This window comes from Anoplopoma fimbria, chromosome 18 (genome assembly GCF_027596085.1).
Source record: "Anoplopoma fimbria isolate UVic2021 breed Golden Eagle Sablefish chromosome 18, Afim_UVic_2022, whole genome shotgun sequence".
Taxonomy (NCBI): Eukaryota; Metazoa; Chordata; class Actinopteri; order Perciformes; family Anoplopomatidae; genus Anoplopoma; species Anoplopoma fimbria.
The window spans coordinates 2,678,303-2,743,052 of record NC_072466.1 but is presented as its reverse complement, the minus strand read 5'-3'; the positions used below and the strand labels follow the sequence as shown (position 1 = coordinate 2,743,052).

Here is a 64,750-nt window from a genome sequence, read left to right as displayed (position 1 = left end):
CACTGGAGTCGGCCAGAACGCCGACGGGTCAGGAGCCGACGGGGGAGCCGACGGGTCAGAGCCGGCCGGAACACCGACAGGTCAGGAGTCGGCCGGAACACCGACGGGTCAGGAGGTGGCAGGGGCGCCGATGCGTCAGGAGTCGGCAGGAACGCCGACGGGTCAGGAGTCGGCCGGAACGCCGACGGTACAGGAGCGCCAACGGGTCAGGAGTCGGCCGGGCGCCGACGGGTCAGGAGTCTGCCGGAACGCCGATGGGACAGGAGTCGGCCGGAACGCCGACTGCACTGGAGTCGGCCGGGCGCCGACAGGTCAGGAGTCGGCCGGGGCGCTGACGGAACAGGAGTCGGCCAGAACGCCGACGGGACAGGAGTCGGCCGGGGCGCCGACGGAACAGAGTCAGCCGGGACGCCGACGGAACAGGAGTCGGCCGGGACGCCGACTGCACTGGAGTCGGCCGGGGCGCTGACGGGAACAGGAGTCGGCCGGAACGCCGACGGGACAGGAGTCGGCCGGGACACCGACGGAACAGGAGTCGGCCGGGACGCCGACGGAACAGGAGTCGGCAGGGGCGCCGTGCGTCAGGAGTCGGCGGAACGCCACGGGTCAGGAGTCGGCCGGAACGCCGGGCGGACAGGAGTCGGCCGGAACGCCGACGGGACAGGAGTCGGCCGGGACGCCGACTGCACTGGAGTCGGCCAGAACGCCGACGGGTCAGGAGTCGGCCGGGAGCCGACGGGTCAGGAGTCGGCCGGAACACCGACGGGTCAGGAGTCGGCCGGAACACCGACGGGTCAGGAGTCGGCCGGAACACCGACGGGTCAGGAGTCGGCCGGAACGCCAACGGGTCAGGAGTCGGCCGGAACGCCGATGGGACAGGAGTCGGCCGGGAACGCCGACGGGACAGGAGTCGGCCGGAACGCCGACTGGGACACTGGAGTCGGCCGGGACGCCGACGGAACAGGAGCGGCCGGGACGCCGACGGAACAGGAAGTCGGCCACACTGGACGCCATGACAGGGAGGTGGCAGGGACGCCGATCCAGGAACAGGAGGTGGCAGGGGCGCCGATTGGGTCAGGAGTCGGCAGGAACGCCGACGGGTCAGGAGTCGGCCGGGCGCCGACGGTACAGGAGCGCCAACGGGTCAGGAGTCGGCCGGGGACCGACGGGTCAGGAGTCTGCCGGAACGCCGATGGGACAGGAGTCGGCCGGAACGCCGACTGCACTGGAGTCGGCCGGGGCGCCGACAGGTCAGGAGTCGGCCGGGGCGCTGACGGAACAGGAGTCGGCCAGAACGCCGACGGGACAGGAGTCGGCCGGGACGCCGACGGAACAGGAGTCGGCCGGGACGCCGAAATGGGTCTGCGAAATGGCTGTCGTGAGCTGCTGAACCTGGTTAAACAGGGCAGTCCAGGCCTGGTTGCTGCTCGCCAGGCGTGACGAACATCAGCGGTCTTGGTGACAACCTTGGTCTCGCGTCTCTGGAGCGCCTCTTCAATGGAACCGGGCTTGTGACGAGGTGTCGAACGCTGGGCCCTGTCGTGGCCAGATCGTACTGTCACGGTTGGTGTGTGGACCCAAGAGCAGTACGACGAGGAGACAGATAAAGTTCTGGAGCTTTATTTGAAGCTGAGAACACAGCAGACAGACAGGCAGGCAGGATATGACTCACAGTGGGAAACAGGTAAGGGATCAGGCAGACGGAAACCAGAGGAAGCGGAGGCTAATCTCGTGGTCGGGGACAGAAGGCTGAGACGTTGACCGGGGCACAGGCAAGGCAGGGAAGTCCAGACAGGCAGGGTCGGCAACGGGAAATCAGTCCACGGGAAATTGCTGGAAAGCGTAGCATGAAAACAACGAACGATCTGGCCGCGAGTGTGTGAATGAGTGGGGCATTTATACTGCAGGGTGGAGGTGCAGCAGAGTGAGCAGGTGAGAGGGATGGTGCTGATGAGGTGGGTGTGGCAGACAGGTGCACTGCATGAGGCTGATTAGGTGAGTGAGGGAGAGTGTGGTGAGAGAGAGGGGCTGAGCTGTGAGCTGGAAGTGGAACTGGGAGTGGCCGGAGTGAACTGAGAGAGAGTGACAGGCAGGTGAACAGAGTGAGCCAATTAGGTGAGTGAGACAGAGTGACAGGGAGTATGGAACTACTGGCAGTATGGAGGAAGAACTGTGACAATTATACACACTTGTTATAATTGCTATTATTGTGCAATCAAACTAACATTAAAGCAATATTTTATTCAAGGGACAACTGAGGAAACCCAGGCCCTCATTGTCTGTATGACTGGGTAAGGGATGGAGCCAGATTTGTGATTAATATCTTATTGACGAGGCAGTGTGTCACTCTGTGTCACTCTTTGTTTATGTTTTTTCCAGGGACTTTGTAACCACTTCTGACCTGGAAATAACTGCCAAACAGGCCAAAACGAAGTAGAACAACAACAAGTTTGCTGCAACAACCAGGGGCGGACTAATGGAGCGCTGCCCCGAGTGCAGCATCCATCTGATGCTGCACTCCGGTCTATTATGTATTATATTTATTGCTTATTTATGTGTTTTTACTATTTGATATTTATTAAACTGTTTTCTAAATATGAATTGTCTATCAATTGTTGAAGTCTACCAGAATAAAATTTCCCTCTGACCTGTTTGATCCGGTGCTTACTGTTATTAATGTAATATATTTATTTCATTGCTTGATAGGCAGTGTAAGAGCACACCTATCTTCCCAGGTTCTGAGTCAAAAAGTTACAGTAGCCTACATGATGACTGTATTATAGACATGAAATGTCCTGTTTCTGTTGGTCTGTCCTGGTTAATGACTAATGATGTGCGTGGCAGGTAGGCTACTTCTTGCATTGATGTATTGTGATGTTTGTGCACCTAACTGTACAAGGCCTGTCAGACTGAGTATCAGCCTCTTTATGTTGAGTACCAAGAAGACAAATGGCAGGTCTGTATGTGGAATGTATGCTAATCCATTCCAATATTAAACTTAAGTATCAAACCTCCCCTGAACTTGCCAGTTTATCAGGTAGGCCTAGATAAAGCTAATGTAGTCAAATATAACAGCCCTGTATATACATGTTAACTTCAGCAAGGTTATAATGTTACTTTTTTTTTTTTTAATGTAAATAGCTTTTCAGAGGTGTTGGTCCATCCCATGTATATGAAGGGTAGACTAAATATTAGAAACACCTCTCAGTATAACGTTACAGTTCAACAGCACCACAAACCAAGCTGACACAAAAAATAAATCACCACCTCTAAAACATTAAATAAAGACTTTATACAATATTAAACTGCATTAGTTTTTAACCTAGGTGTGCCAAGTAAACTGTCAAGTCTACATATAAATGATAGTAGACAGGTTAAAAAGCATAGGATGATTAGACAAACGTACAAAGCTAGAGAGACAGGCTAATATGGCCCGTCCTCCTCTTCAGCTTCTCTATAATGCACAGCAACGGCAACCAGCCTCTGATCCAATTTGATGTCCTAATAATTTTTTATATTATTATATTATATTTATTATATTATATTTATATATATTATATATATAATATATCATTTCGTTTTATTATATATTATAATATTATATAAATATATTATATATTATATATTATATATTATATATTATATATTATATATTATATATATATTATATATATTATATATTATATATTATATATTATATTATATCATTTCGTTTTATTATATATTATAATATTATATATTATATTTATTATATATATATTATATATATTATATATTATATCATTTTCATTTTATGTCAATATATATTACAGTGAAGATAACTGGAGTAGACAGGAGCCATGGCTCTGGTCAGTACGAGCTGAGTTGGTGACGTCATCAAGTTCGCTGCTGTTCCGATTGCAGTCGAACTATCGAACTAGCTGCTGAACTAGCAAGTTTGCAAGTCCAAACTTGACAATACTTGGTATTGAGAAAGAGCCCATGAATTAACAAAATAATAAAGATTGCTTTATTATTTTTGTATGTAAAAAAATGTCTTTCTTAAGCAGCAATACAAAATGTTCCAAAATCTTTTATAATCATTTGCAAGTGATTAGCTTTGATGTAGCCTATTCGTATTATTAGCAAACACTGCATGTCATCACTTACTTTAGCTGCAGTAGAGGAGGATGGATAGCTGCTCGACAAACAGTCAGAAAATGTGCATTTCTGCAGATTGACGTTCTGCTAGGTGCTGTAACTATAACATATAAGAGATTTAAACCCAATCCATGATGTCTCCCTAAACCTACCCAAGTCATTTGTGTCCGGTCTACCTCCGAGCACATCCACAGTAACATACTTTCAATATCACCACATGAAGTGTTTGAAGTTTTAGAGATCTGTTCATTATCGATTAGGCTGACACAAGAAGATTTCAATATTTACTCCAAAACTACTGGATATTAAAAGCTGATAAAAAAACATGTAAAATATCTTATTTGATTGGTTTGTTGGCCTAGAGGTCGCTGGGAGAAGAGGAGGAAGACTTCACAGTGCTGTAGGTCACCGCATCATCATCATCATCATCTTTAACCCGAACCTGGGAAACGAGAGGGAAAGGACGTGATTTAATACAACACGTTGTGATCGAACACAATCAAAGATAACAATGCAAAACATACACAGACTTGAATGTTTCTTGAGGACTGAAGTCGCCATGAGACATTTATGGTATTGACAACAAATATCCCCTTCAGGATGACTTGTGACAATGGTCCTTTAACTTTTCATCTGCTGCCATCTTCTGGTAAAAATGTTAAATTTAAATACTTCCAATCAGCCTCAGCTGTAATTTGTGTTTAACGCTTATTATCTCCACCAGGAGAATCATGTGATTGGTCGTGAGTGTGTGTGTGCCACGGTGAGTGAGTGAGTGTCTGTGTCTGTCCACGGTTAATCATTCTGTTGTTGTTTCTTCATTGACTAGCAACAGCACAGCAGTGTAACCAATCAGACAGCTTACCTGTGCTTTAGCATTGGTCTTCTTGGTGTAGCTGACGGAGGCGTAGGAAACACCATCCTCAGGATCAGCCTGCACAGAGAAGACAACATCATGGCTGCTCAGTGACGTGGGAAAACTAGCTTAGTTGCATGACTTGACTTCTCTTTTTCTCTGTGGTAAAGGAAACTGTGTATCTCATACTGCTGCATTTTAGAGAACAAACATGACACATATCTCACAGTGGTGGGTTAACTGTACAGTATAGAGTGTGATCTCACCATGTCATGACTGGTTTCTGGACCGGGCGGAGTCACAGCATGGTTTAAGCTCAGTCCCTGGAAAATACAGTTACATTAAATACAGTCTAGTAACAGTTTTCAATTCACATCAGTGGTTAATAATTATAGAATAAACGGTGTGCCATGCTGTAAATTTTGCATATTTACTCCTTTTATTTCTCTCAAGCTCAATTCTAAATTTGATATAGATTTTTGCACGGTAAGGATACAAGTTAGCTTTACCATGTTTTTCTGACCTTTGCTATTGAAACCAGAAGCCCGGACCCTAAACAATTTGTTCCACAGTGCATTGTGAACACGTTTTTCTGTGGAAGTCTGTTTAGGGACGGTAGTAGTCGGTAGTAGTTTTGCAGTGTTTTTTGTTCTGTTTTGTTTCAATTTAAAACGTTAACCGCCTGTCTAAAACAGCCAACGTAATCCAGGAGAAGATAGGTCATAACTGTATAAACATTTGATTATTAAGGTTCAAAACTCACAATTCTTTCATCCATCTGTGTTGTGTTCCCTGAAAAGATGAAGGAGAGTTCAGCTTCCACAAAAATGATGGAAAAAAGAATCCCAGTCTATGAAAACACATAACAATTTAGGAAATGTCTCACCTTTAGTTCTCTTCCATCTGATGACCGCCACAGTGATTATTAAGAGAGCTGCTAAACCGGCAAACACAATGATGAGCCACATCCACCATTCTGGAAGGAGGAAAAAAAATAATATTAATCAGTTTCTGTTGGTACAAATATAACATCTGTTAACTTTTATTGACTTTTACCTTGAATGTCATTCAAAATAGTGTCTTTAACCGAATAAATAATTAAAATGCATGTGATAAGACGTTGAAGCTTTAAGATAAAAAATAAAAACTTAACTTCTGTGTGCTACATATTCCTGATTGTGGTTTGAGAATAATCATCAACATCTTATGAAACCCTTTTAAAATGCGTGTTTTCTTTTATTATGTTTTGCAATTCCAAGTTCAATAGAGATTAAAAGATACCAACAGCCAGGTTTGAGACTCAGACATGTGGATAAGAGAAAGCCAACATTTGCAGCCATAAGGAGAGAGAGATGTAGGATGTTAAGTCACTACCTGGTTTTGTTGACATTTTTGCAGATGATGAATTGTTTTTCCCCACTGATGTGCTTCCTTTTGATTTTGTTGAATATGACATGAAATAGCAAAACACAAGAAATAGTGACAAAATACCTTCATGTTTACTATCTGAGGAGACTAAAAAAAAACAATAATGTAATCTTAAAACTTTAAATAAAAACATTCGTACCTGTTTTCTCACATGAGGACTGGGGACCGACATTACTCAGCAGGGTTTCTCCACTCTTTTTATCTGTCACGTTACACTTCAGAAACTCATAATTCTTTGATTTCTGATAATGATGAGGAGCCAAAAGTGTCACAGTGGCTGAACAGGCATGCTGTGATGTCTCCACATCACTCTTATCACCCTCATACAGCCACTCTACTGTGTGTTCACACTGATCGTATATCAACACAGAGCAGAACAAGGAGACTGTATCAGTGGTATTTGTTCCCTCCACTGGTGAAGATGTTCATAATGTGAGAGAAAGACAAGAAGAAAAACATTAACTTCATCACAGTAATCTAAATTATTGTAATGTTTCAGTATATGGACAGTTTGGACTGAAAACATTTTGATGTAAATACTCACTGTTAATCACAGAGAGAACCACCTGAGCATCTGGACCTTGTTTTTGTCCTGATATAAACTGTCTGCAGGTGTAAACACCAACATCGTCAGTTGTGACATTTCTTATAACCAGAGAACAGTTTGACGTCAAACTCAGTCTACTAGATTTAGCTTTGGAAATCACATTGTCTTTAACCTTCCCAAGATTAACCAGCTCCTTTGCTGTTTCACCAGGATAACGACTGTAAAGCCAAGTAGTACTTTTACATTTGTCCTGATTTTTTATCACATTGTTACAAGACAAAGTGACATTATCTCCAGCTCTTGTGGTGACAGAGGAGAGGGTTTGTCCACTTGCTGCTGTTAAAGATGAGAGAAAAATATAAAAAAAATTGAATATGTGATAAGAATATGACTTTTTAGTTTCTAGTTATGTGATGATGATATTTATAACAAACGATATAAAATGTCCTTTTAAGAAGAATCCACTTGACAAACACCTTAGTTGTTTCACTTAAATCAAGTTACTCAAATACTGTTAGTAACGTTCCTTTTAGTCATGTATGTGTTTTATGTTCTTACCTGTGAACTGAAGCAGCAGCAGTATCACAAATAAAGTCATTTTAATCCATCTGATTTCAACCATCGTGCCTCTCTTTCTCTGTCTCTTGTTCTCACGCCTTCAACTGTCAAAGCTTCTGACCGAGTGCTTCTCTTTAAGAGAGACACAGCATTTACTTCCTCTTATTAGCAAAGCGTCACTTCCTCACCATGACTTTGAATCTTTTCCTACATTCATGCAGACAGATCAGCTTTTCATCTCTCTTAACGTCTTGTACATATCTATTTATATATCAATATAGATATCTAAACAGCTTAAAAAAACAGACGACATGCGACAAGTTAATCGAGAGAAGCTCCAGGTCAAAATGTGAACTTCTCTCACGGAAGGAATCTTAAAATAATCAGCTGAGAACTGAGTCGTTGAAGTTGACGGTGACCATCTCTTCTCACCCACCCACCAAAACCACAGCACACTTCCTTTCTGTTGGGGTATTTTGGAGTCATAATCATCTGGTTTATATTCACAGTCTGTGTTCGTATATTGCTTTGAAATGGTTTCCTAATTTTCTGTGCACAGGGATAGTATTTGCATTTTAAGAACAAATTCTCAATGCATTTTAGAGTTCAGGAGTCCAGACTGAGGTTATCTTATTTTACTGTATGAAACATTAGATTTAACAGTTTTCAATCATTCAATATGCTCATACTGGGGACAAATGAGGAAATATTAGTGCTATGAGAATGAGTTGTTAAGTCATTGCAGCGTGTTGTTATTTTCTTAGAACTGAAGGGGAAGTGTTTTGGTGAGAATGTGGGTAACACCAGCAGAGCTCTGGAGGTTTGACACTGTAGTGATGACCAAATAAGTATAAGAACTCAGAGTGTTTGTTCCCACGAGTATATGATCATATTTATTTGTAGTTACAGTGTACATATGTCTCTATATGACATACATCATTAAAAAAGACATTCTGTGGAAAGAATGTCTATTTCTGTATACTTATTTTTAATATTAGTCATCGGAGCCACCGGGTCGCATTCTGGGGAAATCAGATGAAATCATACAGGTTGACCAGAAACTCCTTCAGCTCAGACTCCAGCAGGGCCTTCAGCACCAATCAGCCCACCGCAGACAGACCCGGCGTCTCCTCCTCCTCCTCCTCCTACAGGAGCAGAGCTTCTCCTCTCTGGGAGTCAACACCGACACCACGCTGCTGGAGACCAAGGCCGTTTTTCTGAACCCGCTGGAGGGAAGAGAGGCCCGGGAGAACCAGAACCAGGACTGAGAGGGGCAGACTGTCAGACTCTCCTGCAGTAAAATGAGAGGTTTTCTAAAGGGAGTCTGGTGCTCAGAAACACTACCATTTTAGTCCACAGGGACCGCCAGAATCAACTGAAAAACTTAAGATTCCTAGTTACTTTGATTGTTATTTAAAGGTGTAGTGGTGTGGCTCTTTATTTTGCACTACAAGAACGTGATAGTCTACAAAGGATTCTCATATCAACTTAATCTGCTCAGTTTGGTTTGTGGACAGTGCAGAGAGGTAGTGAGGAAACAGAAGAACATTCTTTCATGAGCGTCTCTGTTTTTGATCACAGTACTCCTTCCTAAACATAAGGGCATGGACAAATTTGATTTGATTGCTCTAACGGAAATATTTTTACCTTAACTACATTTAAAAAGTGTCCGTAGGCTAATTATGGATTTATGGTAATGTGGCTGTTTCAATTTAATTCCCAGTTCATGACCTTACCAATGTTTGTAACTTGTTTACTTTCATTATTAATAGATTTGTGGCATCTGAATAATGTTAAAAGATGTTTGCTAAATTGAGCTGGTGTGTAGAGTGTGAAAAGAGGAGGCCCGAGAATCGACCCTTGTGGATCTCCACATCTTTTTTTTGTGTTTTCTTCTGTTTTAAATGGACACAAAGTATTCTCTGTCTTGATAATGGATTTGAACCAAATTGGGAAAGTGCCAGAAATCTCACCCAGAAACAATCTTGATCCAGCAGGAACACAATAAAAAACAATGACAGGTTACGTCTTTGCTGGACAGTAACAACAGTGAGAAAACGCAAGGACAGCGTTACGTTCTGTATCCTTAATAATTTCTTTATGCAGAATTAAGAAGTAATATCTATATCACTTTCAACCGCAAAATGCATTGTACAGTTATACAAAACATGATGCATGAGTCGTTGTGAAGCACGATTTTTATTTGCAGACTATATCATTTTCAGACTCTAGTAAGGTTGAAAACTCATTCAAACCCTCAAAACATTGTGTGCAAAAACATTTTGGACAAACAGCAAACATTTTTACAGCGGTGTTATGAATTAAAATGAATGAATTTACATCTGTACACAAAAAGACAAAAAACTTGAGCAAAGCTTAACTTCAAAGGGGCTTAGTTCCAAAATCAGAGCATATCTATGACATCACTCCACCGTATCTGTGCATAGCAGAATGTTGTTGGATGCTATATAATAGCTATGAATGTCAAATAGAGAACATATTAAGAGCAATGAGAAACATCTTCATTTAAAGTTTAAATTGTTAAACTGGATGACAATTTAGACTTAACATTTTTATACACCTTAGAAAACATTAAAAAATGATATTAAAAGGTTTATTTACTTTTTTTTTTGTGAGTGGATGTTGAAGTTGTTCATCAGTGGAGTCGGACAGAAGCAGAAGGTTCTCCAACATTTTCATAGGTCACTGTACCCTCATCTTCATCTTCATCTTCATGATGCACCTGTGAAAAACAACACACTTGAGATTCTGATATAAATGAAACACATAAAGCTCCATTATTCCTGCAGCCACCTGGATTAAAAACTATACTCTGTTTACAAGACTGAGGCCTGTAACAAGGAGCAGGATTTGGGTTAAGCGTCGTCACTTCAAGGTTAATTCTGTGTTTTCAATTCCACGATGGAGGTTCACTTCTTACTGGATAGATCGCCATGGTTACTTCTGCAGAACACCTAACCTGCTCCGGAGCAGGTAATGTTCGAGATAAGAGATCAATTTGTATAAAAGCACCGCCTACTGACCATTCAATTTTGGTGGGTGAACCGTGAATTAATATTACACAAATACGAAGAAGTTAAAGTCATAATTTAGACTAAAAGCAACACATTTTAAACAGATGCACACATGCAAAAAGACAGGTGGCAATAAATCACCGACTGTTTCAATGTGTAAATGAACAGATTATTAATGTCACTGCTTCATCTAGAGAAAGACAGATCTGACTGTAAATACATATGTGTTTTCTGGTAAATGAATATGTTGCAGATGTATTCTGATAGCGTGTGTGACAATATTTTAGCCTATTTTTCAGCTGCAACTCCTATGGTGAAAAACGGATTTACAAATAAAAAATAAAATAAACTGTTTATATTCCCTCATCATATATTCATATCATATATTCACTCATGTGTGTCAGCTTCTGGAGCCGTGTGTTGCAGTGAGACATGTCGGAGTCGTCTCTTGCAGACAAAGACTGGATGCAGTGTTACTTTAATGTTTGCTGTGGATGATTACAAGTTTAAAAGGAAACCTCCTTACTGCTTATAATTATTTATTTTATTTTCACTCAAGTCTGTTTCACACCGTCGGGGTTCAAGCTGAAAGACTAAGAATACATCTTAGCAACACATTCACTTAACGGTATAAACACGTGTTATTATAGTCAGAACAGTCGTTCTCTAGATGTGATATTATAAATAGAATAATTTACGCATTCACACAGAAGTGATTTCTTGCCAGCTGTCCTTCCTGCATTTGGCAGTTTAAACTGTGTTGCTTTCAGTGTGAATTATGTGTTTACCTTCTACATTTTTCTATGATTTCATAGTTTTTTATGTATTTGTTAAATGCACCGCTCTGCTGATTTCCATTTTGTTATGTATTTGTTAAATGCACTTCTTGTGACCGCTTATCTGGACTGACAGATAACCTTTTTATGTTTTAAAATTCTTATTGTAAACAGTGAAAAAATACAGCATTTGATTATTTAGTTTTAAAACTCACAGCATTGTCCATCTGTGTTCTGTTCCCTGAAAAAGACAGAAAAAGAGTTGACTTAAGTTTCCACTGTGTAAATCTTTTTTATAAAAATGACATCTTTGAATGTTTTCACCTTTAGTTCTCTTCCACATGTAGACTGCCAGAACAATTAGCATGAGTGTTGCTAAACCCAAAATGATGAACCTCCACCAACCTGGAAATTATAATAAAGATATTAAAAACATTCCGACTGCAGATTTCTGTTGGATTTAAAATCCTGTTGCAAAGAGAAAAATATATATGCTTTTTCCAACGTTAATATCTCCTCCATCAGCCAAGTGTCGGTCTGACATTCATTCTTTAGGATTTTTAAAGAGACAGAGATGTAATATTTTGAGTAACTACCTTGTTTTGTTGGAGTGTCATTCTTTGCAGATGATGTATTGTTTCTCCCCACTGATGTGCTCCCTTTTGATTTTGTTGAAAAGGATATGAAATCACAAAACATACATCAGGATAAAATACATCCTGTTCAACACCTTAAAAGACTAAATAAGAAAGAATGATGTGATCTTAAAATGTAAAAATCATAAAATACAAAAAAAACACACCTGTTTTCTCACATGAGAACTGGGGGCCGACTTTACACAGCAGGGTTTCTCCACTCTTTTTATCTGTCACCTTACACTTCAGTAACTCATAATACTTTGATTTCTGATAAAGATGAGGAGCCAAAAGTGTCACAGTGGCTGAACAGTTACGCTGTGATGTCTCCACATCACTCTTATCACCCTCATACAGCCACTCTACTGTGTGTTCACACTGATCGTATGTCAACACAGAGCAGAACAAGGAGACTGTATCAGTGGTAATCGTTCCCTCCACTGGTGAAGATGTTCATAATGTGAGAGAAAGACAACAAGAGAAACATTAACTTCATCACAGTAATCTAAATTATTGTAATGTTTCAGTATATGGACAGTTTGGACTGAAAACATTTTGATGTAAATACTCACTGTTAATCACAGACAGAACCACCAGAGCATCTGGACCTTGTTGTTTGTCTGATATAAACTGTCTGCAGCTGTAACGACCAGCATCTTCAGTTGTGACATTTCTTATAACCAGAGAACAGTTTGCTGTCAAACTCAGTCTACTGGATTTAGCTTTGGAAATCACATTGTCTTTAACCTTCCCAAGATTAACCAGCTCCTGTGTTGTTACACCAGGATAACGACTGTGAATCCAAGTAGTACTTTTACATTTGTCCTGATTTTTTATCACATTGTTACAAGACAAAGTGACTTCATCTCCAGCTCTTGTGGTGACAGAGGAGAGGGTTGCTGTTAAAGATGAGAGAAAAATATAAAAAAAATTGAATATGTGATAAGAATATGACTTTTTAGTTTCTAGTTATGTGATGATGATATTTATAACAAACGATATAAAATGTCCTTTTAAGAAGAATCCACTTGACAAACACCTTAGTTGTTTCACTTAAATCAAGTTACTTAAATACTGTTAGTAACGTTCCTTTTAGTCATGTGTGTGTTTTATGTTCTTACCTGTGAACTGAAGCAGCAGCAGTATCACAAATAAAGTCATTTTAATCCATCTGATTTCAACCATCGTGCCTCTCTTTCTCTGTCTCTTGTTCTCACGCTCTCAACTGTCAAAGCTTCTGACCGAGTGCTTCTCTTTAAGAGAGACACAGCATTTACTTCCTCTTATTAGCAAAGCGTCACTTCCTCACGTGACTTTGAATCTTTTCCTACATTCATGCAGACAGATCAGCTTTTCATCTCTCTTAACGTCTTATAGATATCTATTTATATATCAGTATAGATATCTAAACAGCTTAAAAAAACAGACGACATGCGACAAGTTAATCGAGAGAAGCTTCAGGTCAAAATGTGAACTTCTCTCACGGAAGGAATCTTAAAATAATCAGCTGAGAACTGAGTCGTTGAAGTTGACGGTGACCGTCTCTTCTCACCCACCCACCAAAACCACAGCACACTTCCTTTCTGTTGGGGTATTTTGGAGTCATAATCATCTGGTTTATATTCACAGTCTGTGTTCGTATATTGCTTTGAAATGGTTTCCTAATTTTCTGTGCACAGGGATAGTATTTGCATTTTAAGACCTAATTCTCAATGCATTTTAGAGTTCAGGAGGTCAGACTGAGGTTATCTTATTTTACTGTATGAAACATTAGATTTAACAGTTTTCAATCATTCAATATGCTCATACTGGGGACAAATGAGGAAATATTAGTGCTATGAGAATGAGTTGTTAAGTCATTGCAGCGTGTTGTTATTTTCTTAGAACTGAAGGGGAAGTGTTTTGGTGAGAATGTGGGTAACACCAGCAGAGCTCTGGAGGTTTGACACTGTAGTGATGACCAAATAAGTATAAGAACTCAGAGTGTTTGTTCCCACGATATATGATCATATTTATTTATAGTTACTGTGTACAGATGTCTCTATATGACCTACACCAGTAAAAAAGACATTCTGTGGAAAGAATGTCTATTTCTGCATACTTATTTTTAATATTAGTCATCGGAGCCACCGGGTCGCATTCTGGGGAAATCAGATGAAATCATACAGGTTCACCAGAAACTCCTTCAGCTCAGACTCCAGCAGGGCCTTCAGCACCAATCAGCCCACCGCAGACAGACCCGGCGTCTCCTCCTCCTCCTCCTCCTCCTACAGGAGCAGAGCTTCTCCTCTCTGGGAGTCAACACCGACACCACGCTGCTGGAGACCAAGGCCGTTTTTCTGAACCCGCTGGAGGGAAGAGAGGCCCGGGAGAACCAGAACCAGGACTGAGAGGGGCAGACTGTCAGACTCTCCTGCAGTAAAATGAGAGGTTTTCTAAAGGGAGTCTGGTGCTCAGAAACACTACCATTTTAGTCCACAGGGACCGCCAGAATCAACTGAAAAACTTAAAATTCCTAGTCACTTTGATTGTTATTTAAAGGTGTAGTGGTGTGGCTCTTTATTTTGCACTACAAGAACGTGATAGTCTACAAAGGATTCTCATATCAACTTAATCTTCTCAGTTTGGTTTGTGGACAGTGCAGAGAGGTAGTGAGGAAACAGAAGAACATTCTTTCATGAGCGTCTCTGTTTCTGATCACAGTACTCCTTCCTAAACATAAGGGCATGGACAAATTTGATTTGATTGCTCTAACGGAAATATTTTTACCTTAACTACATTTAAAAAGTGTCCGTAGGCTAATTATGGATTTATGGTAATGTGGCTGTTTCAATTTAATTCCCAGTTCATGACCTTACCAATGTTTGTAACTTGTTTACTTTCATTATTAATAGATTTGTGGCATCTGAATAATGTTAAAAGATGTTTGCTAAATTGAGCTGGTGTGTAGAGTGTGAAAAGAGGAGGCCCAAGAATCGACCCTTGTGGATCTCCACATCTTTTTTTTGTGTTTTCTTCTGTTTTAAATGGACACAAAGTATTCTCTGTCTTGATAATGGATTTGAACCAAATTGGGAAAGTGCCAGAAATCTCACCCAGAAACAATCTTGATCCAGCAGGAACACAATAAAAAACAATGACAGGTTACGTCTTTGCTGGACAGTAACAACAGTGAGAAAACGCAAGGACAGCGTTACATTCTGTATTCTTAATAATTTCTTTATGCAGAATTAAGAAGTAATATCTATATCACTTTCAACCGCAAAATGCATTGTACAGTTATACAAAACATGATGCATGAGTCGTTGTGAAGCACGTTTTTTATTTGCAGACTATATCATTTTCAGACTCTAGTAAGGTTGAAAACTCATTCAAACCCTCAAAACATTGTGTGCAAAAACATTTTGGACAAACAGCAAACATTTTTACAGCGGTGTTATGAATTAAAATTAATGAATTTACATCTGTACACAAAAAGACAAAAAAAAAAAACTTGAGCAAAGCTTAACTTCAAAGGGGCTTAGTTCCAAAATCAGAGCATATCTATGACATCACTCCACCGTATCTGTGCATAGCAGAATGTTGTTGGATGCTATATAATAGCTATGAATGTCAAATAGAGAACATATTAAGAGCAATGAGAAACATCTTCATTTAAAGTTTAAATTGTTAAACTGGATGACAATTTCGACTTAACTTTTTTATACACCTTAGAAAACGTTAAAAAATGATATTAAAAGGTTTATTTACATTTTTTTTTTGTGAGTGGATGTTGAAGTTGTTCATCAGTGGAGTCGGACAGAAGCAGAAGGTTCTCCAACATTTTCATAGGTCACTGTACCCTCATCTTCATCTTCATCTTCATGATGCACCTGTGAAAAACAACACACTTGAGATTCTGATATAAATGAAACACATAAAGCTCCATTATTCCTGCAGCCACCTGGATTAAAAACTATACTCTGTTTACAAGACTGAGGCCTGTAACAAGGAGCAGGATTTGGGTTAAGCGTCGTCACTTCAAGGTTAATTCTGTGTTTTCAATTCCACGATGGAGGTTCACTTCTAGATCGCCATGGTTACTTCTGCAGAACACCTAACCTGCTCCGGAGCAGGTAATGTTCGAGATAAGAGATCAATTTGTATAAAAGCACCGCCTACTGACCATTCAATTTTGGTGGGTGAATTAATATTACACAAATACGAAGAAGTTAAAGTCATAATTTAGACTAAAAGCAACACATTTTAAACAGATGCACACATGCAAAAAGACAGGTGGCAATAAATCACCGACTGTTTCAATGTGTAAATGAACAGATTATTAATGTCACTGCTTCATCTAGAGAAAGACAGACCTGACTGTAAATACATATGTGTTTTCTGGTAAATGAAGATGTTGCAGATGTATTCTGATAGCGTGTGTGACAATATTTTAGCCTATTTTTCAGCTGCAACTCCTATGGTGAAAAACGGATTTACAAAAAAAAATAAAAATAAACTGTTTATATTCCCTCATCATATATTCATATCATATATTCACTTATGTGTGTCAGCTTCTGGAGCCGTGTGTTGCAGTGAGACATGTCGGAGTCGTCTCTTGCAGACAAAGACTGGATGCAGTGTTACTTTAATGTTTGCTGTGGATGATTACAAGTTTAAAAGGAAACCTCCTTACTGCTTATAATTATTTATTTTATTTTCACTCAAGTCTGTTTCACACCGTCGGGGTTCAAGCTGAAAGACTAAGAATACATCTTAGCAACACATTCACTTAACGGTATAAACACGTGTTATTATAGTCAGAACAGTCGTTCTCTAGATGTGATATTATAAATAGAATAATTTACACATTCACACAGAAGTGATTTCTTGCCAGCTGTCCTTCCTGCATTTGGCAGTTTAAACTGTGTTGCTTTCAGTGTGAATTATGTGTTTACCTTCTACATTTTTCTATGATTTCTTATTTTTTATGTATTTGTTAAATGCACTGCTCTGCTGACAGTTTTTTAGTTTTAAAACTCACAGCATTGTCGTCCATCTGTGTTCTGTTCCCTGAAAAAGACAGAAAAAGAGTTGACTTAAGTTTCCACTGTGTAAATCTTTTTTATAAAAATGACATCTTTGAATGTTTTCACCTTTAGTTCTCTTCCACATGTAGACTGCCAGAACAATTAGCATGAGTGTTGCTAAACCCAAAATGATGAACCTCCACCAACCTGGAAATTATAATAAAGATATTAAAAACATTCCGACTGCAGATTTCTGTTGGATTTAAAATCCTGTTGCAAAGAGAAAAATATATATGCTTTTTCCAACGTTAATATCTCCTCCATCAGCCAAGTGTCGGTCTGACATTCATTCTTTAGGATTTTTAAAGAGACAGAGATGTAATATTTTGAGTCACTACCTTGTTTTGTTGGAGTGTCATTCTTTGCAGATGATGTATTGTTTCTCCCCACTGATGTGCTCCCTTTTGATTTTGTTGAAAAGGATATGAAATCACAAAACATACATCAGGATCAAATACATCCTGTTCAACACCTTAAAAGACTAAATAAGAAAGAATGATGTGATCTTAAAATGTAAAAATCATAAAATACAAAAAAAACACACCTGTTTTCTCACATGAGAACTGGGGGCCGACTTTACTCAGCAGGGTTTCTCCACTCTTTTTATCTGTCACCTTACACTTCAGTAACTCATAATACTTTGATTTCTGATAAAGAGGAGGAGCCGAAAGTGTCACAGTGGCTGAACAGTTACGCTGTGATGTCTCCACATCACTCTTATCACCCTCATACAGCCACTCTACTGTGTGTTCACACTGATCGTATATCAACACAGAGCAGAACAAGGAGACTGTATCAGTGGTAATCGTTCCCTCCACTGGTGAAGATGTTCATAATGTGAGAGAAAGACAACAAGAGAAACATTAACTTCATCACAGTAATCTAAATTATTGTAATGTTTCAGTATATGGACAGTTTGGACTGAAAACATTTTGATGTAAATACTCACTGTTAATCACAGACAGAACCACCGGAGCATCTGGACCTTGTTGTTTGTCTGATATAAACTGTCTGCAGGTGTAACGACCAACATCTTCAGTTGTGACATTTCTTATAACCAGAGAACAGTTTGACGTCAAACTCAGTCTACTGGATTTAGCTTTGGAAATCACATTGTCTTTAACCTTCCCAAGAATAACCAGCTCCTCTGTTACACCAGAACGACTGTGAATCCAAGTAGTACTGTTACATTTGTCCTGATTTTTTATCACATTGTTACAAGACAAAGTGACTTCATCTCCAGCTCTTGTGGTGACAGAGGAGAGGGTTTGTCCACTTGCTGCTGTTAAAGATGAGAGAAAAATATAAAAAAATAAAATATGTGATAAGAATATGACTTTTTAGTTTCTAGTTATGTGATGATGATATTTATAACAAACGATATAAAATGTCCTTTTAAGAAGAATCCACCTGACAAACACCTTAGTTGTTTCACTTAAATCAAGTTACTCAAATACTATTAGTAATGATCCTTTTAGTCATGTATGTGTTTTATGTTCTTACCTGTGAACTGAAGCAGCAGCAGTATCACAAATAAAGTCATTTTAATCCATCTGATTTCAACCATCGTGCCTCTCTTTCTCTGTCTCTTGTTCTCACGCCTTCAACTGTCAAAGCTTCTGACCGAGTGCTTCTCTTTAAGAGAGACACAGCATTTACTTCCTCTTATTAGCAAAGCGTCACTTCCTCACGTGACTTTGAATCTTTTCCTACATTCATGCAGACAGATCAGCTTTTCATCTCTCTTAACGTCTTATAGATATCTATTTATATATCAGTATAGATATCTAAACAGCTTAAAAAAACAGACGACATGCGACAAGTTAATCGAGAGAAGCTCCAGGTCAAAATGTGAACTTCTCTCACGGAAGGAATCTTAAAATAATCAGCTGAGAACTGAGTCGTTGAAGTTGACGGTGACCGTCTCTTCTCACCCACCCACCAAAACCACAGCACACTTCCTTTCTGTTGGGGTATTTTGGAGTCATAATCATCTGGTTTATATTCACAGTCTGTGTTCGTATATTGCTTTGAAATGGTTTCCTAATTTTCTGTGCACAGGGATAGTATTTGCATTTTAAGACCTAATTCTCAATGCATTTTAGAGTCCAGGAGTCCAGACTGAGGTTATCTTATTTTACTGTATGAAACATTAGATTTAACAGTTTTCAATCATTCAATATGCTCATACTGGGGACAAATGAGGAAATATTAGTGCTATGAGAATTAGTTGTTAAGTCATTGCAGCGTGTTGTTATTTTCTTAGAACTGAAGGGGAAGTGTTTTGGTGAGAATGTGGGTAACACCAGCAGAGCTCTGGAGGTTTGACACTGTAGTGATGACCAAATAAGTATAAGAACTCAGAGTGTTTGTGCGCACAGTATATGATCATATTTATTTATAGTTACTGTGTACAGATGTCTCTATATGACCTACACCAGTAAAAAAGACATTCAGTGGAAAGAATGTCTATTTCTGCATACTTATTTTTAATATTAGTCATCGGAGCCACCGGGTCGCATTCTGGGGAAATCAGATGAAATCATACAGGTTCACCAGAAACTCCTTCAGCTCAGACTCCAGCAGGGCCTTCAGCACCAATCAGCCCACCGCAGACAGACCCGGCGTCTCCTCCTCCTCCTCCTCCTACAGGAGCAGAGCTTCTCCTCTCTGGGAGTCAACACCGACACCACGCTGCTGGAGACCAAGGCCGTTTTTCTGAACCCGCTGGAGGGAAGAGAGGCCCGGGAGAACCAGAACCAGGACTGAGAGGGGCAGACTGTCAGACTCTCCTGCAGTAAAATGAGAGGTTTTCTAAAGGGAGTCTGGTGCTCAGAAACACTACCATTTTAGTCCACAGGGACCGCCAGAATCAACTGAAAAACTTAAAATTCCTAGTCACTTTGATTGTTATTTAAAGGTGTAGTGGTGTGGCTCTTTATTTTGCACTACAAGAACGTGATAGTCTACAAAGGATTCTCATATCAACTTAATCTTCTCAGTTTGGTTTGTGGACAGTGCAGAGAGGTAGTGAGGAAACAGAAGAACATTCTTTCATGAGCGTCTCTGTTTCTGATCACAGTACTCCTTCCTAAACATAAGGGCATGGACAAATTTGATTTGATTGCTCTAACGGAAATATTTTTACCTTAACTACATTTAAAAAGTGTCCGTAGGCTAATTATGGATTTATGGTAATGTGGCTGTTTCAATTTAATTCCCAGTTCATGACCTTACCAATGTTTGTAACGTGTTTACTTTCATTATTAATAGATTTGTGGCATCTGAATAATGTTAAAAGATGTTTGCTAAATTGAGCTGGTGTGTAGAGTGTGAAAAGAGGAGGCCCAAGAATCGACCCTTGTGGATCTCCACATCTTTTTTTTGTGTTTTCTTCTGTTTTAAATGGACACAAAGTATTCTCTGTCTTGATAATGGATTTGAACCAAATTGGGAAAGTGCCAGAAATCTCACCCAGAAACAATCTTGATCCAGCAGGAACACAATAAAAAACAATGACAGGTTACGTCTTTGCTGGACAGTAACAACAGTGAGAAAACGCAAGGACAGCGTTACATTCTGTATCCTTAATAATTTCTTTATGCAGAATTAAGAAGTAATATCTATATCACTTTCAACCGCAAAATGCATTGTACAGTTATACAAAACATGATGCATGAGTCGTTGTGAAGCACGTTTTTTATTTGCAGACTATATCATTTTCAGACTCTAGTAAGGTTGAAAACTCATTCAAACCCTCAAAACATTGTGTGCAAAAACATTTTGGACAAACAGCAAACATTTTTACAGCGGTGTTATGAATTAAAATTAATGAATTTACATCTGTACACAAGAAGACAAAAAACTTGAGCAAAACTTAACTTCAAAGGGGCTTAGTTCCAAAAATCAGAGCATATCTATGACATCACTCCACCGTATCTGTGCATAGCAGAATGTTGTTGGATGCTATATAATAGCTATGAATGTCAAATAGAGAACATATTAAGAGCAATGAGAAACATCTTCATTTAAAGTTTAAATTGTTAAACTGGATGACAATTTAGACTTAACTTTTTTATACACCTTAGAAAACATTAAAAAATGATATTAAAAGGTTTATTTACATTTTTTTTTGTGAGTGGATGTTGAAGTTGTTCATCAGTGGAGTCGGACAGAAGCAGAAGGTTCTCCAACATTTTCATAGGTCACTGTACCCTCATCTTCATCTTCATCTTCATGATGCACCTGTGAAAAACAACACACTTGAGATTCTGATATAAATGAAACACATAAAGCTCCATTATTCCTGCAGCCACCTGGATTAAAAACTATACTCTGTTTACAAGACTGAGGCCTGTAACAAGGAGCAGGATTTGGGTTAAGCGTCGTCACTTCAAGGTTAATTCTGTGTTTTCAATTCCACGATGGAGGTTCACTTCTTACTGGATAGATCGCCATGGTTACTTCTGCAGAACACCTAACCTGCTCCGGAGCAGGTAATGTTCGAGATAAGAGATCAATTTGTATAAAAGCACCGCCTACTGACCATTCAATTTTGGTGGGTGAACCGTGAATTAATATTACACAAATACGAAGAAGTTAAAGTCATAATTTAGACTAAAAGCAACACATTTTAAACAGATGCACACATGCAAAAAGACAGGTGGCAATAAATCACCGACTGTTTCAATGTGTAAATGAACAGATTATTAATGTCACTGCTTCATCTAGAGAAAGACAGATCTGACTGTAAATACATATGTGTTTTCTGGTAAATGAATATGTTGCAGATGTATTCTGATAGCGTGTGTGACAATATTTTAGCCTATTTTTCAGCTGCAACTCCTATGGTGAAAAACGGATTTACAAAGAAAATAAAATAAACTGTTTATATTCCCTCATCATATATTCATATCATATATTCACTTATGTGTGTCAGCTTCTGGAGCCGTGTGTTGCAGTGAGACATGTCGGAGTCGTCTCTTGCAGACAAAGACTGGATGCAGTGTTACTTTAATGTTTGCTGTGGATGATTACAAGTTTAAAAGGAAACCTCCTTACTGCTTATAATTATTTATTTTATTTTCACTCAAGTCTGTTTCACACCGTCGGGGTTCAAGCTGAAAGACTAAGAATACATCTTAGCAACACATTCACTTAACGGTATAAACACGTGTTATTATAGTCAGAACAGTCGTTCTCTAGATGTGATATTATAAATAGAATAATTTACACATTCACACAGAAGTGATTTCTTGCCAGCTGTCCTTCCTGCATTTGGCAGTTTAAACTGTGTTGCTTTCAGTGTGAATTATGTGTTTACCTTCTACATTTTTCTATGATTTCATAGTTTTTTATGTATTTGTTAAATGCACCGCTACAGCAGCCTCTTCCATGTTTGTGATTGGTCAGATGCTGCAAACCCAGATTGGGAAACCCTGAGTTGATCTAACGAGTTGATAACCAGCTTCTTGTGACCGCTTATCTGGACCGTGGCTGTTAGGGTTAGTTAAAGCAGATAACCTAAAGATAACCTGGGTATGTTGAACTCTCTTCGTGTTACAGGCCTGTGATTATTCTTATTGTAAACAGTGAAAAAATACAAGCAGTTTGATTATTTAGTTTTAAAACTCACAGCATTGTCGTCCATCTGTGTTCCCCTGAAAAAGACAGAAAAAGAGTTGACTTAAGTTTCCACTGTGTAAATCTTTTTTATAAAAATGACATCTTTGAATGTTTTCACCTTTAGTTCTCTTCCACATGTAGACTGCCAGAACAATTAGCATGAGTGTTGCTAAACCCAAAATGATGAACCTCCACCAACCTGGAAATTATATTAAAGGTATTAAAAACATTCCGACTGCAGATTTCTGTTGGATTTAAAATCCTGTTGCAAAGAGAAAAATATATATGCTTTTTCCAACGTTAATATCTCCTCCATCAGCCAAGTGTCGGTCTGACATTCATTCTTTAGGATTTTTAAAGAGACAGAGATGTAATATTTTGAGTAACTACCTTGTTTTGTTGGAGTGTCATTCTTTTCAGATGATGTATTGTTTCTCCCCACTGATGTGCTCCCTTTTGATTTTGTTGAAAAGGATATGAAATCACAAAACATACATCAGGATCAAATACATCCTGTTCAACACCTTAAAAGACTAAATAAGAAAGAATGATGTGATCTTAAAATGTAAAAATCATAAAATACAAAATAAACACACCTGTTTTCTCACATGAGGACTGGGGGCCGACATTACACAGCAGGGTTTCTCCACTCTTTTTATCTGTCACCTTACACTTCAGTAACTCATAATTCTTTGATTTCTGATAAAGATGAGGAGCCAAACGTGTCACAGAGGCTGAACAGGTATGCTGTGATGTCTCCAAGTCACTCTTATCACCCTCATACAGCCACTCTACTGTGTGTTCACACTGATCGTATGTCAACACGGTGCAGAACAAGGAGACTGTATCAGTGGTAATCATTCCCGCCACTGGTGAAAATGTTCATAATGTGAGAGAAAGACAACAAGAGAAACATTAACTTCATCACAGTAACATAAATTATTGTAATGTTTCAGTATATGGACAGTTTGGATTGAAAACATTTTGATGTAAATACTCACTGTAAATCACAGACAGAAACACCGGAGCATCTGGACCTTGTTGTTTGTCTGATATAAACTGTCTGCAGTTGTAACGACCAACATCTTCAGTTGTGACATTTCTTATAACCAGAGAACAGTCTGCTGTCAAACTCAGTCTACTGGATTTAGCTTTGGAAATCACATTGTCTTTAACCTTCCCAAGATCAACCAGCTCCTTTGCTGTTACACGACGAGAACGACTGTAAAGCCAAGTAGTACTTTTACATTTGTCCTTATTTTTTATCACATTGTTACAAGACAAAGTGACTTCATCTCCAGCTCTTGTGGTGACAGAGGAGAGGGTTTGTCCACTTGCTGCTGTTAAAGATGAGAAAAAAATATAAAAAAATTGAATATGTGATAAGAATATGACTTTTTAGTTTCTAGTTATGTGATGATGTTTATAACAAACGATATAAAATGTCCTTTTAAGAAGAATCCATCTGACAAACACCTTAGTTGTTTCACTTAAATCAAGTTACTCAAATACTGTTAGTAACGTCAACTGTCAAAGCTTCTGACCGAGTGCTTCTCTTTAAGAGAGACACAGCATTTACTTCCTCTTATTAGTAAAGCGTCACTTCCTCACCAGGACTTTGAATCTTTTCCTACATTCATGCAGACAGATCAGCTTTTCATCTCTCTTAATGTCTTATAGATATCTATTTATATATCAATATAGATATCTAAACAGCTTAAAAAAACAGACGACATGCGACAAGTTAATCGAGAGAAGCTCCAGGTCAAAATGTGAACTTCTCTCACGGAAGGAATCTTAAAATAATCAGCTGAGAACTGAGTCGTTGAAGTTGACGGTGACCATCTCTTCTCACCCACCAAAACCACAGCACACTTCCTTTCTGTTGGGGTATTTTGGAGTCAAAAACATCTGGTTTATTTTCACAGTCTGTGTTTGTATATTGCTTTGAAATGGTTTCCTAATTTTCTGTGCACAGGGATAGTATTTGCATTTTAAGACTTAATTCTCAATGCATTTTAGAGTTCAGACTGAGGTTATTTTTTTTTACTGTATGAAACATTAGATTTAACAGTTTTCAATCATTCAATATGCTCATACTTGGGACAAATGAGGAAATATTAGTGCTATGAGAATGAGTTTTTAAGTCATTGCAGCGTGTTGTTATTTTCTTAGAACTAAGGGGAAGTGTTTTGGTGAGAATGTGGGTAACACCAGCAGAGCTCTGGAGGTTTAACACTCTAGTGATGACAAGAAAAGCAAAATAACTCAGAGTGTGTGTTCCCACGATATATGATCATATTTATGTATAGTTACTGTGTACATATGTCTCTATATGACATACATCATTAAAAAAGACCGTCAGTGGGAAGTGTCTATTTATATATAGTTATTCTTAATGCTAGTCAGTGGCACCTGTTAACACTGCTAACAGCGCTAACAATGGCGAAGGTTTGCCCACTTGATGCTGTGAAAGATGAGAGAATATAAAAGATGATTTATTTAACTGTGATATGAAAATATTTTTTTTTTACAGATATACGTGATGATATTAATAACAAACAAAATAACAAATGTCCCTTTAACAAGAATCCACTTGACACACCGTGTTCAAAACAAACACCTTAGCTCAAACCAAGTCACTCAAATACTATTAGAAACGATTATTTTAGTCATGTGTGTGTTTTATATTCTTACCGGTGAACTGAAGCAGCAGCAGTATCACAAATAAAGTCATTTTAATCCATCTGATTTCAACCATCTTGCCTCTCTTTCTCTATGTCCTGAACTATCAAAGCCTTTGAGAGAGTGCTTCTTTTATAGAGATACAGCATTAACTTCCTCTTATTGGTAAAGCTCCCCTTCCTTATTTTGACTTTGAATCTTTTTTTCCATCCATGCAGACAGATCAGCTTTTCATCTCTCTAAATGTCTTGTAGACATCTAAACAGCCCAAAAAGACATGTTTGAATGTTGAGATTGAAGTGGAACCCTACAGATGATATAGAGGGAATATGTGGTTCTGTCTTTCTTTCTTCAGAAGTTCGATAAGAGACAACTTCCCTCTCAGAACTGGCAGCAGGCTATTTCGTAACCCTGCTGATGTGGCTGTTTGAATTAAGGGCACAGATCATTACATTACCAATGTTGCTCACACGTCTGGTTTTTTTGGGAGTCAACCTGAACGCTGGCTGTTGACCTTTCATTTCCTTTAAAACATTTTGACATTTTTGTTTTAACTGGATGGAATTTGGAGCATCTGAATATTTAGATATTTGGCAAAAACATAGCTAGTGTATGCATGTAGAGTTTGGAAAGAAAAGCCTTGGCAAAAAATTTTTGGTGTTTCTTTTCTTACCAATAAATTCAAATTAGATTTAAACCAAATTGGGAATTTGCCTGTGATTACGTCATATATGTGTCATGGCCTCTACCTCTGCTTAGCCTGCAGCCACTCCCCCTTTCCCTGTGTGTGTTGGTGTTTGTTTGATTGCAGGAGTGGAGACAGGTGTACAGGAGCCAGGCCACCAGCTGTCCTCCATCTCAATCAGCCTGCCCTGAAAAGCCCGGTCCGAACTCCTCCACACCGCCAGATGGTAGACTCTGTTAACCAGTTAGTGTCGCTCTAGCTCTCCAGTCTATTTGGCATATTATCGGTTACCCTGTTGCTTAATTCCTGTTTTCCTGTTCCCTCAGCTTTCCCCTGCCTGAACCTGCCTTTGTCCCCAGCCCTGGTCAGGAGGTGCAGGAGTCGGCCGGAGCGCCGACGAGTCAAGAGTCGCAGGAGTCGGCAGGGCGCCGATGGGTCAGGAGTCATGCCGACTGGACAGGAGTCGGCAGGAATGCCAACTGGACAGGAGTCAGCCGGGCGCCGACGGGTCAGGAGTCGGCCGGAACGCCCGACGGGACAGGAGTCGGCAGGGCGCCGATGCGTCAGGAGTCGGCAGGAACGTCCGACGGTCAGGAGTCGGCCGGAACTCCGACGGGTCAGGAGTCGTCCGGAACCCGACGGGACAGGTCGGCAGGGGGACAGGAGTCGGCCGGGAACGCCGACGGGTCAGGAGTCGGCCGGGCGCCGGCGGGTCAGGAGTCGGCCGGAACGCCGACTGCACTGGAGTCGGCCGGGCGCCGACGGGTCAGGAGTCGGCCGGGGCGCCGACGGAACAGGAGTCGGCCGGGCGCCCGACGGACAGGAGTCGGCCGGGCGGAACGGCCGGACGGACGGGACAGGAGTCGGCCGGGACGCCCGACGGAACAGGAGTCGGCAGGGCGCCGATCGTCAGGAGTCGGCAGGGCGCCGACGGAGTCGGGCGGGTTACAGGAGTCGGCCGGGTGCCACCATCAGGTCCAGGCGGGCGCCGGTGGACAGGAGTCGGCCGGAACGCCGACTGACTGGAGTCCTTGCCGGGGCGCCCGACGGGTCAGGAGTCGGCCGGGACGCCGACGGGACAGGAGTCGGCCGGGACGCCGACGGAACAGGAGTCGGCCGGGACGCCGACGGAACAGGAGTCGGCCGGACGCCGACGGAACAGGAGTCGGCCGAACGCCGACTGCACTGGAGTCGGCCGGGCGCTGACGGAACAGGAGTCGGCCGGAACGCCGGACAGGACAGTCGGCCGGGCGCCGACGGAACAGGAGTCGGCCGGATGACGCCGACGGAACAGGAGTCGGCCGGGACGCCGCGACGGGAGTCGGCAGACGCCGGCGGAACCGATCGGCGGCGTCAGGAGTCGGCCGGAACGCCAACGGGTCAGGGAGTCGGCCGAACGCCGATGGGACAGGAGTCGGCTGGAACGCCGACGGGACAGGAGTCGGCCGGAACGCCGACTGCACTGGAGTCGGCCAGAACGCCGACGGGTCAGAGTCGGCCGGGAGCCGACGGGTCAGGAGTCGGCCGGAACACCGGTCGGGTCAGGAGTCGGCCGGAACACCAACGGGTCAGGAGTCGGCCGGAACGCCGACGGGTCAGGAGTCGGCCGGAACGCCGATGGGACAGGAGTCGGCCGGAACGCCGACGGGACAGGAGTCGGCCGGAACGCCGACTGCACTGGAGTCGGCCGGGGCGCCGGCGGAACAGGAGTCGGCCGGGACGCCGACGGAACTGGAGTCGGCCGGGACGCCGACGGAACAGGAGTGGCAGGGACGCCGACGGAACAGGAGGTGGCAGGGACGCCGACGGAACAGGAGGTGGCAGGGCGCCGACGTCAGGAGTCGGCAGGAACGCCGACGGGTCAGGAGTCGGCCGGAACGCCAACGGTACAGGAGCGCCAACGGGTCAGGAGTCGGCCGGCCGACGGGTCAGGAGTCTGCCGGAACGCCGATGGGACAGGAGTCGGCCGGAACGCCGACTGCACTGGAGTCGGCCGGGCGCCGACAGGTCAGGAGTCGGCCGGGGCGCTGACGGAACAGGAGTCGGCCAGAACGCCGACGGGACAGGAGTCGGAGTCGGACGGGGCGCCGACGGAACAGGAGTCGGCCGGGACGCGAAATGGGTCTGCGAAATGGCTGTCGTGAGCTGCTGAACCTGGTTAAACAGGGCAGTCCAGGCCTGGTTGCTGCTCGCCAGGGCGTGACGAACATCAGCGGTCTTGGTGACAACCTTGGTCTCGCGTCTCTGGAGCGCCTCTTCAATGGAACCGGGCTTGTGACGAGGTGTCGAACGCTGGGCCCTGTCGTGGCCAGATCGTACTGTCACGGTTGGTGTGTGGACCCAAGAGCAGTACGACGAGGAGACAGATAAAGTTCTGGAGCTTTATTTGAAGCTGAGAACACAGCAGACAGACAGGCAGGCAGGATATGACTCACAGTGGGAAACAGGTAAGGGATCAGGCAGACGGAAACCAGAGGAAGCGGAGGCTAATCTCGTGGTCGGGGACAGAAGGCTGAGACGTTGACCGGGGCACAGGCAAGGCAGGGAAGTCCAGACAGGCAGGGTCGGCAACAGGAAATCAGTCCACGGGAAATTGCTGGAAAGCGTAGCATGAAAACAACGAACGATCTGGCCGCGAGTGTGTGAATGAGTGGGGCATTTATACTGCAGGGTGTAGGTGCAGCAGAGTGAGCAGGTGAGAGGGATGGTGCTGATGAGGTGGGTGTGGCAGACAGGTGCACTGCATGAGGCTGATTAGGTGAGTGAGGGAGAGTGTGGTGAGAGAGAGGGGGCTGAGCTGTGAGCTGGAAGTGGAACTGGGAGTGGCCGGAGTGAACTGAGAGAGAGTGACAGGCAGGTGAACAGAGTGAGCCAATTAGGTGAGTGAGACAGAGTGACAGGGAGTATGGAACTACTGGCAGTATGGAGGAAGAACTGTGACAATTATACACACTTGTTATAATTGCTATTATTGTGCAATCAAACTAACATTAAAGCAATATTTTATTCAAGGGACAACTGAGGAAACCCAGGCCCTCATTGTCTGTATGACTGGGTAAGGGATGGAGCCAAATTTGTGATTAATATCTTATTGAAGAGGCAGTGTGTCACTCTGTGTCACTCTTTGTTTATGTTTTTTCCAGGGACTTTGTAACCACTTCTGACCTGGAAATAACTGCCAAACAGGCCAAAACGAAGTAGAACAACAACAAGTTTGCTGCAACAACCAGGGGCGGACTAATGGAGTGCTGCCCCCGGAGTGCAGCATCCATCTGATGCTGCACTCCGGTCTATTATGTATTATATTTATTGCTTATTTATGTGTTTTTACTATTTGATATTTATTAAACTGTTTTCTAAATATGAATTGTCTATCAATTGTTGAAGTCTACCAGAATAAAAATTTCCCTCTGACCTGTTTGATCCGGTGCTTTCTGTTATTAATGTAATCTATTTATTTCATTGCTTGATAGGCAGTGTAAGAGCACACCTATCTTCCCAGGTTCTGAGTCAAAAAGTTACATTAGCCTACATGATTACTGTATTATAGACATGAAATGTCCTGTTTCTGTTGATGTCTGTCCTGGTTAATGACTAATGATGTGCGTGGCAGGTAGGCTACTTCTTGCACTGATGTATTGTGATGTTTGTGCACCTAACTGTACAAGGCCTGTCAGACTGAGTATCAGCCTCTTTATGTTGAGTACCAAGAAGACAAATGGCAGGTCTGTATGTGGAATGTATGCTAATCCATTCCAATATTAAACTAAAGTATCAAACCTCCCCTGAACTTGCCAGTTTATCAGGTAGGCCTAGATAAAGCTAATGTAGTCAAATATAACAGCCCTGTATATACATGTTAACTTCAGCAAGGTTATAATATTACTTTTTTTTTAATGTAAATAGTTTTTCAGAGGTGTTGGTCCATCCCATGTATATGAAGGGTAGACTAAATATTAGAAACACCTCTCAGTATAACGTTACAGTTCAACAGCACCACAAACCAAGCTGACACAAAAAATAAATCACCACCTCTAAAACATTAAATAAAGACTTTATACAATATTAAACTGCATTAGTTTTTAACCTAGGCATGCCTAATCATGCCTAGGTATGCCAAGTAAACTGTCAAGTCTACATATAAATGATAGTAGACAGGTTAAAAAGCATAGGATGATTAGACAAATGTACAAAGCTAGAGAGACAGGCTAATATGGCCCGTCCTCCTCTTCAGCTTCTCTATAATGCACAGCAATGGCAACCAGCCTCTGATCCAATTTGATGTCCTAATAATTTTTTATATTATTATATTATAATTATATCATTATTATATTATTATATTATAATTATATTATATATTATAATATATCATTTCGTTTTATTATATATTATAATATTATATAAATATATTATATATTATATATTATATATTTTATCATTATATTATATATTATATATTATATATTATATATTATATATATTATATTATATATTATATATTATATATTATATTATATCATTTCGTTTTATTATATATTATAATATTATATATTATATCATTATATATTATATATATATTATATATTATATCATTTTCATTTTATGTCAATATATATTACAGTGAAGATAACTGGAGTAGACAGGAGCCATGGCTCTGGTCAGTACGAGCTGAGTTGGTGACGTCATCAAGTTCGCTGCTGTTCCGATTGCAGTCGAACTATCGAACTAGCTACTGAACTAGCAAGTTTGCAAGTCCAAACTTGACAATACTTGGTATTGAGAAAGAGCCCATGAATTAACAAAATAATAAAGATTGCTTTATTATTTTTGTATGTAAAAAAAAATGTCTTTCTTAAGCAGCAATACAAAATGTTCCAAAATCTTTTATAATCATTTGCAAGTGATTAGCTTTGATGTAGCCTATTCGTATTATTAGCAAACACTGCATGTCATCACTTACTTTAGCTGCAGTAGAGGAGGATGGATAGCTGCTCGACAAACAGTCAGAAAATGTGCATTTCTGCAGATTGACGTTCTGCTAGGTGCTGTAACTATAACATATAAGAGATTTAAACCCAATCCATGATGTCTCCCTAAACCTACCCAAGTCATTTGTGTCCGGTCTACCTCCGAGCACATCCACAGTAACATACTTTCAATATCACCACATGAAGTGTTTGAAGTTTTAGAGATCTGTTCATTATCGATTAGGCTGACACAAGAAGATTTCAATATTTACTCCAAAACTACTGGATATAAAAAGCTGATAAAAAAAACATGTAAAATATCTTATTTGATTGGTTTGTTGGCCTAGAGGTCGCTGGGAGAAGAGGAGGAAGACTTCACAGTGCTGTAGGTCACCGCATCATCATCATCATCATCTTTAACCCGAACCTGGGAAACGAGAGGGAAAGGACGTGATTTAATACAACACGTTGTGATCGAAGATAACAATGCAAAACATACACAGACTTGAATGTTTCTTAAGGACTGAAGTCGCCATGAGACATTTATGGTATTGACAACAAATATCCCCTTCAGGATGACTTGTGACAATGGTCCTTTAACTTTTCATCTGCTGCCATCTTCTGGTAAAAATGTTAAATTTAAATACTTCCAATCAGCCTCAGCTGTAATTTGTGTTTAACGCTTATTATCTCCACCAGGAGAATCATGTGATTGGTCGTGAGTGTGTGTGTGCCACGGTGAGTGAGTGAGTGTCTGTGTCTGTCCACGGTTAATCATTCTGTTGCAGCAAACGGCATAATATTTTGGCTGCATGCTCAAGGACCTCTGGTGGTTGCGTTGACTCACACACGGCCGAAAACTCTTGTTTCTTCATTGACTAGCAACAGCAGTGTAACCAATCAGACAGCTTACCTGTGCTTTAGCGTTGGTCTTCTTGGTGTAGCTGACGGAGGCGTAGGAAACACCATCCTCAGGATCAGCCTGCACAGAGAAGACAACATCATGGCTGCTCAGTGACGTGGGGAAACTAGCTTAGTTGCATGACTTGACTTCTCTTTTTCTCTGTGGTAAAGGAAACTGTGTATCTCATACTGCTGCATTTTAGAGAACAAACATGACACATATCTCACAGTGGTGGGTTAACTGTACAGTATAGAGTGTGATCTCACCATGTCATGACTGGTTTCTGGACCGGGCGGAGTCACAGCATGGTTTAAGCTCAGTCCCTGGAAAATACAGTTACATTAAATACAGTCTAGTAACAGTTTTCAATTCACATCAGTGGTTAATAATTATAGAATAAACGGTGTGCCATGCTGTAAATGTTGCATATTTACTCCTTTTATTTCTCTCAAGCTCAATTCTAAATTTGATATAGATTTTTCCACGGTAAGGATACAAGTTAGCTTTACCATGTTTTTCTGACCTTTGCTATTGAAACCAGAAGCCCGGACCCTAAACAATTTGTTCCACAGTGCATTGTGAACACGTTTTTCTGTGGAAGTCTGTTTAGGGACGGTAGTAGTCGGTAGTAGTTTTGCAGTGTTTTTTGTTGTTTTGTTTCAATTTAAAACGTTAACCGCATGTCTAAAACAGCCAACGTAATCCAGGAGAAGATAGCTCATAACTGTATAAACATTTGATTATTAAGGTTCAAAACTCACAATTCTTTCATCCATCTGTGTTGTGTTCCCTGAAAAGATGAAGGAGAGTTCAGCTTCCACAAAAATGATGGAAAAAAGAATCCCAGTCTATGAAAACACATAACAATTTAGGAAATGTCTCACCTTTAGTTCTCTTCCATCTGATGACCGCCACAGTGATTATTAAGAGAGCTGCTAAACCGGCAAACACAATGATGAGCCACATCCACCATTCTGGAAGGAGGAAAAAAAACATTAAAAACTTATTTTGCAACATTCTTTGCAAAATAAATCAGTTTCTGTTGGTACAAATCTGCATCTGTAAGATATATCATCTGTTAACTTTTACAGAATTCTACCTTGAATGTCATTCAAAATAGTGTCTTTAACCGAATAAATAATTAAAATGCATGTGATAAGACGTTGAAGTTTTAAGATAAAAAATAAAAACTTAACTTCTGTGTGCTACATATTCCTGATTGTGGTTTGAGAATAATCATCAACATCTTATGAAACCCTTTTAAAATTAATTCGTGTTTTCTTTTATTATGTTTTGCAATTCCAAGTTCAACAGAGATTAAAAGATACCAACAGCCAGGTTTGAGACTCAGACATGTGGATAAGAGAAAGCCAACATTTGCAGCCATAAGGAGAGAGAGATGTAGGATGTTAAGTCACTACCTGGTTTTGTTGGAGTGTCATTCTTTGCAGATGATGTATTGTTTTTCCCCACTGATGTGCTTCCTTTTAATTTTGTTGAAGAGGATATGAAATAAAAAAGACAAGAAATGGTAACAAAATAGCTTATCTGATGAGACTAAAAAAAAAACAATAATGTAATCTTAAAACTTTAAATAAAACCATTCGTACCTGTTTTCTCACAGACACCGACATTACTCAGCAGGGTTTCTACACTCATGTTATCTGTCACCTTACACTTCAGTAACTCATAATACTTTAGCTTCTGACAAAGATGAGGAGCCAAAAGTGTCACAGTGGCTGAACAGATATGCTGTGATGTCTCCACATCACTCTTATCACCCTCATACAGCCACTCTACTGTGTGTTCACACTGATCGTATGTCAACACGGTGCAGAACAAGGAGACTGTATCAGTGGTATTTGTTCCCTCCACTGGTGAAGATGTTCATAATGTGAGAGAAAGACAACAAGAGAAACATTAACTTCATCACAGTAATCTAAATTATTGTAATGTTTCAGTATATGGACAGTTTGGACTGAAAACATTTTGATGTAAATACTCACTGTTAATCACAGACAGAACCACCCGAGCATCTGGACCTTGTTTTTGTCCTGATATAAACTGTCTGCAGGTGTAAACACCAACATCTTCAGCTGTGACATTTCTTATAACCAGAGAACAGTCTGCTGTCAAACCCAGTCTACTGGATTTAGCTTTGGAAATCACATTCACATTAATCCTCCCAAGATCAACCAGCTCCTTTGCTGTTTCACCAGAACGACTGTGAAGCCAAGTAGTACTTTTACATTTGTCCTGATTCACATTGTTACAAGACAAAGTGGCATTATCTCCAGCTCTTGTGGTGACAGAGGAGAGGGTTTGTCCACTTGCTGCTGTTAAAGATGAGAGAAAAATATAAAAAACGAACTGTGATATGAAAATTCGTTTTTTTACATTTATATGTGGTGATAATGACATTAATAACAAAGAATAGCAATAAAATATCCTTTTAACAAGAATCCACTTGACACACCTTGTTCAAAACAAACACCAAACTTGTCTGTTTCACTTAAATCAAGTTACTCAAATACTGTTAGTAACGTTCCTTTTAGTCATGTATGTGTTTTATATTCTTACCTGTGAACTGAAGCAGCAGCAGTATCACAAATAAAGTCATTTTAATCCATCTGATTTCAACCATCGTGCCTCTCTTTCTCTGTCTCTTCTTCTCACGCCTTCAACTGTCAAAGCTTCTGACCGAGTGCTTCTCTTTAAGAGAGACACAGCATTTACTTCCTCTTATTAGTAAAGAGTCACTTCCTCACCATGACTTTGAATCTTTTCCTACATTCATGCAGACAGATCAGCTTTTCATCTCTCTTAATGTCTTATAGATATCTATTTATATATCAGTATAGATATCTAAATATAGAGGAAAAAATGATCATTTAATGTATAACCTTTGTATTAAGAGTGACTCTCTGTTTTATACTGTTTTTGTGGCCTGCGCGAAAGCATGTCTGCCTCCCTTTCCGCTTGAACTGTACTTGAACCTCTGATGACTGGCTTTTGATGCAATGCCTGATCTGTATACCACACTGACGTGCTAAATGATGGAAGGTTGAAATATAGCCTAGCCTGTTCATTAACCCTTTTCATGTGTGTCTGAGACAAGAGTGTGCCTTCATTTGGGAAATTTCCTGTTCTTTATTAAGCGATGTCTCTTTGTTCTATATTAAGTATGTCTATCCCTTCATTGAATGTAACTATTGACTCTTTGTTCTTATGCATATAAAAACCCTGGTGAAGATGCACTCAGGACCGATTCCTCGGCAGTCAGTCTCTGACTGTCACTTTGTTGGTTTCGGTCCATTTTTTGCGCAAAAGCTTATAAATATACAAAGATAAATTTCTCTTTGTTGGTCTCCCTTATTCGGTCAACTTCCACCACACTAAACAGCTCAAACAAAAACAGACGACATGCGTCAAGTTAATCGAGAGAAGCTTCAGGTCAAAATGTGAACTTCTCTCACGGAAGGAATCTTAAAATAATCAGCTGAGAACTGAGTCCTTGAAGTTCACGGTGAACGTCTCTTCTCACCCACCCACCAAAACCACAGCACACTTCCTTTCTGTTGGGGTATTTTGGAGTCATAATCATCTGGTTTATATTCACAGTCTGTGTTCGTATATTGCTTTGAAATGGTTTCCTAATGTTCTGTGCACAGGGATAGTATTTGCATTTTAAGACCTAATTCTCAATGCATTTTAGAGTTCAGGAGTCCAGACTGAGGTTATCTTATTTTACTGTATGAAACATTAGAAACACTGATATGAGTGGATAAGAAGTTTTAGCAGTAAAGACATGATAACATTAGATTTAACAGTTTTCAATCATTCAATACTTTATTTTGTTGCAATGAAGTTTAAGCAGCCTGACAAGACGAGGAGGAGTTCTGAGTGAGTTGAGTTGCAAATGCAATTGTGCAACTATGATCTTAAATTTTTTTAATTTTTTTGGAGTGGATGTTGAAGTTGTAAATCAGTGGAGTCTGACAGAAGCAGAAGGTTCTCCAATGCTTTCATAGGTCACTGTACCCTCATCTTCATCTTCATGATGCACCTGTGAAAAACAACACAACACAATTCATATTCTGCATTCAAATAAAATAAAAAATCACTTTCATCAGCACTGTTTGTTTTTATTGTAATCTAGTGAAACACCACAAACACAAGCGTTTGATTATTCAGTTTTAAAACTCACAGCATTGTCGTCCATCTGGCTTTTGCTCCCTGAAAAGACAGACAAAGAGTTGACTTAAGTTTCCACTGGGTAAAATGTCTTGTTAATAAAAATCACATCTGGGAATGGTCTCACCTTTAGTTCTCTTACATATGAAGACCGCCACAACAATCATTATGAGTGTTGCAAAACTAAAAATAATGAACCTCCACCAATCTGGAAATTGAAATAAAAACATTTTGCTTGTATCTTTCTTTTTCATTCAAAATCAAGTAGCTAAACAGAAAATAAACATGCTTTTCCAAACGTTAATATCTCCTCCATCAGCCAAGTGTTGGTCTGACATTCATACTTTATGCTTCACTAAGAGACAGAGATGTAAGAAATGATGTCACTACCTTGTTTTGTTGGAGTGTCATTCTTTGCAGATGATGTATTGTTTCTCCCCACTGATGTGCTTCCTTTGAATTTTGGTGAGTATGATATGAAATTACAAGACAAACATCAGGATAAAATACCTGGTGTTCAACAAGAGAGAAGAACAATGTGATCTTAAAATGTAAAAATCATAAAATACAAAACAAACGCACCTGTTTTCTCACATGAGGACTGGGGGCCGACTTTACACAGCAGGGTTTCTCCACTCTTTTTATCTGTCACCTTACACTTCAGTAACTCATAAAAGTTAAACTTCTGATTAAGATGAGTAGTTGGAAATGTCACAGTTTCTGAACAGTTACGCTGTGATGTCTCCAAGTCACTCTTATCACCCTCATACAGCCACTCTACTGTGTGTTCACACTGATCGTATGTCAACACGGTGCAGAACAAGGAGACTGTATCAGTGGTATTTGTTCCCTCCACTGGTGAAGATGTTCATAATGTGAGAGAAAGACAACAAGAGAAACATTAACTTCATCACAGTAATCTAAATTATTGTAATGTTTCAGTATATGGACAGTTTGGATTGAAAACATTTTGAGGTAAATACTCACTGTAAATCACAGACAGAAACACCCGAGCATCTGGACCTTGTTGTTTGTCTGATATATACTGTCTGCAGGTATAAACACCAACATCTTCAGCTGTGACATTTCTTATAACCAGAGAACAGTTTGACGTCATTCTCAGTCTACTGGATTTAGCTTTGGAATTCATATTGACATTAATCCTCCCAAGAATAACCAGCTCCTCTGTTACACGAGGAGAACGACTGTTAAGCCAAGTAGTACTTTTACATTTGTCTTGATTTTTTATCACATTGTTACAAGACAAAGTGACTTCATCTCCAGCTCTTGTGGTGACAGAGGGGAGGGTTTGTCCTCTTGCTGCTGTTAAAGATGAGAGAAAAATATAAAAAATGAACTTTGATATGAAAATAAGTAATGATGACATTAATAACAAACACTAGCAAATGTCCCTTTAACAAGAATCCACTTGACACACCGTGTTCAAAACAAACACCAAACTTGTCTGTTTCACTTAAATCAAGTTACTCAAATACTGTTAGTAACGTTCCTTTTAGTCATGTGTGTGTTTTATGTTCTTACCTGTGAACTGAAGCAGCAGCAGTATCACAAATAAAGTCATTTTAATCCATCTGATTTCAACCATCGTGCCTCTCTTTCTCTGTCTCTTGTTTTCACGCCTTCAACTGTCAAAGCTTCTGACCGAGTGCTTCTCTTTAAGAGAGACACAGCATTTACTTCCTCTTATTAGTAAAGAGTCACTTCCTCACCATGACTTTGAATCTTTTCCTACATTCATGCAGACAGATCAGCTTTTCATCTCTCTTAATGTCTATGTCTCTCTTAATCTATTTATATATCAATATAGATATCTCAACAGTTACGGATGTTGAGATATCTATATTGAAGCAGCAGAAGTATCACAAATAAAGTCATTTTAATCCATCTGATTTCAACCATCTTGCCTCTCTTTCTCTACGTCCTGAACTATTAAAGCCTTTGAGAGAGTGCTTCTTTTATAGAGATACAGCATTAACTTCCTCTTATTGGTAAAGCTCCCCTTCCTTATTTTGACTTTGAATCTTTTTTTCCATTCATGCAGACAGATCAGCTTTTCATCTCTCTAAATGTCTTGTAGACATCTAAACAGCCCAAAAAGACGTGTTTGAATGTTGAGATTGAAGTGGAACCCTACAGATGATATAGAGGGAATATGTGGTTCTGTCTTTCCTTCTTCAGAAGTTCGATAAGAGACAACTTCCCTCTCAGAACTGGCAGCAGGCTATTTCGTAACCCTGCTGATGTGGCTGTTTGAATTAAGGGCACAGATCATTACATTACCAATGTCGCTCACTCGTCTGGGTTTTTTGGGAGTCAACCTGAACGCTGGCTGTTGACCTTTCCTTTAAAACATTTACTCAGTCATTTTTGTTTTAACTGGATGGAATTTGGGGCATCTGAATATTTAGCTATTTTGCAAAAACATAGCTAGTGCACGCATGTAGAGTTTGGAAAGAAAAGCCTTGGCAATTATTTTTTGGAGTTTTTTTTCTTACCAATGGCGACAAAGTAGTCTCTATCTTTCAAATTAGATTCAAACCAAATTGGGAATATGCCTTTAATTTCTAACAGAAACAATCCGGGCCACAAAAATAAACAATGGCAGGTTAAGTTGTATATGGACAGTAACAACAGTGAGAACATATAAGAACAGTGTTACATTCTATATCCTGAATAATTTGGTTATGTAGAATTTAAGAAAGAATATTTACAGCAAAGAAAATGAACTTTTGTTGCCTGAAAATAACAAGAAAAAAGAGAGTTGAGTTTAGCTCCCGGGTTAATACAATTATAAATAAAAGATTAATCTGTGGATGTTCTCACCTTTGGTTTTCATCCATCTGATGCCAGCCAAAGTGATTATTACGAGTGCCACTAACACTACGGGTACAATGATGTACAACCACCAACCTGGAAAATGAATGAAAACATTAAAAAACATTCAATAGTTGCAATCGTTGATGTTGTTGCATCTTCACCTGCACGGATGAAATAAGAAAACCTAAACAAACCTCACAGCGAGAAAATACGTCATTTGCCGTCACTAAATGTGAAGGAATAATATCATAATAAATGTTTTAATCCATCAAATATGCAAATTAGTTCTAGGTGATTATAAACAGCTTATCATGATTCATATTCTCACCTGGTTCCTCACCTGAGGACTGAGGGCTGAAGGGAAACAGCTGCACTTTTTGAGTAAAACCATCCGTCACCTCACACTTAAACAACTTACGATACTCTGACTTACGATACTCTGACTTACGATACTCTGACTTACGATACTCTGACTTACGATACTCTGACTTACGATACTCTGACTCTGCTGATGTTTCTTCTTTTATCTTCATCCACATTTTTCAGCTCAAACATCCCCTTGACTGTGTGTCTACACCTGTCATGCGTCAACACAGAGCAGGACAGCGTCACCTGCTCACCACCTTCATCTTCATCTCCATCTCCATCATCATCTTCATTCACTGACAAAAGACGTAAAGGTACAATTACTGGATCAACCATTGTTACGTTTCAGCACATTGCTCTAATAACAGTTTGATCTGAATACTCACTGTCGATAATGGACAGATCAATCTGAGTGTCTTCAATGTGTTGATTTGAGCTGTTGACAATGGTAGAGACCAACATCTTCATTTGTGACCTTCACCCATCACGAGAGAACAGTTCTCTGAAACACCCAGTCTGTTTGATTTTTAATGTGCGATGTGCAGTCAGTCTCCCATGACCAAACAGCTCAGCTTCTCTCTTTCTTGAATCACGGAAGATCCACGAGGTTCGGTCACAGTTATTCTGACGATCTAACACATTTACACAAGACAAAGGGACTCCATCTCCAGCTCGGACAGTGAAGGAGAGGAATGCTGCCCAGTAACTTCTGCGAACAAAGATGCGAGGGAAGCAAGAAAAATAGGACAAAATATGAATGTGGCTTTTATGTTGAGAATTAGTGTTGAGGCACAACAGAAGCTGCAAAACAAACGTAACTCTCTCCGTCAAATAAAAGTGACAGCATGTAATATCACTCACTATAAGTAGTATTAATAAAGTGTATTTATGTGTTCTTGCCTGTAAACTGAAGCAGCTGTATAAGAAATAAAGACATTTTAATCCATCTTAATTCAACAATCGTGCCAGCGTCTCTTTTTTCTGTCCCTTCTTCAGCTATTAACTGTCAAAGTCTCTGAATTGATGCATTTATAAGAATGTCTTCCCTGTGATGAGGAAAAAGTAGACACTTCCTCAAAATGTCTGTTATTAGCTTCTTAGCTCATGATTTCCTTGAATTGTTGCACAACTTTTCAACCACAGGAGGACACAGTCGGTTTTGTAACGGATGGGTTGGTCACAGTTTCAGCAGATCACGACACAACTGTGTTGTCAGGTTGGGTTTGTTCATAATGGTAGGGTATTAACTAACACTGCTGTTCTAATTGAGCACAAGCGCAGTTGAATTTATTTGGATGAACTGCTGCTGAAAAAGAGCGGATTAACAAACACTACTAGAGCACAATATCAGCTGACATGATAAGGGCCTTAAACCTGAAAGAACTGATTCTTTTTTTGCCACTTGAGGGTAGCGGTAACAAGTTGTGATCCCATAATTGACATATCATGAAAAGTTGTTTATTTACACTTCCTGTAATTACGGTCCAACATTTTCATTCATTTGGAGTCACATGTCTATCCACATGGGGAATGTAAGTCCAACATGACCATACTAATGTATCTGACTTACTTGCTTTTCACTGTCTAAAGATGTTTACACACAACAAAAATCAGGAATATATGCAGGGAAATATTTAGCATTTCTCCGTCTGAGATAAGTTGTTGTATAGCCTAAGCTATTATAAGTTATATTATAGAGTTATTTATAAAATGACGCTGCTTTCTCGCTGCGTAATATTCACATACTCTGAGAAAGTACTCATGAAAAATAAAACAGTTCGAGAAAAATGAAAAGAAGGCCCCAGGTGTGTAAATGCCTTTAGAAAAAAATCTGTTTTATTGTGTTAAATTGGAGGAAGTGTGGGACATCCAATCACAAGGTGTTAAGTGATTCAATGGGATTGCAGTCACATGTAAATGCTAAAACTAAATTTTAATGCAGTCCACATAATTATGGTAAAACATTAAGTTATTTTACATGCAAGTAGATATTGACTAGAAGAGGCCCGAGAATCAACCCTTGAGGAACATGTACTCAGATGTGTAGTTACTATCTAAAATATAAATACATTCTTTATCTGACAAATAAGATTTTCATTTATGTTTGTGTATACGAAAAATATAAAATAATTATAGTTTTTCAGAACATTTATTTGCAGACTATATTATATTATCAGTTACAATTAAAGGGTAGAAAGCTTCAACTAAAAGTCACAACTCAAGCCTATTATACAAAATTTAGAAAAACATAATTTATTTCCGGCAAACAGGTGAATAAAATCACCCTAAGTTACTTAAAGATTAGTTCTTCAATACAAATAATGCTATAGCTGAGGCAGATCAACAACATTAAAAAAAACACATTTTAAAGAGCATTTTGACAGATGCTTTTCAAATATTCGACCACTAAAATGGTCTTTTAGACAATACAGACATTTGACAAATTTTCCAGGTGAGCTGAAGTTGAAATCGTTGATCAGTAATATCTCACTCAAGAAACGGGTTCTCCAACATTTTCATAGGTCACTGTACTGTCATCTTCACGATGCACCTGTAAAAAACAACACAACACAATTCAGATTCTGTATTAAATTACCTTAATTTCTGCAGCCAAATAGATTAAAAACATTCAATATTCTTATTGTAAACAGTGAAATACCATACTGAATATTCAGTTTTAAAACTCACAGCATTGACTTGCATCTGTGTTTTTCTCCCTAAAGAGACAAAAAGAGTCTACATTAGTTTCCACAATAATAATAACTATATTTATACAATGTATATCCAGGTTGATCAAATCCTCTTGTTTATAAAAACAAGATCTGCGAATGTTGTCACCTTTAGTTCTCGTCCACATGTTGACCGCCACAACAGTTATTGAGAGTGCTGCTAAACCAACAAACCCAATAATGATCTTCCACCAACCTGCAGAGAAAACATTTAAAACATTGCAGCTTTCTGTTCTTTTTAAAATCCTGCAGCTAAAAGAGAATAAACATGCTTTTCCATACGTGAATATGTCAACCCACAGCCAAGTGTCGGTCTGACATTCATACTTAAAGAGACAGAGAGAGAACATTTTGATTTGCTACCCTGTGATGTTGTTGAAGTATCACTGACAGCAGGCGCACATGTGGTGATCCTCACTTTAAATGACAAAAGCAAATGAATTAAATTAAAAATTAAACTGTGTGACGTTTTCCATCTGCAGTAAGTCAATCGTAATGATGATTGTGATTATTATCTCACCTGGTTTATCACCTGAGGACAGAAGACTGAAGGGAAACAGCTGCTCTTTTCCATTGATGTCCGTCACTTTACACTTGAACAACTCACGATGCTTCAGTCTCTTCTTCTCACTCATGGGAAATGTCACAGTTGCTGAGCACCCGGGCTTGGACATCTTCATGTCTTCATACTCATCTTCTCCCTCATACAGCCACTCCACTGTGTTTCGACACCAGTCATATGTCGACACGGAGCACGTTAACGTCACCTTATCAGTGTCGTTGCTTTCAGTGACTGATGAAGATATTGTGAGAGAAAGAGTAAAACTAACTTCATCACTGTATCCGTAATTATTGTTATGTTTAAGTAAATTGTGACGGACTAACATGACAGTTTGAAACATTATGTTGTAGATACTCACTGATAATAGCAAACAGGTAAATATGAGAATCTTGTGAATTGAACCGTCTGCACGTGTATCGACCAACATCCTCATATGTGAAATTCTTTATAACCAGACAACAGTTCTCTGTAACGCTCAGTCTGTCTGATTTATCTTTGGCATATTCACCAATCTTCCCAGAGTTCACCAGTATGGAGTAGAAACTTCTTGCCGAACTACTGTAGATCCATTTAATTCTGTCACATTTGTCCGGACCATATGTCACGTTCTTACAAGACAAAGTGACAGTATCTCCAACTTTGACAACATAGCTGGGGTCAAGTTCTCCAGTCATGGCTGTAGAAAAGATAAAAGAGGAAAATGGAAAATGAAATGAAATATGAATGTGACTTTTATGTTTACAGTTTGTAGTCAAGACAAGTTGAGTTTAAATGAGCCCCTATTTCTGAATATATGCAAAACATTACATTACAAAACAAAATGTCTTCTTATTTTTATAACAAAATCAAGTCCTTGTTTCTTCCTATAAAGCTGATTATGACGTATGCTTATGTAGCGCTAATACCAACCAGTTTCAACCAGTGATATTACAACATCCATCCTTAAATAAGTCTGCAACTTTTAGTGACAAGGGAGGAGTGTGTGGAGCCACAGTCCTCTGTAGCTCAATAGCATGCTACATTCTAAGCCCGCCCACTTTATAGCGGTCCAATCAAATGCAAAGGATTTGTTTTAAATTCCTCTTGACTCTACACTGATCAAATATTGACTGACCAATAATCACATAACCAACGCTAAAAACATTGTAACTTCCATTTCACTGGGACTTTAAGTTCCCAATGTGTCTCATCCTTCAATTAATATAATTCAACACGTTTAGAAAAAAAAAAAAAGAAATGCAAAATTGGCTGTCTAACTTTAATAAAAGTCACTATGTAATAATGTAGCAATAAGAAACAAGAACAACGTTTTGTAATGTTTCTTGTATTTCTGTATATGTTATATGTATTCTTACCGGTAAACCGATGCAGTATTATCAGAAATAAAGTCACTTTAATCCATCTGAATTCAACCATGTTGCGTCTTTGTTCTGTCCCCTCTCAGTCAGAGTCCCTGCAATGATATGTGTTAAAGATAAATGATTCTAAATATGTATTGAATTTCTGTGTGATGTCACTTCCTTGTCACTTCATTGTCATTGAGACTCACTTCCTTTTGCACGTTGCTAAAATGATGTTGCCGGATGTTCAGCCCTCTTCAATTTTCTTCAGAATTACAACCAAAGACTGTTTATCTTTAACAATCAGTTAACACATCTGATCCACACTGAGTTACAATGCTTTGAATAGAAGGTTACTAATCCATCAGCAATTTTAGAAAATGAAGTCTCTGAAGAAATCATGTGAAGAAAAGCTGATGAGTAGAAGGGATTTTGGTACTGCTTTATAAAGTTCATTACAACTTCTTTTTTTCCAAACAGTAATTTGGCAATAATTACATTTCAACCCTTATCAATATTTGTTGAATTACATGTGTATCTTAAATTTCACAGTAAGACAATTTGCATTGACATGAGGACAGTAATTAGTATCAAATGTAATAACCCTTTCCAGGAGCCGTCTAAAGAAATTACAACCATCGGTTCCTTTTTAGAAAATATATATATAAAGTATTTCTATAATATAAAGATTTTCTGAGGATACAGCAAGCTGTGGTTCAGTGTGGAGCTAACACAACATAATTGGTTGATGCCTTTATTAAGGGGAGTAAAGGTTCAGAAAAAAATTATGTTGTTCCCATAAAAAAAAAATATTGTTAAAGTACTCCTGACAAAAACAAAACCTCAATTTTTTTTTATTGTGTTTAATTGGAGAAGTTGTGGGACATCCAACCATAGGTGTTTAGTGAGTCAATGGGGCCGTAGTCACTCGATAAAACAAAATTTTAGTGCATTCCACGTAATTATTATAAAAAATGTAGTTATTTTACATGCATGTAAATATTGAAAAGGAGAGGCCCAATAATCAACCCTTGAGGAGCTCCGCGTGGTTTTTATCTGCTCAGATATGTAGTTTCTAGCTAATAAATAATGTATTTTTTAATCATAAAAATACAATTGAAATTTATGTCTGTGTCAGAAAGTCTATGTAAAAATGTATTTTCAGTACGAGAAACCTTAAAATGAATCCATTTTCAAGAATATTTATATGGAGAACGGATTATATTATGAGTTACAATAAAGAGAAGACTGGAGACTGATTCAATTAGAAATCGTAGCTCATTCAAGTTTATTTTTCTGACTTACAGCAGCCAAAGTCTGTTAAACTTTTTACCCAATTAGTTTACATTCTCATCCACATGGATTCACACAATCAGTCAAAAAGTAAATAACTAATCCATCAGCAATTTTAGAAGATAAAGAGGTCTGTGAACAATCCTGTGGAGACAATCTGAAGAGTCAGTAGTACTGACTGTAAGTCGCTTTGGATAAAAGCGTCTGCTAAATGACTGTAATGTAATGTAATGTAATGTAATGTAATGTAATGTAGAGGAGATTTTGGTAATCTCTTATTCAACTACTTTCTTAATAACTTATTGTTTTGGGAAATATATTTGGCAATAACTACAAATGTATCCAAATTTGTTGCATTATATGCTTGCCTTTAATTTAAAAGTTATAAAGGTTTGCACTGACGTAAAGACAGTTACTTAGTACCAAATTACATCAGGAACCCTCTTAAGGAGTTCCATCATGGCCAGACATGTTCTGCGACAAATCCTGCAGATCGAGAGAGAGCATGAAAGAGAACAGCTGCAAACTGAACGTAGACAAGAAGTGCTGCCTGAGATCACTATTCTGGAGGAAAAGCCCCTCAATCTTCACTTATCGTCAAATAACCATCTGTGATGTGTCACTTCCTCACTCAATTTATAAGTTGCTAAATTTACTTTGCCAGTTAATCAGCCTACATCATTTTATATTTAATGTTCTAGGCAAGAGACTTCATTTAAAAATAAAAGGGACTTTTTTTAACCTTGTATGACAAACGGAAAAATGGATGAAATGCGTCACGGAGAAAAAGTTTAAAAAACAAGATTTAGATAGATAGGACGGCAAGGCCTGAAAGAAGCTGATGAGCTGTTGATGGCTTTACTACTTTTTAAAGTGTACTCCACAGTTCAGGGAGCTTTTTATGAAATATATATAAAGTGAATCGTTATTAAGATTTTCTAAAGATACAGCAGCAGAGGAGGAAGCTGTGGTTCAGTTTAGAGTTAATGGCTGATGTGCTTGCAACCACGGTTGCATTTAATCAACACTTTCTCAACAACACTTTTCTTGCACTGAGCGCACCTCCTCAAGGAGAGGGCCGAACTGTACTGACACTCATGGATCAGCTGTGGAGAGCACCGTAGCTGATCATCCCCATTGGTTGTAGAAGTCCAAGTTAACATTAAATGAAATCCAAGAATTGCAGAACAGAGCGTCAGCAGTTTTCTGTAACTCAACAACCAAGTACAATTCACAGAGTTTACCTAGTCAAAACAAACTGGACCTTTGGGTCAAGTGTACTTTTATCCGGTTTCGGTTCTCTGATGTCAAAGCACCCTCAGTCACCCGCAAGTACTATAAATAGAAGGTAGACAATAAGTGATGCCTGAACTCACTAATCTACAGAAAAACTATCTCACTTGTCAATCGTTAAGCATCTTTTATGTGCTTTTTTTCCACCTCCCCTGGCCGGTTTATGCATATACTGCTGTATGGCTGGTCACATTTTTGCTGTTTGTCCCTCTCGGCCAAAAGACAGGGCTCATCAGTTTTAAGAAAAGACCTGATGAGCAACACCTTTTCCACTGCTTCAGCCTCTCACACCGATATGCAATTTCAAGCCACCTTAGTTTTCCGGGGCATCACCATTCCCCGAACTCGCTCTCGTGGACTCTGGAGCAGATGTATCTTGGGATGCCCTCCCCAATGAAAGCGATACAATTCTTGCCGGTGCTGACTTTACTTTTGCACTCGGAAATGGCAGTATGAGAATAACAAGGAATTTCAATCAGGAGAGACTTCAATAAAATGTAACAATAATTTATTACACATAAGAAATGAATAATACAAAGTCTTTGGCGATTGGACTCCATAGCGCAAGCATCTAGCACTACCCTGAGCCTTCCTCGTAGCACTTATTGCACTCGTATTAGTTGTTGCACTTACTGTATTCGTATCAGTTCGCTGCACTTATTGAATTTGTATTTGTTTACTGCACTTATCCTATTCGTAGTAGTTTGTAGCACTTACTATATTCGGATTAGTCTGTTGCAATTATTGTTTTCGTAGTAACTTGCCTCTGCACTATACTTTTGCTCTGGCTTATGCTTTGAGATGCTTGTTTAAGAAAGGAGATGCACTTATGACTTCTGGTGACTAGTAGTTCTCTTGAATACCTATGTTGAAGACACTTCCTGTAAGTCGCTTTGGATAAAAGCGTCTGCTAAATGACTGTAATGTAATGTAATGTAATGTAATGTCTAACAGCGGGGCAGTGATGCTGAGGTCAGACAGGCACAATCCCCCCTGGAGTCCAGACACTGGTGGTGGTGATGTAGTGAGTTGTTGCATCCGATGATGAATGATGAGCAGTACTGTGATGCTGACTGGAGGTGAGTGGGGTGGAGGAGGGTTGCATCTGATCTTGCTAAATGACACCTGAAACCCACAATCAGCTGATAGAGAAGTCACAGGGAGAGAGTGACTGGGATTATGAATGACAAGGAGCGTAAAGATAGTCTTCCTGACTGAATTTACGCTAAGCTTCATTTCAATCAGGAGAGACATCAATAAAATAGAACAATAATTTATTACACATAAGACATGAATAATGCAAAGTATTTGGCAATTGGACTCCATAGTGCAGCCATCTAACAGAGGGCAGTGATGCTGAGGTCAGACAGGCACAATCCCCCGAAAGAGAGAATTATTTTATATAAAGATATAAAATAAATAACTTACCTACTGCTGCAGAGGACTCCACAGCAGAAACAGAAGATTAATCATGAGAGAAAGGTTATGGGTAAAACTTGTTAGAATGAGCTTGTATGAATTGAAGTTAAGCCAGAGTTAAGAGGGGTCAGAACAGGATAGTTGTCAACATGTTAGACCTCATCCCAGATAGCTGGTCAGCTAAGTCCGCAAAACAGAATAGAAAAAAAAAAGACCAGAGAGAGACCTGGAGTCCCCGGAAACCAGATAAAGGAGAGGACAATCATTTTAGTTTAGTTGTTTAGCAGGGAATGCTAAGGTAAGATTATGGTTCAGGTGGAGGAGATTGTACGCTGGGGTGCGGGTGCCAGCATCGGTGCAGGGATCAGCGGGTTTAGGGAAGCAGAGGCATTGTTGAGAAAGATGACGCTTGGGTGTTCTCTAGAGATTGGAGGCAAGTGTCTATAGCCTGAACAGAGCTTACCAGAGACTGGAGGGTTGCTAAGAGGGCCAAGGGCTGGTTAGGTTGAGCATAGCTAGTGATCGACCTTGCGTTTAGCAGGTGAGGGGCTCGTCCCCGGGCTGGTGATCCTACTTACTATGTATGCATGCAGAGAATAACCATCAAGCAATTGATTTTCCGTGCATTTGTTCATCGAGATACAATGTGTGATTTAAGTGTAACCTTAATGGTTACACTTAAATCAGTAAAGTAAGTAAAAGAGAAAAATTAAATACATGGGCATTCAGAGCTGGGTATAAATGTTAATCAGAATGATGATGATAATGAATATGACATCTATGACATCTAGCATAAAGTCATGTTGAAAATGAAAACATTAGATCCTGAGGTCAACAAAACCGAAACTCAGATCAATGAACAACCTCAAGTCCATCCCACAAAGTAGATACAAAGTATAATATTAACTCATGTTTGAATTGTGGTATGGTCCAGTGTTCACAGCCATAGTTTAACTTGGTCTGGTTTTCTAAGAAAAAACACATAAAAAGCTTCAGGTCATCTGCGAGCAAAAACAAGAATTGATGCCTGGAGGCTCACTTAGCGGCAGGTAAAAGTATAACTAACTTTACCCTGTCACCATTTTTAAAAGTTGTGATCAATAATGTGTCATTTGGCTGGACAGGCAGAGTGAATTTCAAATAACATGGTTTTGTGCAGAAAGGAGCATCAGATATAATGCAGGATTAAATGTGACAGAGAACAAGGTTGAAACCTTGTATAAAACCTTTAGTACAATGATCCTTGCCACCAATGTAATTCTAAGATACTCAAGATAAGCATTTTGTAGAAATCATTTACCAAGGTTTACAATATGTGTGTGTGTGTGTGTGTGTGTGTGTGTGTGTGTGTGTGTGTGTGTGTGTGTGTGTGTGTGTGTGTGTGTGTGTGTGTGTGTGTGTGTGTGTGTGTGTGTGTGTGTGTGTGTGTGTGTGTGTGTGTAGGTGTGTGTGTGTGTGCCTACTAGGGCATACGTCCTTGTCTAACCTTCTGCCAGGATGGCAACTGTTGCTGACTGTTCAGGCTCCCAGATTCCTGCACATTAAGATGTAGTTCAATATTAAAAATGATGCAATGGAGGTTAGAATATAGTGAATTCCAAAATCTTGGATTAGTTTAAAGGATAAGTTATTAAGTACTCATTGAGTCAGTATTTACTTTGCTCCATGAATTCATTTCCTTACCTATTTGCTATATATATATATATATACATTGAATATATTGATTTATAATCTGCAGTCTGCAGTGTTTATCTCTTTAATGCAGCAGGTACCTGTATGTGTTCGTTGCCCTTGTTGGAGGCAGCACTGGCTATAACAACCAGCTATTACAACAACACATATGCACAAAATAATCACAAAAACTGGTCTTTGAAACTATAACAAAGGTAATTTATCTTAACAACACTGATTGAAATCAATAATATTATAAATAAACAAAACATCTATTATACAATTACAAGCATACTACCTGAAAGCAACAACCAATCACATGGCGAGGGGATGTGTGTGTGTTTGTGCATGCGTGGAAGAGGGGGGGGAGACAGAGACATCATAGTCACGTCAAAGTGATTACGTCAGGTGAGACTTAAAATGGGGGCGGGGCCACAACTATTTAACAGGGGAATAAAACACACAATGGAGGCTGCGCTTACATGCCACTTTAGTATGAAAATAAGCTTAAGAAAAACAAATCCTCTCCACAGAAACAAAGCTCAGCAGTGTGGAACAACTGTGACAGCCTGGTTGGGTTTGGACCCCAGAGCAGAGACAGGACGCCGGTGTATATATACAACAAAGAGTTTATTAAGAATGTTATCAAAAAACACAAAGGGGAGGCAGGAGGCTGCTGGATGGCTCGCACATGGAGGCACCATGGAGCAAACAAACAAAAGGCGGTTGGAGAAACTCACCAAAACCTGCCAACACAAAAAGCACGAGTGAGAACAAGATTTCAAAAAACACACAAAGGCAACACTATGCGATCTAGCTGTCAGCTCTACCCAACAAAACGGAATTATCTGGCACTGAGGTGGAGTTGATGCCAAGCATATATAGTCTCAGGCTGATGACTTGATTGAGAAGAAAAAGGGGAGAAAAAGAAAAAAGGGAGGGGAAGAACTACAACAACAAAATACAACTAGGGACAAAACCAAAACCTAACAACAACACTATTAAAGCAGCAACAAGCAGTTATGGCATCTGTTTCCTTCATTGTTGGACCAGCGAATTTAGGACTATCACAGACCTTTTTTTTTTTTTTTTTTTTTTTTTTTTTTTTTTTAGGATTCAGTGTTGTTTCACCTCCATTCAGCAATGTGAGTGGCATGGACCCCGCAGGGTGAAGGTATGCGCCGGTCTATATAGCCTTGGTGACGTCATGGCTGTGTCACAGGGACTCCCTGGGGTTCCCGTTGCTCTCGTTCAATGAGGCACCAGTGTTGTAGTTTGAACCAAATCTCACACTCGGGTGAGATATTGACGCCTGATTTGGCTTGGCGCAGTTTGAACCAAGTGAGGCTTTCTTCTTACATGTAGGCGGGGCGGCTGTGGCGTAGTGGAGAGCAAGGTAGTTCTCCAATCAGAGGGTCGGTGGTTCGATACCCGGCTTCGGCAGTCGATGTGTCCTTGGGCAAGACACTTAACCCCAAGTTGCTCCCGAAGGCTTGCCATCGGTGTGGACTGGATGATGAATGTTAGTTAGAGTCTGATGGTGGCACCTTGATGGTAGCCTGTCATCAGTGTGTGAATGGGTGAATGATATGTAATATACTACTGATTGTAAGTCGCTTTGGATAAAAGCGTCTGCTAAATGACTGTAATGTAATGTAATGTAGGCCTCTGTCTTTGTTCAGCCCACATGGTGAAGGCCCAACACCACACCCATGCATTCACACACCTACGCAACAGATTTGACTGATTGTTATTTACTACTGACTTGTTATTTACTATTAGTGTCATGATTTAAATAAATAACTTATTATTTGCCTTCAGCACACATCTCCCTTTCTTTTGTCATGGCTTCGAGCCAGGTCGTGACACAATCCAATTTGCATACATGTGTAGAAGATAATGGTGGACATCCTTTTGAGGCCAAAACGTGAACACATCCATGAGATTAGTGGGGATTTTGGAAGTGTGGGAGCCAAGTAGAACACGCAGACTCCACAGAATTTCCAAGCATCAACAATCAGACTGACACACCTTATGAGAGAGCAGACTATACAATGAACCACACCACTGTTTTCTTATCACTTTAACTCAAGTCAATAAGGTGTAACCTTTGCTTCACATGTTTGCAGTGTTACCAGATCTGCTTTCTATCAGACCACAAAAAGCACAATATCAGATAATGAAAGTCTATCTCCTTCTTTCTCTAAGGCAGGGGTTCCCAAAGTGTTGATGACTGAGTGCCAATTTAGGGAGCCAGCATATGGTTGATGGCTGCACAGGCAGATGCACAGTAAGGCAATTGCAGAATCAAAGACTCAGTGCTGTCGCTAGCTGTGTGTCAGAGAGACAAAAGCAGACTATTGTACGCAATGTTTCTGTAAGTTCAAAATAATTAAAACGTCAACGTTAGGAAAGAAGCTTTTGAAAGGCTCTGTGGCTGTTATCAGGTAACATTTATTTCTACAATCAACACTTGAAATGATGAAGGCACTTGCAAATGACAAGGTAGTACTGTTAGGGGCTCTGGTGGTCCTGCTACTTGTCCACCTTGCTTCAGCTACCAGGAAAAAAGGAAGGAACATCCAGGATCCTGTATATATGTTAATGTATATTGGATTTATATTTCGTAAAAGTTATTAAACTCGGCTTTGTAAAGAAAGGACAATTCAGGATGAAAGGTGACTGAGAACAAAGTTGAAAACCTATTATACAACTTTGATTATGATGATCGTTGCCACCAATGTGATGTGAGATCAGTTGAGGTTGGCTAAAATTTAGTCTAGTACAGTTGATCATTTACCAAGGTTTACAATATCCAGGTAAAAGTTACATTTAAGCAGGGTCACTACATTAAGAAGGTCAGAGTCAAGGTTTGTGTGAATACTTGGCCGTAAGCCCTCAACCTAGTTTCTGTCATATCTGTAGTGAGCAGGATGGTAACTGCTGCTAAAGCTTTCCAGTCCGTCCATCTTTCAGTCTTTGTTGAAATTGTTGTAGAAAACATCATTTTGTACACTTTTGTTTGAAGTGCTGTTGAATTGTATTGCAATATAATTAGGATTTATTTTTCCTGACTGCACTCCAGTGCAGGAGTGTACAGGCAAAGTGAGAACATGCAGATTCCACAGAGAAATTCTTAGAATCAACAATCAAACTGAGACAATTCAAGAGGGAGCAGACTATACAATGACCACGCCACTGTTTCTTATTCCTGTAACTCAAGTTAATGAGGTGTAACCTTTGCTTCACATGTTTGCAGTGCGACCAATTCTGCTTGCTATCATGCTGTAAACCACGATAAGTACAATATCAAGTCTATCAGCCCTACTGTAAGGCCTTTGTTTGATACAGAGTGCTGCTGATCATGTTATCACTCATAATAGCAAATATAACCATACAATGTCCCTCTCACACTAAAGCAGGGGTTCCTAAAGTTTTGATGACTGAGTGCCAATTTTGGGACCAAGCATCAGTGTTAGCCACAGGATTTTCAATACTATGGTTGGGGGACCTTGGACCCTCCATTGGGGTCCAATGAACATGCTCCCCAGAAGAATATTTAAGCCAAATGCAATAATCTTGACGATGATATTTGTCCGCTGAGTTATCAATATTTGATGTACATATTAGACTATCCAGGTGGTAAACAACAAGTTGTATTTCCATCTCTATTCTAACATTTTCAAAAGTAGAGTATTGCAATATACGGAGATATGTATCCTGTCGTATTGTATCGCAATATATCGCGATATATTGTATTGTGATACGTGTATCAATACATATTGTGAGGTGCCAATACACAGCCCTAATTAAAATGATTGACAGATTGATGAATCAATATAATTGGCACACCCACCCATTGAAAAGTGTACAAATATTTTTAATTCATTATTGAACTTTGGCGGAACAAAATAGACTTTGGCGGGCCGCCATCTAGACAATTCTGGAGCACGTGTAGCTTTGTAAATGACTAAAACAAATACTTTTGAAATTTAATCTAAGGCCATTTAGGTACCTCCACGTCCCACTGGATGGTGCTCTTAAGCCCACCGGTTGGCTCTAAGGTATATATTAGACATTTTTCTATCCTTCTACATATTCGCTGCCTACACCAAAACCCCAGAATATAGCCCCCTGCACCCTGAGCCTTATCCGTTGTAAGACCTATAGACGATGTGTCCAAAATTGATGGATTGATGGATTGCTTAACTGGCTTATTTCAATAGCGTCAATTTAACTCTATGCTGCTGTAAGCCTGCAAATTTCCCCGCTGCGGGACTAATAAAGGATTATCTTATCTTATCTTATCTTATCTTATCTTAGGCTGAGCTCAGTTATATCAGGTTACAAAAGCAAACATGTGACTTTAAAAATCTGTTAATGTTCTGGAGCAGCAAAAACAGAAACATTTATTTTACATTTTTATGACAATTAATGACTTTTTAGTTTCAATCCATCGACCACACCAATCCTGTCCGCTGTTTAACAGAAAATGTTAAAGAGCCTGAATCTAAAACTAACAGACGGGATCATGTCCAGTCAAACTTTAACTTGCTTGTCCCTTCAACCTCTATACAGACTAAGTCACTTGGAAGATATGGCTTTTAAGATAACAAAAGTGCAAACCAGCCTCATTAAAGTCAAACAACAAAAAAGTTTTTGAACAACAATTTACTGTTTTTTTAGGGGATGAACTTTCCATATTAGCCCCACCCTTGGGCTGGGCTGTTTCCCTCACTGGCAGCTACAAAAGGCATATCTCAATACCCAAACCCTCACTGAGCAAAAGGCAGCAGGATCAGACACTTATTTTGTTGGTACACTGGCAAGGACACTTTTTCTTTTAAAGTCATGGGGATATTCGATCTGGTTCTCCAGTCCTGCAGCTCTACCTCCCTGTTTGGGGCTCTGTTGGTCCTGCTGCTCCTCTACCTTGTCTCCTCTTCCAGCTTCAGCTCCCAGGAGGACAGGAAGGAACCTCCAGGACCAACACCACTTCCCCTACTCGGGAACCTGCTGCAGCTTGACCTCAAGAGACCCTACATCACACTACTGAAGGTAAGGCAGTGCCGTAAGAGAAGCTTCCTCGTAGGGTAGTTTGTTGTTTCTGCCTCTTGGTCAGCTCTCTCATCCTGTTTTCTGTCTCCTGGGTGCGTCTTATATCACACAATGCAATGACATTATGCTGCTGTTCTTAGCTTTCCAAGAAATATGGATCAGTGTTCACCTTCTATTTGGGACCCGAAAAAGTGGTGGTCCTTGCTGGATACAAGACAGTGAAGGAGGCACTTGTCAATCATGCTGAAGAGTTTGGAGACAGACAACCAATGCAAATTGCAACTGACTATAATAACGGACATGGTAAAAAAATGACTTTTCCAAAACACTTTCTTCTTTACAGCCTTTGCCCACAATGCACTAACTTGTCAACATATTTTGCTCAACTACTCTTTCTCAGGGGTTATATGGTCCAACGGGGATTCGTGGAAAGACATGAGGCGCTTTGCTTTGACGAACCTGAGAGACTTTGGGATGGGAAAGAGGGCATGTGAGGACAAAATCATTGAGGAATGTGACCAACTCATTCAAGTGTTTAAGAAACATAAAGGTAAATATCATATTACAACCAACAGCATGACAAGTAACATTTAGTCAATCTTTGTGTTTTAGATTTTTTCCTGTTTCCCTTGTTGCAGGAGAAGCTTTTGATACAACCCAACCAATAAACTACGCAGTCTCCAATATTATCTGCTCCATTGTGTATGGCAACAGATTTGAATATGATGATCCAGAGTTTACATCCCTGGTAGATCGAACAAACAGAAACATTCAACTTCTGGGCTCCCCGTCAGTACAGGTGTCCTTTCTTTTTTATTAAGCTTAGACTTGTAGCATTGTGAATATCCTATACATAATACAATAATAATATTCCATACTGTTCTATATATATATATATAAATATAATATTGTGTATTTTTTTATTTATTTTTTGAACAGTTGTATAACCTGTTCCCATGGATCGGTAAATGGCTTGCCGACAAAAAAGAAATCCATAGTTTGTTGTCCGCTAACAAAAAACAGAACATGCAGCTGTTCAGTCGTCTGAAGGAGACCCTCAACCCACAGATGTGCAGAGGCTTTGTGGACGCATTTCTAGCCCGAAAGCAAAATCTGGAGGTTGGGAAATGTATCATCATCTATCAAAATTGCTATTATGCTCATTGTTATTAAGGTTTAGTCTTAACAAAGGAGTGTGTTGTAGTGTACAGTTTCAACTGAAGTAATCCAACATCTTTAAAAATAATATATTTCCAATTGACATAAGCTGTTTGTGGGTTGTAAAAAAAGACTGTACATAGACTCCATTGATGGTAAACATGATATCCAATTGTTGTGTGCCTGGCAGAATAATACTCTGAATGTTAGTTAAGTATGGGTAGCAAGTATTGCTGGCTTTTTTCGAACAATGGCTGATGTAAATACAAGTTTTCTCTCAATATGTACAGTCACCTACTAGAAAGGCTATTTAGCTAAATGATGCTAATCCCACCATGCGTTGGTCCTACACTATTTGCAGAATAGAATCTCTTCGTCTTCGGTCATTAGCAATGTTTCTGTACATCTCTCTAATATTTTGGCCTTGCAGCTGAGGTGATTAGCAGAGGGCTTCGCTAAACTCTCAGCCACATTTTCGCTCCAGAGATTCCCAGTCGGCAATGTATGTCACGTAGTTGCATCTTTGTTTGATTAACTGCACTGATTCATTACCTGCAGGAATCTGGGATTACCAACAGTCATTTCCACAATGACAACCTTATGCAGACAGTTCTCCATCTCTTTGCTGCTGGCACTGACACAACAGCAACCACACTGAGATGGGGACTTCTTTTTATGGCCAAGAATCCAAAAATACAAGGCAAGGAGATCAAGATCCCCACAATTGTCATACAGCAAACCAACACAAAATGAATCTTCATAAAAACAAAAACTTTTTCATTTTCCAGACCAGGTCCAGGAGGAGGTGAGCAGGGTGATAGGAAGTCGTCAAGTGCAGGTTGAAGACAGGAAGAACCTGCCCTTCACCGACGCCGTCATCCATGAGACACAGAGACTGGCCAGCATCGCCCCCATGGCAATTCCTCACAAAACGAGCCAAGACACCACTTTCCAGGGTCACTTCATTAAGAAGGTCAGACTGAACAAATAACAAGTATGGACGACCCAACCTGACTTGGAGGAATTGATTATGTAGTTAGAAAAATTGTTGAAAGTCAATAAATTAAATATCCTATTCAAATTCTAATAATAACATAAGGTGGTAAAATAAGTTTTATTTTTAATATATATATTTTTTTTTATGTGCCATTTTCTTTTATTAGGTGTATCTATTTGTATCAGAATCCATTTCATATTTTATATCTAATCAATTGCAGTAAGAAGACATCAGGTGCTCATGTTGAACCCGACTGGACAAAGTTCATGAAACAATCATTAACAGGGAGGTGATTGCGCAAATGTAAATGTAAATAAAAATCTTCTCTCTTATATAATTTAAGTTTAACTTCATACATATGCTTCTGATTGACATTTTACAAAAGCCTGCAGAATTAACAATCACAATCAGGGAAATTGTCTCTCAATTTATGTTCAATGTCCTTATGATATAAATCTCAGTTATCTCAAAAAAAACCATTTGTACGCCTGGTCTGAAGTATTCCTGAGGTTCACACATTCTGGTATTCATAAAGGACAACCCTACGCTGAGTAGGGTTGTCCTTTATGAATACCAGTTCATGATTGGAAAAGGTGTTTACATTTTGAACATACATATGAATTTAAAAATCTGGTTCCAGGTGCTCCAATGTCAACTATTAAAGTATTGATTTTCAAACTTGAATTTGCTAAATTTCAATCCGGGTCAACCTTAATCAGATAAATAATGACACTTAATTACACAGAGATGGAGCTGTCTGGCCCACTGGTGGTGTTGTAAACTCCTCCAACTTTTGAAATGCGTTTTCATTTATTTATAACTTCAAGTCCTGTTTGCTCCTCCATACAGAGCTGCATGTTCAGCATGTAAACTTAATTATTCCCGTCTGCACTATTCTTTAAGTAGGTTGAAAAGAACACTATTGCTTGTAATATAGAAAACTTCAATTTCTATATTTTCAACAGGGAACCACAGTATATCCTCTCTTGATATCTGTCCTGTATGATGAGACTGAGTGGGAGAAGCCGCACAGCTTTTATCCTGCTCACTTCCTGGACAAAGACGGGAAATTTGTCAAGCGAGACGCCTTCATGCCTTTTTCTGCAGGTTGGTGAATTCAGCCATAACTTCTTCATATTCACTTTTTTTGCAGATGAGCTGAAAATGTTCATTTGCTTTCACTCCCAGGCCGCAGAGTTTGTCTCGGGGAGAGTCTGGCCAGGATGGAGCTCTTCCTCTTCTTCACCACCTTCCTGCAACATTTTCATTTCACTCCCCCTCATGGAGTGTCAGAGGATGAGCTGGATCTGACTCCTCGCGTGGGCTTCACCCTCAACCCTTCACCCCACAAACTGAGGGCCGTTCCCTGTATGTGAGCAGCTGCCCGCTTGGCCCACTGTCATGACTTCAACTCAGTTACGGTCAAGAGAGCAGATTATTATTTGAACATCGTTATATTGTAGGTAGTGCAACAGCACTGAATATGTTCAACATCAATCATGTAAGAAGCATGACTCGTTATAAATGCAGATCAGACCAAGTAAAGGGTTAGTTCTTTTGCTGGGCCTCAAACATAATTTGGATTGACAGCAGATCAACGATTCAACGTTGGAGCCAAAAATCAAACTAAGCCTTCAAAACAGAATTAAAGACTTATTTTTATAGCTGTAAAATACTGTCAGCCTCCTGAAATCTATGTGCTGACCTCGAACATGAGGAAGTGTAGAGCTTGAAGATTTAAAAAGTAGTTTAACAGTACTGAATCACTCATGTCTCAGCTATTATTATATATCACAAATATTTATATATTTATATTATTTTGACAAATGTGTTTCGAAAGAAAAGCAATGTCCACTGCCAGTGGGTTTTCCAGTCCATGAAGCGCTAACTTCTTGGATCGTACATTAGTCGTAAGAAGATGGTGGTGGTTAATGGGTATACAACGCCACGGGCTTCAACATTAAGGGGAAGAGATTGGTTTTGGTTAAATATTGATGCATATGCTTCTTGATGTTTTCAACGATTTACCAATATGATGGTGCTTCCCTAATCTTTTTATATTTTCTAAGATCATTTTTTTGGTCTTTTTTTGCTTTTGTAGCTGAAGATTGAAGAGGTGTGAGAGAGAGAGAGAGAGAGAGAGAGAGAGAGAGAGAGAGAGAGAGAGAGAGAGAGGGTGGCTCACACAAAGCAGAGGGCCACAGGTAGAACTCAAACCTGGGCCGCTGTGATAAGCACTCAGCTTTAGTACATGGGCAAACATGTAGCGAGTCCCTTTTACTTTTGACAAGCAAAACACACACAATGGAGAAAGATTTTCATTTGAATCTCTTTACTGGATACATAGCGGTGCTGTTGACACAAAATTACAACAAAATATAATGCCTCAATCGGCAAAACAACATAAAAAAAACAGTAAGTCAGGCATGCAGTCCAACACCATAAAATGCTGAAGCCCACCTTTTGATGCCACAATATGCTAACATTTCAATAACGTAATTATTTTTGGTTGCAAAACTTAACATCTGGATTTAATGTACACAAAGAGGATTGTAATGCTGGGCAGCTTTTTCTTCTGTCAATAAACAAACAAACAACAGTTGTCTCGCCTACAAAGACGATCAATAAGAACTTGGATAGGGAACAACCATGCTTCCAATTTAATTAATGGGTTTTGTCTTTTTAAAATCCTAAACTAATAAGTGATAGAACACTGAGCCTGACCAACAGCGTGCAGTCAAATAGAACCACCATCAACAGACTAGAAACAATGTTTGATCAGAAAACAGTCCACTCCCGAACAGACAGACAAACACTTTTGACAGCAGGAAATATGAATTTGTCATCATGCAAAGTTTAATTTCCTCTAATTTATTCTTGGATTGCTGACATAGCTGTAGATGCAGTTGGGAACATCGCCTGCTTCAGTCCTCACCAGAGTATCGATTGTAGAATATGTCGCGTCCTCCTCTTTGACCTGGATGACACACACCAGAGGTTTTGTATGATTCACGCCATTGACTTTAAAATGATCTATATTTACAGTAAAAAAAAAATAGACTCCACTGCCAAAAGGATATGGACACCCACACCCATATGTTAAACATCTCATTGCAAAATTAAAGTATTGATACTTAGGATGAGGTTGAAGTCTTTTCTACTGTTTCTTATTGCTTATTTATAATACTTTTTGTTTTTTCATTTTTTTTTTTATCTTGTCTTTCTTCTACTATGTCTCTTGTGTGCACTTTACTCTATGCTGCTGTAAGCCTGCAAATTTCCCCCTGCCGGACTAATAAAGGATTATCTTATCTTATCTTATCTTATCTTATCTTATCTTATCTTATCTTATCTTATCTTATCTTATCTTATCTTATCTTATCTTAAGTCAGGACTCTGTGCAGGAAAGCAAAGTTCTTCCACACCAAACTGGGAAAATCTATGTTTTAATGGGGCTGGTTTTGTGCGTGGAGTCACAATTATGTTGAAACATGTTGAAAGGGTCTATCCAAATATTTAGCCATAAAATGATGAACACAAAAATGTCTGAAATTATCTCTCAGGCTGTAGCATTAACATTTCAAATCAGTGTTGCAAAATACGGGGGTGTTGCCAACGGGTATTTAACACACTGTTTAAAAATGACCTAAAAAATATGTGGGATCATACTTTTGGCAGTATGGACTAAGTTATACATCTGTGGGTTAATAAAATAGATTTCATATCTGTACTGCAAAACAAATCTTAGATTAAGCCATAAAAAGAGGTAGAAAAAACAAAAGCTGGATGAATAGAGTGTATCAGGTCACTTACATTCATGTAAAGAGGGGCCTGTTGATTAGCTTGGCTATCAGTCGCATAGGTCAGATTACTCTCTGGCTCATCCTGAGTGCAAACAAAATAGTGGTTTATAAAGTACAAAGTGCAAACTGTTTGTCTGTATTAATCACCTCCCATAGTGTTTCTGAACCTCATATGAAATTGGCACTAAGGGTTAGGGTAAGTTCAGTTTTCTCTTTGGTGTTGTCTTGTTTGATTTAATTTCCCCGGCATTCATCAGACATGAAGCTGACACAATGAAATCACTGAGATGGTGATTCTTTCTCTTAATCATCCAGTAAAGGATACATAATAATTATAACATAACTGCTAAAATGTCTGCTAACCAAACTCCAAATATGTGGATTTACTTTAAAAAAAAAAACGAGGATTCACTCAAATGAAATGGATAGCTCTGAATAGATTGTTGTAACTGACTAATGTTATCCAGATAGATTGGTATTCATGCATCATCTCTACTGCTGAATATTGGATTGTCCCGAGGCCCCTTTAATAATTAAATAAGTGCATTTAAAAAAAGCATATAAAATAAGTTTGAGATATAACTCAATTGGGATCTTGTGATTGTTTCATATGAAAATGCATTTTACTCACAGCGTGTTCGGTCGGTCTCTCAACATCTGGAACAAAAAATTTAATTTCAAATGATTAGTCTTCAAATATCATTATTTTGTACATGATAGAATTCATTATATTATTCCAGCTGAAAACGTCAAAAAACTATCAACAGCGGCAGATGCTACCCTGAATTTTGCTGTAATACTGTTTTGTTTTCTTTGTCATGTTATTCTTGACTTGCAAATGGGCTTCAACCGTAGACTGTATATACGAAGTGGACGTAGTCATCTTGACGTCACCCATTGGTTTGTGGACCGATGTTATGAGCCTTGAAGCCTTGACATCTTGACTTTTTGCAACTGCTGAATGGAAGTGACCATATTTGGACTGAGGAGGAGTGACGTAGAGACGCCGTGTACGTCTCTGGTGTCGACCTGTCAATCCTGAGGTGGCCCCGCCCTAAAGCATCCCCTGCTTTATGGTCTGTTTGACTCTAAATGGAGCATCATTTACTAAATGAACATCATGCTGTATTGAAGAAGACTTGAAACTAGAGATTGAGACCATAAACTCATGTTTACAATGTTTACTGAGGGAATAAATCAAGAGAGAAGTAGAGTCATTTTCTCATAGACTTCTATACAACCAGAGGAGTCGCCCCCTGATGGACACTAGAGAGAATGCAGCTTTAAGTCATTTCTGCATTGACTTCACTCGGCAGAACCAGGGTTTGCCGCCTGGCTACAACTGCATTTCGTTGTGCATCCAGTGTCCTGATATACGAATAATTAACTATTACAACTATGCTATCTATTTATTTTCACTAAATACATTTTCTGAATCCCATATAATTAAGTGGAACGACTACCAGTCACATATAACAAGAAATACCATGCACTAATATCCTTACATCTATCGATACAGGGCTCAATGTGACAGCTTATATCATATCATATATCCTATGTAGGTCACGTTATAGTGCAGTAGATCTGTTTTACTGACCCTCTGTCACTTTGGCTCTCTTCCTGTATTTGATGACAACTGCAACCATGACAGCCAGGACTACCACGGCCACGACCACGGCTCCAATGATGATCATGTGATCAGCAGGGACATCTGTGGTGGGAAATGTAATTCATCACAAAATATGCAATTCACTTGTTTGAAAAAATGTGACCCTCCCTCCTAAAAAACTCATCTGAAGACTCATTAGTTGATGATTACATAACTAATCTGATACCATGTTGTCTCACCCGGATCAGAGGTTTTACCACCTGTGAAGTCAGGTGTGTATTCAGCCTCTATCTCCACACGGTTCTGATCAACAAACTGGCAGGTGTATCTCCTGGTGTGGCCGCTCTGACGCTTCACAGTCAGAACAGAGACACAGTTCGTCTGTCTGAGGAAACTGTAGCCGACGCCTTCATCAAGCAGCACAGATCCCGTCTCATCCACCCAGCGGAGGCTGTCCTGAAGACAGTGAAAGACGTCGATGTATCTCCACAGAGTGCACTCTAATGTGACTTCACCGTCCCTCTTTGGATCAGCGTCTGGTGGAGATGGAGAGACTGAGAGGAAACAAGTGAGTTAGGGGCCGTACACATGTCGTCTTGTGAAATGACTTTTCATGGAAATGACACTCACTAGTCAGAACGTTTGTAAATATATGTTCATCCAGATTAACGTCCCTCCCCAGTCGACAGGTGTAGTAACCAGCATCCTGAGCTGTGATGTTCTGAATGACCAAAGAGCACTCTGTGTCCAAACTCAGCCTGGACGCTTGGGCTGAGCTACTTGCAACAATTCCATTCTCAACTAAAGGGAATACACGATATTGATTTATGCTGCGAAGCCATGAAACCAAGGAGCATGTTGGACCAGTGGGTGATGCATCGGCACACCGCAGAGCGGCATCCTCTCCACTCCTGAAGAAGAGAGAGGTGTCCGTTCTACTGATAACCGCTGGAGAGAAAAGAACACATATTCTGTAAAATGAGACATTACAAATAAAATCATCTGCATGGAGACAGTAATTATCATTTATGTATCTACAACTCAGACAATATGAAAAGACAAATGTTTAATCAGATCAAATCAAATCTGCACATCTGATGTTAGTGTTTTTGTTTCTTGTGCACTTGTATTATTCTGTACACTGTACTAACTTCTTTAAGTTATAATGTAACACAGAACAAAGAGCAAACTGACATTTGATCATTACACTTGTCAACTTTTATGTCCTTCACATCTGCATATACATAAATTGAATATACATTTCATATAAAATAATAACAGACTCTTGTCTCAGACAACCGTTGGCTCATTTTTACAGCTCTCATCAAAGCTCATCAAAAGGGCCTCTCGATGTAGGCTTGTTCCTGGTAGAAGTTTTCACACTAGCCTTTATTTTAATCTAATACAAATCTCACATTTCTGTAAAATGATGGTTAACGTTTGAATAATAAACAGGTTTACCTTGAAACTGAAGCACAAAAGTAAGGATTAATCCCAGTAAACCTTTGGTGTCCATTCTTTATCAGCAGACGGACGTCGTGTGTGTCTTTCCTTCTTCTCTGCTACAGATCTGTGTGTGATGATGCTGTTTCCTTTTTGTGGTTGACTTACTGAGAAAAAGAATGACTTGAGAAACAGCTTCCCCTGTCAGCTGGCCTTTCACAAGCACCACAGACTAAAGTTAGAGTTACGTCACTTCTATGTGCCTTAAAAGATGTGTTGAACAAACTACAGTTTGAATATAATAAAGTTTGAATATTACAAAGAATCATCATTTTATGAGCATTTTACTTCTTTGCTTTGATATACTTATTCAACAGAATGACTTAAATTGAACTGATAGTTTTTAATTATTGAAGGTACATTTAAAGTAAGTCTTCCTCAAAATATACCCATGGCAGTTTCTGTATTCATTTTCTCACTATGTACCAAATTAACTTGATTTCTTATCTCTATGTTGCTCACCATACAGAGTGATGGAAATGTTGTCGTTGTCCATTTTGTCATTTCCATGTTGTAAGCAAAGGAGGAAGTGTCATGTTTGGTACAAAGCCAACCGCAGAATAACAAGACGAAGAGACGACAGTCAATGCTGGCAGCTCTGTGAGCACGTGGTGCTTTGAGCTAAATGCTAACTCGTCTTAGTTTAGCGTGTTAGCACGCCATCATAAGCAGGAAACACAAATGACTAGGATGATGGAAATGTCATTAGTTTTGCATGTAAAACCAAAACACTGGACAAAGTTTTGACCTGATGAAGGCACCAGATAAATAATCAGTGGGATTCATCCTCTGGGGAACATGATTGTACAACATTTTACACCAATCTGTCCAGTAGATGTTGAGAACAAAACTTGAAAATACAACTGCACTGCACATCACTTTTACAATAGCGAGCACAACAGGTAACATTTATTGATAACAAATTGATTTACAGAAATAAACCCAACTAAAATGGAAGCATGGACATCATGGTCTCTAAGGCCAAAATAATAAACAAAACCCACACT

The 64,750-nt window shown here is 39.6% G+C and overlaps 6 protein-coding genes and 1 long non-coding RNA gene across 12 annotated transcripts; 1 reads left to right on the top strand and 6 right to left on the bottom strand.

Annotated features, from left to right (window-relative positions):
- Positions 1-6,543: 6,543 nt before the first annotated feature.
- Positions 6,544-7,640, bottom strand: LOC129107540 (uncharacterized). Its single transcript, XM_054619042.1, has 3 exons — positions 7,530-7,640; positions 6,969-7,307; positions 6,544-6,836 (listed from the first exon to the last, which is right to left on the bottom strand). The coding sequence occupies exons 1-3, from the start codon at positions 7,591-7,593 to the stop codon at positions 6,544-6,546; spliced, it is 696 nt and encodes a 231-aa protein (XP_054475017.1). The 5' UTR covers positions 7,594-7,640.
- A 7,637-nt stretch (positions 7,641-15,277) lies between these two features.
- On the bottom strand, positions 15,278-18,660 carry LOC129106766 (uncharacterized). Of its 2 annotated transcripts, none has more exons than XM_054617985.1 (7): positions 18,548-18,660; positions 17,994-18,326; positions 17,589-17,861; positions 17,383-17,445; positions 17,111-17,191; positions 16,999-17,027; positions 15,278-15,847 (listed from the first exon to the last, which is right to left on the bottom strand). In XM_054617985.1, exons 1-7 carry the CDS (start codon positions 18,609-18,611, stop codon positions 15,761-15,763), a joined length of 930 nt encoding a protein of 309 aa, XP_054473960.1. In that variant the 5' UTR covers positions 18,612-18,660; the 3' UTR covers positions 15,278-15,760. The 2 variants fall into 2 exon arrangements, with proteins under 2 accessions (XP_054473960.1, XP_054473961.1); XM_054617986.1 differs by having other exon boundaries at positions 17,994-18,323.
- Positions 18,661-22,744: 4,084 nt separating this feature from the next.
- Positions 22,745-23,362, bottom strand: LOC129106768 (uncharacterized). Its single transcript, XR_008531860.1, has 3 exons — positions 23,266-23,362; positions 23,060-23,122; positions 22,745-22,868 (listed from the first exon to the last, which is right to left on the bottom strand). It is a non-coding gene; the product is annotated as an uncharacterized LOC129106768 (long non-coding RNA).
- Positions 23,363-30,860: 7,498 nt separating this feature from the next.
- LOC129106765 (uncharacterized) lies at positions 30,861-34,653 on the bottom strand. The gene is made up of 9 exons (XM_054617983.1): positions 34,491-34,653; positions 33,917-34,246; positions 33,521-33,784; positions 33,332-33,394; positions 32,795-32,884; positions 32,672-32,700; positions 32,177-32,233; positions 31,920-31,988; positions 30,861-31,433 (listed from the first exon to the last, which is right to left on the bottom strand). The coding sequence occupies exons 1-9, from the start codon at positions 34,552-34,554 to the stop codon at positions 31,350-31,352; spliced, it is 1,050 nt and encodes a 349-aa protein (XP_054473958.1). The 5' UTR covers positions 34,555-34,653; the 3' UTR covers positions 30,861-31,349.
- Positions 34,654-35,755: 1,102 nt separating this feature from the next.
- Positions 35,756-38,053, bottom strand: LOC129107399 (uncharacterized). Of its 4 annotated transcripts, none has more exons than XM_054618879.1 (7): positions 37,647-38,044; positions 37,092-37,427; positions 36,687-36,959; positions 36,495-36,557; positions 36,232-36,312; positions 36,118-36,146; positions 35,756-35,976 (listed from the first exon to the last, which is right to left on the bottom strand). In XM_054618879.1, the coding sequence occupies exons 1-7, from the start codon at positions 37,708-37,710 to the stop codon at positions 35,896-35,898; spliced, it is 927 nt and encodes a 308-aa protein (XP_054474854.1). In that variant the 5' UTR covers positions 37,711-38,044; the 3' UTR covers positions 35,756-35,895. The 4 variants fall into 4 exon arrangements, with proteins under 4 accessions (XP_054474854.1, XP_054474856.1, XP_054474858.1 ...); XM_054618881.1 differs by having other exon boundaries at positions 37,092-37,424; XM_054618883.1 differs by having other exon boundaries at positions 37,092-37,153; positions 37,647-38,039.
- A 16,390-nt stretch (positions 38,054-54,443) lies between these two features.
- Positions 54,444-58,600, top strand: LOC129106747 (cytochrome P450 2K1-like). Its single transcript, XM_054617962.1, has 9 exons — positions 54,444-54,673; positions 54,814-54,976; positions 55,074-55,223; positions 55,312-55,472; positions 55,613-55,792; positions 56,390-56,531; positions 56,620-56,804; positions 57,794-57,935; positions 58,017-58,600. Exons 1-9 carry the CDS (start codon positions 54,467-54,469, stop codon positions 58,202-58,204), a joined length of 1,518 nt encoding a protein of 505 aa, XP_054473937.1. The 5' UTR covers positions 54,444-54,466; the 3' UTR covers positions 58,205-58,600.
- Positions 58,601-59,031: 431 nt separating this feature from the next.
- LOC129107336 (uncharacterized) lies at positions 59,032-63,871 on the bottom strand. Of its 2 annotated transcripts, XM_054618796.1 has the most exons (7): positions 63,702-63,871; positions 62,871-63,188; positions 62,480-62,794; positions 62,229-62,342; positions 61,263-61,288; positions 60,642-60,713; positions 59,032-59,805 (listed from the first exon to the last, which is right to left on the bottom strand). In XM_054618796.1, exons 1-7 carry the CDS (start codon positions 63,754-63,756, stop codon positions 59,695-59,697), a joined length of 1,011 nt encoding a protein of 336 aa, XP_054474771.1. In that variant the 5' UTR covers positions 63,757-63,871; the 3' UTR covers positions 59,032-59,694. The 2 variants fall into 2 exon arrangements, with proteins under 2 accessions (XP_054474771.1, XP_054474773.1); XM_054618798.1 differs by lacking the exon at positions 60,642-60,713.
- Between the last annotated feature and the right edge of the window lie 879 nt (positions 63,872-64,750).

Bases quoted from the DNA above. Each gene is read 5' to 3' on its own strand.
- LOC129107540 (XM_054619042.1), bottom strand. From the start codon at position 7,593: ATGGTTGAAATCAGATGGATTAAAATGACTTTATTTGTGATACTGCTG. The intron at 7,308-7,529 runs GTAAGAACATAA...CATCTTTAACAG, and splicing joins GCTGCTGCTTCAGTTCACAG to CAGCAAGTGGACAAACCCTC. The intron at 6,837-6,968 runs GTGAGTATTTAC...CATCTTCACCAG, and splicing joins GGTTCTCTCTGTGATTAACA to TGGAGGGAACAAATACCACT.
- LOC129106766 (XM_054617985.1), bottom strand. From the start codon at position 18,611: ATGGTTGAAATCAGATGGATTAAAATGACTTTATTTGTGATACTGCTG. The intron at 17,862-17,993 runs GTGAGTATTTAC...CATCTTCACCAG, and splicing joins GGTTCTGTCTGTGATTAACA to TGGAGGGAACGATTACCACT. The intron at 15,848-16,998 runs GTGAGTTTTAAA...TGTTTTTCACAG, and splicing joins CACAGATGGACGACAATGCT to GTGCATCATGAAGATGAAGA.
- LOC129106765 (XM_054617983.1), bottom strand. From the start codon at position 34,554: ATGGTTGAAATCAGATGGATTAAAATGACTTTATTTGTGATACTGCTG. The intron at 34,247-34,490 runs GTAAGAATATAA...CATCTTTAACAG, and splicing joins GCTGCTGCTTCAGTTCACAG to CAGCAAGTGGACAAACCCTC. The intron at 32,234-32,671 runs GTGAGTTTTGAA...TGTATTTTCCAG, and splicing joins CACAGATGGATGAAAGAATT to GGACTGAGCTTAAACCATGC.
- LOC129107399 (XM_054618879.1), bottom strand. From the start codon at position 37,710: ATGGTTGAAATCAGATGGATTAAAATGACTTTATTTGTGATACTGCTG. The intron at 36,147-36,231 runs GTGAGACCATTC...CTGTCTTTTCAG, and splicing joins CATATGTAAGAGAACTAAAG to GGAGCAAAAGCCAGATGGAC. The intron at 35,977-36,117 runs GTGAGTTTTAAA...TGTTTTTCACAG, and splicing joins GCCAGATGGACGACAATGCT to GTGCATCATGAAGATGAAGA.
- LOC129106747 (XM_054617962.1), top strand. From the start codon at position 54,467: ATGGGGATATTCGATCTGGTTCTCCAGTCCTGCAGCTCTACCTCCCTG. The intron at 56,805-57,793 runs GTCAGACTGAAC...TATTTTCAACAG, and splicing joins AGGGTCACTTCATTAAGAAG to GGAACCACAGTATATCCTCT. The intron at 57,936-58,016 runs GTTGGTGAATTC...TTTCACTCCCAG, and splicing joins CTTCATGCCTTTTTCTGCAG to GCCGCAGAGTTTGTCTCGGG.
- LOC129107336 (XM_054618796.1), bottom strand. From the start codon at position 63,756: ATGGACACCAAAGGTTTACTGGGATTAATCCTTACTTTTGTGCTTCAG. The intron at 63,189-63,701 runs GTAAACCTGTTT...TTTTCTCTCCAG, and splicing joins TTTTGTGCTTCAGTTTCAAG to CGGTTATCAGTAGAACGGAC. The intron at 59,806-60,641 runs GTAAGTGACCTG...TGTGTCATCCAG, and splicing joins AGGCCCCTCTTTACATGAAT to GTCAAAGAGGAGGACGCGAC.